Here is a 72,089-nt window from a genome sequence, read left to right as displayed (position 1 = left end):
GTTGTCGACAGACTGCGGACGGCAAGCGGGATGCTTGGCAGGAGCTTGGAAGCTGAGGCACGGGACCGAGCGGCGGCCGATGGGCACGAACGATGGCTCCAGTAGCGCCTTCTAACCTCGCCCGGCAGGCAGGGTCTCGAGCTCCACTACGAAGCCCGCGAGGTGCTCGACGAAATGGCTGCTCGATGCAACAGGGCACATGGGATTGCCCGATGAGGTATGTAATGAAATCAACTTACTCTCTGGCCGTTGGTCCTGCTGTCGTCTGAGCTTCTTTGTGATCCGAGCAACCCTACGAATCTGTTTACTTTGATTAGGAAGCACCCATAGAATTCAGTTGTGGAGAACATGCGGTTCTGACCTTCGTGGAACTATTGTTGAGGACAGCTGTAGTAGACTGAGATCGACTTTGTGTAGTAATATATTGAAATCATATTATTTGATTTTGAAATTTTGTATTGAAAGATTTAGTTGACTAGAATAATTCCTAAAAAAAACTTGATATGCTACCGTGACCAGCCAATTTCTCTCTTTCGTCCATAGTTAGCAGATTCATCAGCTTGTCAGAGAGTCAACCACTTGGCAAGGAAATCTAGCTTTTAATCTCGCACACAGTTATTTGTGTCTAGATATGCCAGCCAAAAACCTGGACAGATGTGTCCCAGTTATGTGAAATTGTGAATTTGATTTGAGCGATCCTTACTGAAGAACTCACTCTTGAAGAAGTGATGCACCGTTTCTTGAACCACATCAGCATGATGGACACATTGCCCTGCCTCTACTTGTAAAGATTCCTGAAAAACACACCTATGATACTGATACTGTCTTGTATTTGCACCCATTACGTTCTATTTCCTGACCCAACCAATGCATCTGAGACTATGGGAGTTACTTATGTTCAAATATAATTTCAAATAGGCCAATTACTCCCTCCGTCCACGAAAGAATCAATTCCTAGGATCCGTGTCAGTCAAACTTTTTAAAGTTTGACTAACTTTATAGAAAAGAGTAACAACATCTAGAATATAAAATACACATTATATGAAAATATATTCTATGATGAATCTAATAATACTAATTTGATACTATAAATCTTAGCATTTTTTTCTAGAAATTTGGTCAAAGTTTAAAAAGTTTGACTTAGGACAACTCTAGAAATTGACTCTTTCGTGGACGGAGGGAGTACATTATAACTGTTTCCCTAAACAAAAGAATGAACATCCTTTCTGGGACTCATGAGGATGATATACAGCAAAATGTGATAATGAACACCTGCTCATAAAAAGCATTTTAACAAACCTAGTATTGTCATGTTTTTTTGCATCACCAGTAGTTTTAGAGAGATTGAAACAAAACAATGTATGCAAAAAAGGAAAAAAAGGCACAAATGTCATTTGGGAGGGTAACACAATACATTTATATAATGGGCTAATGATAGTGTTTTGTACTTTACCTATTACAACATTTCTTACACTACCTTAACTGCCAAGATTTCTGAACACAAGTCTAGCAGTCACCAAGTTATTCTATATACTGATGAAAGTAATTAAACACTACATTCTGAAGTATGATAGCTGGTAAATGGGTCTTGTCTGGCCTCTGCAGTTTAGAACAATATTGGCTCCACATACAGCAATGCTATCATATCTTTGATCGTATGGGAAAAAGTAAATGCATCAGTTTTCTTGTACATGTAATCACCAGTCCTTGCAAAGTCAACAACTGTCTGTGCCACAACCTTCGACTGTTCTGTTGGTGTAAGGTAGAGTTGCATCATATCCTTCCATGAATCTTCAATTAGACCTTTTATCTTCTCACATGCATCATGCATCGTTGTGCTATGCTGCAACATATAACATTGGACAGTTGAAGCATGATGCCCTCCAGTTTGCTCGCGCTGCAACATTTTATAGTGAAAAGGTAAGTAGACCGACTAAGTGAGCTTTGCAACCATGTTTGCATTAAAAAAATACCTTTGTGATCATGTGTTTCATTAGTTTGGTACTGTTAAACCAATACTTACTAAAATATCTACTTATATCATGTGGAATTTGGTTACAAGATTATATTTGGTGGTACTATAAGGTGTAAAATATACATAAAGATGTGTCAAGATAGAGAAAGACCTCTGTTGATGTAATATCATTGGATAGTCGTACAAACGTTGTGAAACACTTGAGAAGTTCTGGATATGTCAAAAGCCAATCGAGAACTTCCTTTGTTATGATATCACCCATCCCAACAAATGAAGAGCATGCCAGTTGAAAAGCTCCAACAGTTACTCTTGAAATTTCTAGATGTTTGTCAATTGTTTCAGGAACATAATGTTCATCACGCCATTCTATCTCCTGAGAGTATCCTCGGACTAATATCTTTAACTGCAACATATAAATTTGTGGAACATATTATATAGTAATATCAGTGCAAAGCCCTAGCGATTTCTCGAAGACAGTTTTGCAACAAAGATTTTCAGTTCATGTTGTTTTGCTTGTGCATGCCTGTCACAAAAGTTTGGAATTCTCCATGCACAATTAATTAACTGAATTTTGATCACAGAAATCTGAATGATGATTTGAACGGTCGAAGTAATTGTGGATATTCAATTAAATGCATGTGTTTGCTAAGTAATTTGTTGGCTAGTCAATACTTGCCATTTCTTTGAGATAAAACACCCGATATCTTTTGTTTGGTCCTAGCTCATCCTCACAAGAATCAAATGTCTTCAATAAAAACATGTAGAAGTGCTTCATGTAGTCTGGAAGTACTTCATTCGCGTCTTGACTGCACCTGCATTTTGCAATACATTGGGAACATTTGAAGTTGTTCTATTGTGTCTACGATCATGATGATCCAATCTAAATAAAAAAAATACAAGAGAAAAGATCCTAAGTTAGGCCAATTATTGAATATGACTTCCTAACTGACTTAATAGAAATTAGGCCATCTAATCCACTTCTTTCTTAAACTGCAGTAACCATGGTGGAGCCCATGCTGTGTTAGCTGGTGTATGCTGAACATGGAGGCCTCACAATGTCCATGAGAAATGTTTAACATATACAAAAGATGGCAACTACTCATGTGTTTCAGATTTACTGTGAAAATGGAGGAGATAAAAACTATTTCATGGGAAACATTTGGTTGTACCTGTCTATTGCTTTGGCAAGCAGCTTGCCCTCCTCTGTTGTACTGTGGGTATCAATTATATCATCTAGTATGGTGATAAAGGCTGTCATTTTCGTGAGTATAACTCGTGAAAGAGAATATTTGGGCTCAGAGCATGCTCCTGCCATCCAGAAATGCATTTCAACTATTCTGTCTCGAATAAAACTTAAATCTGTTTCAATATTAAGCTGCTTCCACCACCTGTAATGGTATAATTGTAAATTTCTGATGCATAATTGACTAAATAATAGAGCATTAAAATTCAAAGTATGCATTAGCTTACGCTGTGACTGTTTTCAACTCCTCACAATAAAGAATTTGAAGGAGGTTGAAGTTCAGTTTTGCAAACTCTAACATGGCTTCATTCCGTGAGGGCTCCATTTCGTAAATAGGGATATAGTTCCTTGTTTCCAGTATTCTAACCCTCCGGAAGAGAGGCGTTTGAAGGGACAAAGAGACTTCATCTGCTAATTTGGATTCTAATGAGGTCAATGCGGCTTCAAGGTGTCTTCTAGTGAATATAATGGCTTCATCAAGTACTTCCTCGCCATGAGTTCTAAGGTATGCTGCATTATATAAGCTCAAAAGACTTCTGATATCATCAGAAGCAAAATTTCCATCCTTGTCTTTGAAATTTAGAAATACATCTGCAAAGTTGATCAAATAAGTCATGTTAATTGTTTCACATCCAAAAGTGTGCACATGGAACCCAACAAATCAATGACAATCAGACTGCCCTTTATGATTTTAACTTAAAAATCAATATTTGTGTATGATGGTGCACACTAGCTAACCATATCATGTATGATGTGTCTGTACATATGCATATTAATGGAGATCAACATGTTGAGAGCAAAACTAATTATCTTGTTGTACTAATCCCCACCAAAAAGGAACTGCCGAAGTCATCATTGAATTATGGGCATCAAAATGCAATAAAGTACGATAAATAGTATGGTTAATAGTCATTATGCCTTTTAATGCACATATATATGGTTTTACTTTGGATTTTATTATTTCCTATCAAACTATCTTTTATTTATACTAACAGTAAGGCCTTACCAGATGACACATCATAGCCATTCTTCCTTAGAAGATAAAATCGCAGTGAAACCAAATTCAGATCTTTGACATCGCAACTAGAATTGTAAATAAAGTGCAGGTGCTCATCAATCTCTATCTCATAGTGGTTATCTAGTCCAAGCCGTTGCAGTGTGATTATAAGATCCAATAATTTTGGTAGTTCATTTGTCCCCTTTACAATCTCCCTAACTTCTTCCTTTAACAGCTCAGCTCGCTCTTTCATGTACACATGCTGCAAGAGGAAAGTATCAGTTCATTTTTTTTCACAGCATTCAACCAGGCATGCTCCTTATCTTCAGTCTCTAATGACACTGTTACCTGAGGTGCAGTAGGCGGCTGGTATGTCAGGAAGAAATCACCCCACAGGCTTGGGTGAAAGGTAGGAGCCTTTGCAAGTCCGGCATCGCAGTTGTATTGAAGTGCTGCCATCTTTTAGATATGGTGGTGTTCTTGCTGATATCTGGTCTGAAGCTAGATTATTTGGTGGCTACATCTGCTGCATGCGCACAGGATTTTATAGGCCATGCAAGAGTTATGAGTGTGTTTAATTTTTAAGTGGACCTGCAAAGTTTTTACCCCAACAATGAATCGCACTGTCGATTTTGTTGACCAGGAAATTTCCACCCTTTGGTACTTGTCTAGAAAAGTTGGGTGCCTTTTTTTTTCCTCCTAATGTGGCAAGAACAATTTGTACCCATTTGTGACTTTATTTTACTAACAAAAACGGATGTAGTATCAGTGCACTCCTGATGTGGCGAGAACAATTTATACCCATTTGTGATTCTCTTTCTAACAAAAACGGATGAGCCTACACCATGCATTGGCTCATCCTTTTTTGTTGGATTTTTTTCATAATTTAGATCTATTTGTAATTCACTCAGCATGCACAATGGATATGAGTCATTTAGACTATACGTAGTGTTTTTTTTTTTGAGGAAACGACTATAAATAGTGTGACACCACAAAAAAGCCCTAACCCGAGGCCCAAGTTTTTGTGTTAAGAAAAAGTGAAAAAAAAGACTCCCAAATTGCCCATTGATATTTTTTTTCACCCTCGTCCGATCGATCTCATAGAGGCAAATCAACAAGTGTTGCTCGGTGCACGCGAACTTTTATCATTCTATGCTCCCTCCGTCCAATAAAAATGACTCGTTTGTTGAAACTTTCATAAATTTCAGTATATTTATAGAAACACTAGCAATATTTGTATATACAAATAAACTTATTTAAAAATATATTTAAAGGATTATCAATGATATTAATTATGTATCATAAATATTATTAATTTGTTATATATATATATATATATATATATATATATATATATATATTTGGTCAAAGTTAAAGATAGTTCTTTTTTCAGGGCGAAAGGAGTACATATCAAGCAATGCACAAAACTGTGATGGACAATCGATATACTGACTCCACTTTGTGCCTTCTCACACAAAAGGCGATGACACAATGACAAATAGTGTTGCTCGCACTAAGTGGTATCTGATATAGTGAGACGACGTGATGCGAGCAAGCAGTCTCTACTTCTTACGTTAGGAGATTAGGTCTCCTTTTCTCCTTAGGCAAGTATGGTGGGACATAAAAAATATGGGTAGAAAATATGAAGCGATATTTTGTCACGTCTAATAGAATCTTGCCACACTTATTTACTCTATGTAGAGCCTAAAAGAAATCTAAGTTTAGTTGCTCACCAAATACTTACTAACTTGGTTAAACTTTTTTTCTTTTTGAGGGGCCAACTTGGTTAAACTTGACTAAGATGAAATGTGCTAAAGTAATCTTGTCACACTTTTTTACTTTATGTAGATCCTAAATGAAATCTTAGTTTAGTTGCTCACCAAATACCTGCCAACTCGGCTAAACTTTTTTTCTTTTGAGGAGCTAACTTGGTTAAACTTGACTTAGGTGAAATGCGCCAAAGTATGGCTAGCAACCAAACATCCTCATATATATTCTTCCTCGAACTATTAGCCATGTGCGAATAGTCAAATTTTTAGACTAAAACTTTCAAGATGTTTGTAAGACCTTATTAATAATTTACTTTGCTCTGTTTTTGGTAAATTCTACACTTAATGTGCTTTCTTATCACGATACATTTTAGCTATTTGTGTTAAAACCAAATTCCTGATACCCCCACACGGAGATGACGTGTGACGTCGTAGTGATACTTTTTTTCCCACCAAACTACCAATAGGTATGTATAGCTGCCAAGTAGTGTTTTGTCAGTGGAGGTCAATGAGCCTGACAAATCGACAGCCCCACATTTGTGGATTTTGTTTTCATCAATCAATGTTCCAAGCATGTGTTTTATTTTATGGAAGTCCTTGCACGTGTTGTGGACTCTGGCACAAAGCTTTACAATCACAACTTGTAATGACAATGAGACTGAACACACTAGATTGAGGATTAGTCTTCAGGCCAAAGGATAACAAATCAATTAGACAATTCACACAAATCACAAATTAGCTCCTGCTTAATGATATACGTATCTTGCACGATATCAAAAAAACAAATCAAAATTTAGATCAATTCTTATATAACTGTAAGGATTGTACCCAATATTATACTAAACATCGTCACTCTTTGTTTAGCATTAAGATGGTGTTTAAATGGAGTTAAACAACCTAAACGGTTTTGTATAGTACCAAAATATACATATTTAAGTATGTTAAACTCAAACATTCTATAAAGTATACATATTTATGCATGTAAAAATAAGAATTCTATCAAATATTTTTTGTAAGAAAATTCAATCCCACTCTGCCTCATACACTTACGGTGATAATTAGTTGGATGCTAATGTGGCACTATATATAATCCTCCTATTGACTAATGTTGACTAAAGGTGAATTAAATGGCCATCTGGCTCATTTAATCACATTAACTCAGACTTTGTTTGAGCCATGTTTTTTAATGGTTTAAACGTTCCAGCCGTGTAATTATAGGGCCTAAGGCCAGTCTCAATGGATAGTGTCACTGCACGGTTTCATATGCCAGCACGTCATCAAGATTGAAATGAAACCATCTATGAAATAACCCCAGCAATGAAGCATTTCACTTTGTTGTTTCCAAGGCTAAGCAAAGCATTTAATTGCTGCAAAATGATTGGATCACATGCAAGATGGTGAAACGATTTGGCCCTCAGTGGGGATTTCATCCGGTTTCACCGCGTGGGAAACAACGCCTGCGGGGTTTCACCATGGTGAAACTACTTCCTTCTCTCTTCTCTTCGTTTCATGCAAAAAGTGCAGTTTTGCTGACATAGCGCTCTAATAAATGTGCATGACATCCTGGTGAACCCCCACTGAAGACTGGCCTAAACGGCACAAGTGATCTGTCTTTACCTTAATTATGGTGCATCATCCTTATATGTGGACCGGCGTCTGGTCTGGCAACCTATCGTTTGCAAGACCTTGTCACTCCTTGGCCATAGCTTGTGTGGACATAGTAATCTCTTAGCAGATCGCTGAGTCAGAGCATGGAATTTGAGGAAGATTCAGTTGCACTCGTATAGTCATATCTACCTCAATTCACATGTAGGTTTGTTTGGTGAATTTCCAGTACGAGAGATTTGAGGGAGATTTTGATTTATAGTGCCGGGCATTAAATGCCCCTGATCTCCTCCAACCGGGTTGGAGATTAACCGAACAAGTCATTGGGGTGGATTAGGATGAGAAATTATGGCTTGTTTGGCAAGGCTTCTATCCTAGATTCTGTATTTCTGCTCCTTGATTCTTTGGTGAAGTGATTCACATGATTATGGTGGAAGAGAGCACGATATGGGAAGCAATGATTCTTGTGGAGATTGAATATAGAGTAGTGAGGAGTAGATCTTTTTAACTCCCACCTCTCAATGTTAATGGAGAAGTGATTCTTGTCTACTACTCTGCTCCCCTCTAATCCGTGTGTAGTTTTGCTAAGGAGGGGCCAGAGAATCTGCTCCTTGGAACGCTTCCAAACAACCTCTTAACTATACTTCAATTCACTATAATACACATAGATTGAGGTGGATATGAGTACAACCAAACAAGTAGAATTGTAGGGAATTACAATCCATGTGTGTATACACAAAGGAGGCCAATTGTCACAACATGTCAATTCGTCCAGTTGTGGTGGTTTTTTTTTTTGAATAATCAGCAGGAGCACTGCTATATCATATAAGAGAGAAGCAAGAATCCAGTTACAGCTACCACTTGAACTCAAAAGGCAGGTAGCATAAAAGAAAGGACTCACGGTGGTAACAGTGTTGGTGTTACCTTCTGGTTTTTTAGCCATGCCAAGCGTTAGCTAGCACTATGTAAAAAAGCCACATATCCACCACGTCACCTACAGACGCCATTAAAGCGCGTCTACATGTCACCTACAGACGCACGTCTATAGTAAGTCGCCGGTCCAACGAGGTGAACACATGTATGTAATAAACGCTTACTAGACATGTGTTGGTAAAATGCGTATGTGTGCTAATGCTATAGATGAGCGTTAGTAAAACGCATCTGTAGCTGCATCAATTATTACAGACGCGTGCTGTACTAGTGCATAGCACACATACTACCTACTAGGAGGGCCTCTTAGTTTAATTCGAAGGGCTTGAAGCGGCAACCCCTTCTCTATCTTTGAGCTGGCCATGGTAATTCCTATAAATTCTACAGGAACTTAGAGGTTTTATATATCCTGATGATATCTAAAAGTTCATTTTTGATAAAGACACTTAAACGAGTGTCATATATATCTCAAGAAAAACAAAGGTTAATACAAAAGATGGAAAAAAATAAGAGTACATGAAAGACCTTCGAATGTCCATTACCTACCGAGGTTTAAAGATAGCACAACGAAGACAACAAAGAAAAGAATCACCTGCAAGTTACCTTGTATCCTTCGTCGAGGAATTCTAATACTTTTACTTTTCATTACTTTTGTTGGGACGTTCTCTTTTTATGCGGTGCAAGGAAGAATATTTTGGGTGACAGAAAGATATTTAATGTAGAAAAGTCTCGTTGAAAAAGACTAGCAATTGCTGGTTAAAATGAAGTCAGTCAACTTAATTAATTAAGGTGGAGGTCTCGTTCAAAAAAAGACTAGCAATTGCTGGTTAAAGTGAAGTCAGTGTCAGTCAAGAGATGCAGCAAACCTATCATATTAACGACAGATCCTCAAACAATCCGGACCGGACTGCACGTCGTCTCTAGCTAGGTTTCCCATGCATGTGCTGTGGACTAAAATACACAATTCTCCTGCCACTGCACGCTTGACTGCGTGAGTCGTGATCGTGACCACGCTGAATCCATCAGTGGCGGCCGGGGGAAAGGCAGGCTGAGGGGCCAAGCACGTCCAACATTATATGTCCCCTACAATGCATTCCTGGATTAACTATTTAATAGTTTAATTCATAGTTTTATATCTCCCGCTACAGCTGCTGCTATAGCCCGTTATAGCCTTTTGAGATAGGATACCGCTATTTGTGTTCATGTACAATTTAGCCGTTGTATGTCAGTATAGCCCGATTTAGCTCCGCTATTAGTTGTTTTAGACATAAATAGCTAAACACCTTAGCCCGCATTGGTTTAATTAGCTAGTTTAATTAGTCTAGCTATAGAGAGGCTGTTATTAATACAAGAGGAAAAGTCTACTTAACCCCTTAAATATTGGTAGTAGTCTACTTCACCCCCTCACCTATAAAACCAAGTATTTTACCCCTCAAACTATTGCAAACTGTCTAAATAACCCCTTGAGGCGGTTTTGAATGTGGTTTTTCTGACATGGCATACTCAAAAGTCTACATAACCACCTAACATATTAAGTGTTGACTGCATGACCCCTTAACTATAAAACATGATAGTATAGCCTGTAAAGCATGCAGTAATCTTCAAATGACTCGTGAGATGGTCTTTAGGGTCGTTTAGACCACGTATCCTGCCACACTAGTCTAAACACACATGCTAGCTTCCACGCATGCCATTTGTTGGCTCCACCTCCCTACTCTTTCTAGGTTGAACCATCATCCAAGTTGCAACATGTGACATCTTGTCTCCTGCTTCACCTTCCACCACTCGTTGATAGCATTGAGCTGAAGCATGTTATGTCCACATTGTCGTCGTTCAACCCCTCCGACACCCTCCATCCACTCGTCGTTCAACTTTTTAGGTAGGCATAGGAGGAGAAATCGAGAAGAGGTGAGGATGTGGAACGAGCCGGATTACAAGGGCGCAAGCGTAATACATGTGCTCAATTCATCGAGGAGTGCATGAGGTGGAGTAGGAAATAATGTTGTGCTCATTAGACAGTAGCATGAACCTAGAAAGAGTTCAGATAGGGAGGCAACCCAATAGGAGGACTATGTGAAAGCATGTGTGCTTAGGCAAGTGTGGTGGGGGTGTGATGTCCAAACGGCCTTACATAACAATCATTTGAACATTATTTGATGCTTTAGAGACAATAGTATCATGTTTTATAGTTAAAGGGTCATGCAGTCAACCTTTGATAAGTTGGGGGGTTATATAGACTTTTGAATATGCCACGTTAGCGAAACTACCTTCAAAACTACTTCAGGGGGATATTTAGATGGTTTTTAATAGTTTAAGGAGTAGAATACCTAATTTTATAGGTGGAGGATAAAGTAGGCAACTATCAATAGTTGAGAGGGTTAAGTAGACTTTTTCCTTAATACCAGTTGTCTCTGAAAATGCGACTATTTCAAGAGGCAGCTATAAATAATAGCCGATGCTAGATAGTTTCTCCGTACAGTATAATATTTGATTAGATAGTTACTTTTTTATCTCATTAACAAATTTGAGTTTGGACAAGACATTTCACAAGGTTGTGTATCATCATATCATCTACATGTGTGATTTTTTTGGTGAATTTAGATAACTTTTTTGCCATAGTATGCACAGGTTTTCGCGAAGGTTATGGTTTCCACCTGATATGTTCTCTAATTATAGTTAGTGATTTGCTTGTTTGCTCTCTCAAATTGATCGTCATTGACATATATATTATTTAGGATTAGCCTTCCCATTATATTCTTTATCTCTTTTGATCATATTATTTTCATAATTCTTTTTTGTTCTAAGAATCTGGTTGTTGGGTCAACGTTAGAGATCTGCTAATTATATTGTCCCCATTTTCTCTGTAATATTTAATAATATTTTTTTAGTTTTCAGTTTTCTTTCATACTATAACATAAATGTTTATTTAGTTGTTATGTATACTCTTGCCGTGTATGTATTTCTTCATACATGATTGTTTTTGTCTAGATGAACAACACTATATTCAAATTCTGGCTCTGCCCCTGCATTGTCTTCAGGATGATAAACTTCTACTAAAGAACTTAGTTTGAATAAGGTTCTTTCAATTTGAAAACTGGGACATTTTTTAGGAAGAAGATTGAATCCGACTAAAATTACGCTAATAAACCATTCCAAGCAAACAAAAACAAATGTATAGTGCAAAAGTATTTATGGAGCTCCCTGGGAAATTCTGAGAGCATTATTTCTAACCTGGCCTCAAATTAGGTTTCATTAAACATTTTCCCTCTTTATAAATTAAATTTCTAAAATAGTTTTCCATCCACAACGTACATTACATGACTGCATAAATATCTTAGAATACAGCTTATTGGGCTTTCATTGCTGCTGAAACAACTCACAGAAATGCTCCAATTCGATTTGGGTATAGCGCTGAAAGTAGGACCGATAAACAAGGTCCAGCTTTTCTCCTTCAGGCCCAATAAGAATTCTTGAGTCTTTTTTAAGGGAGCCCAATAATTAAGAATTTAAGATGGAGGCCATATTCTGATTGGATCCGGGGGATGTATGATGTTTTTTTTTTAAAAAAATATGACATGTATTCATCAATCAAGAATTCAAGATACTCTTTGTACCACTTGATACTTCCTCTTTATAATTACCATCAGTCACAAGTTGTTCATATATAACCTTTTATTTATGTCTAGGTCCACACATCATGCAACCTGATTGTGTGGTCTAATTATCCAAGGCTCGATGGGAACCTAAGCCTCAGAGTGAGGACACGAAGAAGGTGACGGAGCAAAACAAGGGCCACATTTCAGGGGAACATCCTCCCTTAAAGGCCGTGGAATGCACCTTTTCTTGAGATTCACATCAAGATCTCATTCTTTGTAGGCTTGTAAGTTGTAACCCAACTTCAGGGAAAAGAATATGTGATCATGGGAACTCACTTCATTCCTATATATATATATATATATATATATATATATATATATGCATCCACAATCAGGTCTTGGGCAAAACTCTCTCGTTTGGAGATTTTAACCAGCTTCGCATTGCACAGTCTTATTAGCACTTGCAATGCTGAGCTCCATGGTGTTTGGCTCTCTCATCCTCCTCCTGGCTACCAGAGCTTATGGTAATGAATTCAGTGCTGTACTTGATCTTCCTTTTTATATCTCACTTGTTTCGTATAGCATGATGATGGTCTTAATAATATTACTTAAACTGAGTACGTACATACTGATTGTAAATGTATACCATTTTCATCTTCTATAGGACTTGGGAGGCTGGACATGCAGCGCCACACAGCACAGCATCAACAACTGCACAAGAAGGTCGATAGCCAGAAGGTTAACTAGTGACGCAGTTCTTTCTAGCATTCTCCATTAGTTTCTTCTTCATCATGGCCATGTCACACACAGACAGTCCCTTCTTGCTTAGCATGTCTGTGTGTCGATCTCTGATGTGTGCATTGCAGGAGGAGATACAGATACCGGCTGACTTCACGTGGCAACGGCAACCACCATCATCGCCTTCCGGTCGGCGGCCGGCGGCGGGCGTGCGCGACGACGCATCCGACAGCCGAAACGGTTTAGGCGGCGGCAGCACCACACCGGAGCATCGCCTGACGACGAGCACGGGACGTGCTGCTGAAAAGGACGGAGAGGCGAAGAAGAAGAAGACGACTCATCGTGGGCCTCATGGGGTGGTGGCGCCCAGACTAATCCACGAAGATTACGTCGGGCCCAGCGGTCATTCACCCAACCACCACCGGGCAATACCATGCGGCCCATGCAAGCATTGAACAGCCCGGCCTGTTTCAGTTTTCTCCGGTCAACACACGTGTCCGGACATGCGTGTTATAGGTGGTGGAGAGTGGTGCACTAGTAGCATTTACCAGGAGTTCAAGTTGGTACACATAGCCAGTTTTGGCCTTAGGCCTTGTTTAGTTGGCAAAAAATTTGAATTTTGGGTATTATAGCATTTCCGTTTGTATTTGGTAATTATTGTTCAATCATGTACTAATTAGATTCAAAAGATTCGTCTTCCAAATTACAAGTAAACTGTGTAATTAGTTTTTGTTTTCGTCTATATTTAATACTTTATGCATGTGCCATAAGATTCGATGTGACGGAGAATCTTAAATTTTTTTGAAAACTAAACAAGGCTAGTTCAAGTTAATTTTTCTCACTACCAAATCTTCATTAGTCATCTGGATGAGTTTTGGCCTTTTGGGTTGACGCAATTACCTATAAAAGACCAAAAACATGTAGAGATACAAAAAGATAGACAAGATAGATAGATAGATAGATAGATAGATAGATAGATAGATAGACAGACAGATAGATAGATACAGAGATAGACATGCATAGGGAGAGAGACAAATAGATAGATAGATAGATAGATAGATAGATAGATAGATAGATAGATAGATAGATAGATAGATAGATAGATAGATAGATAGATAGATGTATTGTGAGATATATAGATTAGTGAGATCGATAAATAAGAGATATACATATAGATAACAAAAACATTCTAGGTATTAAGAACCAAAGAGAATATGCTTGTGGGAGAGGAAAGGGAAGTGATAATATATACTGCACACAGTTCATCAATTGAGGACACAAAGAAGCATATCTCAAAATGTGGCATCTCAGGTGCTTGGGCTCGAAATTCTTATCTGACGCATGTGTCACACCAGAAAAGCAATAATCAAAGGGGAACATAAATTTCATGCTGATGCCTAAAAGAGTCTTGTACAACAATGGTTCTTAAAATAACATCCTCAGTTCACAAAGCAAATTCTAAATCATTCAAGTACGAGTGTTCGACATGCCACTCATGCACCAAGATATTCTTGCCATTAAGTAACTAAATAAAATAGCTAAGCAATCGGTGCCCTTTGTGTGCCTCACTTGAACCTGGCTAAGCCAAGACTCACCTCTTCACTAGAGGGCATTATGAATTCCCTTGATGCCAGCTCAAGGACGGTGTTGGTGTCCCCACCTAGGTTACTATTGTCACCGATGTTGCTTGGCCCTACTTCATTGTAGTGTCCATTTGCACCAATGTTGTTGCAGGATTCACCAATGTAGTAGGATGGAACAGTTGTATGCTCTTTGTTCAACGTCGTGAGAGGTTCCGCAAACGGGAAGCTGGCATATTTGGGCTCTTCGGTAACCAGCTGCAACTGCGGCGCTGACAGGGGAGGGTACATAGGATAGCCCATATAGTGTGTCTCCTGTGGATCACTGCTGATGTTCAGGTCTGGTAGCAGTGAATTGTTGAGATTGATTGCCCTAGGCTGGTGGTGCATTGGTGTAGTATGGTTAGCAACATTGAGGTGCATTTCCATCTTGGGCACCGATGTTTGGAGTAACATCGGATCGATAACTGGTGGGTGTGGTGCTGCGGATTGGAATTCCGGTTCCACGCTGCGGATGTACTCCTCCAGGATGGAAAGTTGCCCGGGTGGCACTGGTTCACTTTTTTTCTTCTGCAATCGACGCTTTGACTTTAGGCTACGCTTATTTGAGTTCCAGTGATTCTTGATGTCATTCTCTGGCCTGCCTGGGAGGTACCTAGCTATTGTTGACCAACGCTTTCCATAGGATCTGTGAGATCGAATAAGCAACATATCCTCCTCCTCCGTCCATATGTCATTTTTCTGTGACAAGTCAATATGCAAGAATATTTAGCATAACATTTATAAACTTGATGAATATATGCTCACTTCATCCCAAAATAGAAGATGTTTTAGGATTCAAATTTTGTCCCAAAATACTTGACACTCACTTCCCAATACACCTCTCTCTCTCTTCTTTCAATACACATTTTTCTCTTCTCAATACATATCTATCCATGTCAATTACCAGAATCAAAAGGCATGCTCCACCAGAACTATTCCTTTTTTATAATTTTTCTCCTTTAGAATGATAAGGTAAAACATTCAACATTGTCCATGTATAAAGCTCATAGGAAATTCCTTAAATATCCTATAGATCAAGTAATCCACCAAAATTAAATGTATTATGTCCATGTTATTTCTACATATAACGATAGCGTGACACATCTGAGCAAACACGAGATCAGGGCTGCATCATGCGTCACACAGTTCAAGTATTGCTTTTCGTAGGCAAGTGTGGTGCGGGGACACACAATGGACACAACGCATTTTAGGGTGTTTTTTCCTTGTTCCTGGTTTAAACGCAGCGAGAAACTGAACCAAGCACGCCTTACATGTGAGCAAACTAAGGAACAAGAAACAAAGGAATTTGACCTTGATGTTGGGGTTCAGATGATTGATCCATCTTTCACGACACTGCTTGCCAATCCGACCGGGTAAAGATTTTGCTATCATGCACCACTTTCCTTCACCAAGACGTATTACCATATCCCTCAAAATGCTACGGAATAGAGAAGCAAACAATTAGATCAAGAATGCAATTAAGAGGCCGATGTTAAGAAGGGGAAGAAAAAAAGTTTGATTTTACGTTGTTACCTATCCTCTTCCACTGTCCATGACCCTTTGAAGGACATTGCCTTGATGTTGCTTTCGATTGGTGGCTGTGGAGCTGCCGCAATGTCAACAGGAGTGCCACTGAGGGCGTTGTAGCCACCGGATGTAATCACCCTCTCACGGCCTTTCTTGGGGCTGGATGGTTAGGGGTGGTGGAGCGGGTTGTGGGAGCGGAGGCCCTATTGCATCGGCTACTTCTGGTGAAGGCGGCGGTGTCGGCTTAGGGTAGGGAGAGGATGTAGGCGCAGAGAGGAGGGAGAGAGACGACGATGTGTGTGAGAGAGAGAAGTGATAGAGGAGAGGTTTCTAATTCTTGCTTAAATTGAAACAGTTCCAATGCCCCTATATATTATATTCCCTATTATACTTAGCCTCTAAGCAATCTAGACTTAACCTCTAAGAAACTAAGAAAAAGAGTCTTTATAGATTTGGACTGATTTTATTCAAAAAAATATTTATTTCCTAATAAATATTAATGTATTTTTATTTAAGCAAATATCTATTTATCTTCCTACTTTTTTCTGACTTTTCTTTTTTATTCCGGACCTCCTTAGATATCAGGAGATTTAGAGGTGGCGGTAGTGCTGCGCCCCTAGCCACGTGCCTCTCAGGCCATGCGCCGAGTGGCCCTGTGGCTGGCCAGGGCTCGGTCCTTAGCCTCGCCTAGCCCATTGCGCCAATGTGGGGGTCCCATTTAGGAGCGTGACATATCCCCCTGTTCTCCATACAACACATCCTCACGTTGTATCCTTGCTGATCGATTGTTGACGTTGCTTGGGGAAGAAGGCTCCTCCATCGGTTGTTGCCTCGATACTGAAGATGAAGTGCTCATGCATGTTCTTCATGTGGATGTCGATGACCTCAAAGTAGGGCTAGAGGTTGTGGATGTAGCTGAACATGTCCCGATTGTTGATGTTGCGTCTCAAGTAGTTTTGAGAAAGAGATGGTAATTTTTGACATAGAGTATCTGTTGGGGCATGTGGGTTTCCCATAGCCATATACATAAATGTTGACGAAGATTGCATCTCTAGACTCATAAGGGGGCAGCAACCTATGTGGATGCCTAGAGTTGTCACGCTTGTTGATGGAGATGTATGTCACAATTGTTGGTGGAGTGCCGGAGCCCACAAGGATTTGTAGGTTTGTCGACCACTCAATTAAGATGGGATTGTCAGGTCTGGTGACGATGGTGATAGTGCTTGGCAATCAAAGCATTTGTAGGGGCTAGAAATGATTTCTTGGCCAAGTGACCAAGCTGGTGATGCAAGTTCTGCCCATGGTGATGATGATTGCCTTACATGAGATAGCGTTGATGCTTGTAATTGTTGAGGTGGTGCCATGACAATGGTGTTTAGGGTTAGACCCATGAGAGCAACACCAGCAAGAGCACCCAAATTATTAGTGCGCCCATTTCCGATTTGGGTGCTTCCCCCAATCTTTGTTGGCCCTCATTTGTTCATTTGCTCCAACAGAAGCCCCTAAACCAAAGCACCTAAGTTCTCTTAATAGACGCTAACCATTAGGACCCACCTCTCATCTTCAATCCCTCACCATCTGAGCTATGGTAATGCACATAGAGAAGGAGAGAGGAGCAGGCGGTGGGGCGGGCCTAGGGAGGAGAAGGAGCCGATGGTGGGGCAAGCCGAGGAAGGGAAGGAGTCGGTGGCTCGTGCCACTGTGTCCTCGCGGGGTGGCCTCTTGCTCCTCTCCCGATGGCCCACTTCATCTCGATGGAGGCGACATGATATGATCATGCCATCAAGCAAGATGTTACAACCTTCAATTCAAGCTACACCAACTCAAGTATCACCTATATCGACACCAGTCCGAGTCCTTCATGGACCAATTACACGTAATCGAGCAAAGAAGCTACAACAAGAGATGAATGCGCTACTTTGCGAGATTTATTTTAATATTAATGAGAATTATATATTGCCTAAGTCGTGCATCTTGCTATTGCTCAGGTTCACCAAGAAGGATAACCAGAACACACCAAGAGTGCACTATAGAGAAGAATCATGCTCGAACTTGTCTAGCATGAGAGAACTATAAGAAAGAATCAGTCATAACTTTTGATTCCCAAAAGCTATGAAGACCCATGAGGACATTTTAGAAAGCTTATTAAGTATCGTTTTCAATGCCACCAGAGTGGAGCTATTTGGAACTTCCATTGTTAGAGCCGACCTATTTTAGTGAAGACAAGTCAGATGGTCAACAATTTGTATGATGTTCAACTTCCCATACCAAACTGTATCATTCTACATTATTTTGTGGTGCACGCTGCACATGGTGTGAAAGCTTGTCAAGTTAACTTTCCAACGTATCTAGCCACATGTTATTCGGTAGTTTCAAGGTGGAGTTATTGCCAAAACACTCTGCATAGAAGACCAGCAGCCATGCAGGAACTCTCCAGGAATTCATTCCGTGGAAACTCTTTCACATAGTCCATCTAATCTTTTTCTTTTCATGTTTCTACTTATCTAGAGGGTTGTTCCTAATATAAATACCCTCTTGCCACTACTACACATTTTGTTTTGCGCAGCGTTTCACATAAGAGCTCCGATTCGGGCATTACTTTTGCCCACCACGGTTACTCACGGCCGGATGAAGCCGGCCAGCCCACTAGACAACCGCCACAGCCGCCACGGTTAATGAGTTATTAACCGTGGCGGTTGCTTATAATGCCCGCCACGGTTAATAACTCATTATAGTTATGTTAAAATGTCTCTCCTCGGTTAATGGTTACAACAAAAAATAATTCATAACTTTTTTATATGAATTTGGATGAAGACAAACTTTATATCAAATTTGTAGCTCTCGACATGATCTACAGTAGTTGAAAAATTTATTAATTAAAACTGTTTAGGGTCCAAAAATATTATTTTAAATGTGCAGATTTTGAAATTTTAAATATCAAAATATTTATTTACCATGGCGGTTGCCTTAGATCGCCCGCCACCGCCACGATAAATACAAAATGCCCGTCACAGTTAAGTTTTTTAGTAGTGTGCTACATAGGAATCGCAGACTTTTGATAATCGAAATATATAACCCCTTTGCTAAGTTGTGTGCTAACAAATATTTAGAAAGTGATCTCTGCCCCTTTGCTCTTGCCCCTTTGCTCTTGTGATTAACTCGTCGGATTACAGAAGTGGCGGCTTCATCTGCTCCCAATTGGTGCTCCTACTCCCTTCAAGTTGATTGATTGTAGGTTGTGTTGGATGGTTCTTTGAGAGTGTGGTTGGGTGAATCCTTGATTCAGTTTGCCGGTTAAAGACGGTGGTTGGCTTCGAGTTTTATTTATCAGGTTGCACTAGTTATCACTACTTGTAGCAATTAATCTTGGCTTCTCTCAAGCTAGTTATCTGGTGTTTGATCCGACGTCATGAAGATCAGGACCCCGTCACATATCACGACAAGGTGAGCGGGTATGGATGGCCGTGCCTATGGCGGAGGAGCACGCCGAGCAATGGTGCAATGGAGGGACCGTGAGGTAATCGCGCCATAAGGAGTGTGACATGGCCATCTCTGTCTCCACCTCCACGAGCAGTGCACCATGGCTGTCCTGCACCATTGCGTTAAATGTCAATGAGATTGTGCCGTCTTCAATTTGTCCCCTTGGTGCTGAAGTTACAGTAGCTCGTCTCAGTCTTGTACAACCATGCTATGTCGAGGATATAGACGATGGTGCTGCAGTTGGCAATGTAGTTGAAGAGACTGTAGTTATATTTGTGCTGGTGCAGATGGAGCACCCTGTGTTGCTTCTACAGCATCTATCAGGGACTGTGGAATGTCGAAATCCATCCAGATTACCTGTGTTGCCTGTTGCCTGGCTTTGCATAATCTGGGAAACTCCAACCATTGCAGATTGATAGTGCCACATATGGGAGTCCAGACTTTTTTGTTAGCTAAATAGTTGCATCATATCTTTGTTCAGTTTTGGTCTAGGTTAGCGGATTGTGCACGGGTGGAGGCATGCTTACGCCGTGACACGATCTAGTTGCATGAGTCGTTCAGCGCCACGGAGCGTGTCGCAGCATGTTGTGTACGTCGCGAAGAAACGGCGTAGCACACGATACGTAACATGGCGCGGGGATACGTGGAGATGTGTTCCACGATGCTACCTTTGTATCCATATAAATAGCAAATACAAAGACCGAAAAGGCTGCGATGTTTGGCAGCGACAAAACCCTAGTCTCGAGTTTCCATCTACAATCTGTTCGCGGTCACCACGTCGTAGAGCACGCCGCCGGCGACCAGCACGGCGCAAGGCAATGCTTGCGCTATCAAGTGGTATCAGAGCTTCGTGTGGAAGATCCTGGTGGCGAGGAAGTGTTGTAGAGGAGCAGCGGTGGTTCAATCTACCGGAGGCGAGGAATTGTCGAGGAAGCCAGAATTGCCATAGATGAGTACGTCTGAGGATAAGGAGGTGATGGAGAAGGCGTTCAATCAGGCGTCCGACAACTTGATGTGGCCGATGTTGACGAGGACCAACTATCAAGAGTGGTCATCACACGTCCAATGCAATCTAGAGGCCATGTTCCTCTGGGATGCAATCTCAGACGACAAGGTTGAGCGACGTCGGGATCGCCTGGCCCTTGGGGCTATGCTACGTGGCGTGCCGACAGAGATGCATCCCCTTCTGCTGAACAAGAAGACGGTGAAGGAGGCTTGGGCGGCCATCAAGTCGATGCGCCTAGGGACAGATCGTGTTAAGACGGTCAATGCCCAGATGTTGCTTGCAGAATTTGAGTCGATCACCTTCAAGAGTGGAGAAACGATCGAGGATTTTGCAATTCGCATCACCAAGATCGCCACCGATCTGACTGGTTTGGGGGAGAAGAGCGTGGACGACAAACGTGTCGTGAGAAAGTTCCTCAGAGTTGTGCCACCTCGGTATAACCAAATTGCAGTAGCCATAGAGATGTTCTGTAATTTGGACGAGCTCACGGTTGAAGAGCTGATCGGTCGTCTGAAAGCTACCGAAGATCGGTTCGAGCCGTGGATGGAGAAGGTGACCGAGAAGACAGGCAATCTGTTGCTCATGGAAGATGAGTGGGCGGCGAGGAACAGAAGTCGTATGATGCAGGAGACATCGTCCTCTTCTGGACAGAAGGGCGGCGGTGGCCGCGGCTTTGTCCGCAAGGACAAGAACGGAGCTCGTGGCAAGCAAACACGGGACTTCGGAGAAAAGAACCAGAATCTGACATCGATGGGTACTCCACGACGGAAGGGGAGGTGCCGTAAGTGTAATATTTACGGGCACTTTGAAAAGGAGTGCAAGACGAAGATGAAGGAAGAGAAGCAAGAAGCAGTACACCATGCAGCCGGTGACATAGAGACCGGTGCACTAATGGTGGCCCAAGTCTGCTCGGTGGCCAGGACACCGTGTCTTAGAACGTCGAACGTGCTCCTGAATCAAGATCGGGTGTTCCCTGCCGAGTACAAGGAGGGCACATGGATCCTAGACACGGGCGCCACCAATCACATGACGGGCAACCGGGACGCACTGGCGAGTCTTGACGAGTCCGTGCGGGGAGCAGTGCGTTTCAGTGACGGCTCCATGGTGGAGATCCAAGGGATCGGGGCTGTGACGCTTGCCGGGAGGCAAGATGAGCATAGAGTGCTCACGGAGGTATACTTTATTCCCTCTCTCAAATGTAACATTGTCAGTCTTGGACAACTGGAGGAAGCAGGTTACCGAATCGAGATCGACAATGGCGTCTTGGAGGTCCTGGAACATCGGCAGACTACACAGAAGCAGTGCAATGTTCTGATCAGGGCTGAGAGAAGAAATCGTCTGTATGTTATGACAGCGAAGGTAGCATCGCCCATTTGCCTACTGACCAAGATGGATGAAACCGCGTGGCTGTGGCACGCGAGATATGGTCATCTGAATTTCAGGGCACTACAAGAACTTGGCTCGAAAGCTATGGTCGATGGGCTACCAGTGATCCGTGGGGTGGAGCAAGTTTGTGACGGGTGCGCCCTGGGCAAACAACACCGGAGACCCTTCCCAAAAGCCACGGTGTATCGAGCAACAGCTAGGTTGGAGCTGGTGCATGGCGATCTGTGTGGGCATATCACACCGCCCACACCTGGAGGTAAACTGTACTTCCTACTGATAGTTGACGACTACAGTCGATATATGTGGATCGAGTTGCTTGCAGCAATATCAGAGGCCTTTGCCTATTTCAAGAAGATTGCAGCGGCTGAATTGGAATCTGGTCAGAAGCTGAAGGCGTTCAGAACAGACAGAGGAGGAGAATTCAATTCAACTGTGTTCGTGACTTTCTGCAATGATCATGGCGTGAAGCAACCCCCTGGATTCATTGTTGGCAATAGTGATAAAGTTCTGAAACTAAGAAAAGCACTTTATGGGCTGAGACAGGCACCTAGAGCCTGGAATGCCAAGCTTGACAGAGAATTACTTGCTCTCGGTTTTATAAAAAGTAAGATGGAACATGCAGTGTATAGAAGAAGCACCAAAGACTCTTTCCTGCTTGTGGGGGTGTACGTCGATGATCTGATAATCTCTGGACCTAAGCTGAAGGATATCTGTCAGTTCAAGCTGGAGATGCAGAAAAAATTCGATATGAGTGACCTTGGGCTCTTGAGCTATTACTTGGGCATAGAAGTAAAGCAAGATGCAGATGGGATCACTTTGAGTCAGAGTGCGTATGCTAAGAAGATACTGGAATCAGCAGGCATGTGGAACTGCAATCCAAGTGCAACTCCAATGGAGGCTCGGCTCAAACTCTACAAGAGGGTGGAAGATGAAGTTGTCAGGCCAACTGAGTACAGGAGCATAATTGGAAGTCTGAGGTATATTGTTAATACCATACCTGATTTGGCATATTCAGTTGGAGTTGTGAGTAGATTCATGGAGGCTCCTAGTCAAGCACATTGGGGAGCTGTGAAACAAATACTCAGGTACCTGAAAGCAACTGCTGATTATGGATGCAGATATGAGAATGGTGCTGCACTGAAACTATTCTTGCTTGGATATAGTGACAGTGATTTTGCTGGAGATGTTGTGGACAGAAAGAGTACTACAGGGATAGTATACTTTCTGGGAAACAATTTAATCACATGGAGCTCACTGAAACAGAAGATTGTGACATTATCATCCTGTGAGGCAGAGTATGTGGCTGGAGCGGCAGCAGCCTGCCAGGGCGTCTGGCTGTGCCGTTTAATTTGTGATATGCTGGGAACAAAGGAGATGCCTGTGAAGCTGCTCATGGACAATAAGTCCGCAATCGCACTGAGTAAGAATCCGGTACATCACGACAGAAGTAAACACATCGACACCAAGTTTCACTTCATACGTGAATGCATTGAGGAAGGAAAGATTGAGGTAGATTATATCAGCACAGAAGAGCAACTGGCTGATATGTTCACGGGCGAGCAAGGTTCGTTGAACTGAGGAGGGCTCTCGGCGTCGTCAAGCTGCAACTAGTTTAGGGGGTGTTTTGTTAGCTAAATAGTTGCATCATATCTTTGTTCAGTTTCGGTCTAGGTTAGTGGATTGTGCACGGGTGGAGGCATGCTCACGCCGTGACACGATCTAGTTGCATGAGTCGTTCAGCGCCACGGAGCGTGTCGCAGCATGTTGTGTACGTCGCGGAGAAACGGCGTAGCACACGATACGTAACGTGGCGCGGGGATACGTGGAGATGTGTTCCACAATCCTACCTTTGTATCCATATAAATAGCAAAGACAAAGACCGAAAAGGCTGCGATGTTTGGCAGCGACAAAACCCTAGTCTCGAGTTTCCATCTACAATCTGTTCGCGGTCACCACGTCGTAGAGCACGCCGCCGGCGACCAGCACGGCGCAAGGCAACGCTTGCGCTATCATTTTTTCCCAAGTTGGTGCTGCAGGGTCTGGTGATGGCAGTAGGTATGACGTCGGTGGTGTGCCCTGCTGCCCCTATGTTGGGCTGATTAGGATTTTCAGTGTGCGGTGTTGCTGGTAGGAACCAGGCTTCGATGCCCATTGTCAGTGGTGGTACCCTGTTCACTCTCTTCTGCAATCATGGTGAGGGTGGATTTGCTGACCATGATATGGAGGAGTGTGTAGGATCCTGGTGTTGTAGTTGTAATCCACGTGCTGGGTAACATGGTCGACGTGGCAGTATTATAGGTGGTATTGACGTTGTTGCTACTGGTGTCAATTTGGGTGCTGAGGTAATTCCAACTGAAGGCACCTACACTCTCTGTAGGTGAGGAAGCAGGAGGGTTAACGTTGTTGTAGGTGTTATCTCATCCTCCAATTTGGTAAGGAACAATTTGTTCGTCATTTTTTCTTGATTTTTGGGTTTGCTGACGATTTTGGGCTTTCAATTTTCTCGGAAAGTGTGTTGTGCCTTCTCCATGGCTGCGAGTTCCTTGGTAGCAACCTCCTATTCTTGTTTTGCTTTGGTCATGGTGGCTATGTTGTCATCCTCCTTCGAATCTCCATGCTCCATGTTGTGAGTGTTAGAGTTTGTGGTGTTCATCAGGATCTCTCTCAATCTTGGTATAGAAACCCAAACATAGGGAAGAGCACTTCAACAATTAATATTTGTATGAGACTCAACATAGTTTCATAGCACTAACACCTTGCACATGCGCCCCTATGAAGTCCTTCACACATCCCAGTGAAAGTCCCCAGTTTAGTTTTGGTAATTGAGTGACAACCTTAGGTGGCCTAATATGTTTCATGTGAGATAAACAAGTACTTAGTCTACACGCACTATATTGAGAAGAACATAACATCACAAAAGCATTCGACTCGGTGAGATGGGAATATCTATTGAACATGCTACATATATAGGCTTCCCCTGTCAATGGCAAGACTGAATTGTTGTGCTCCTTTACACCTCTTTCACGAGGGTGCTGCTAAACAGTGTCCAAACACGCCATTCAAGCATGGCAGAGGGCTGCGGCAAGGAGATCCCCTCTCACCTTTGTTATTCATCATAGCTATGGATCCCCTGCAAAAATTACTCAAACTAGCAACTGAAAAAGGCCATATGTCCAAGCTAAGGGGAAGAACGGCTCAACTCAGAGTGTCGATGTACAAGAGTGATACAGTAATTTTTGTCAAGACAACAAGAGAGGATATGTTAGCATTGGCTAACCTCCTCACTTTTTTAGTGAGGCTTGAGGGCTAAAGGCAAATTTCTAGAAATCAACAATCATCCCTATTTGCCATGAAGGATTGAATCTAAACAACATTTTGGCCGGCTCTCCTACGGAGGTCTCATGCTTCCCCATCAAATATCTTGAATTGTCACTAATGGTTAAATGCCTAAAGCGAGTGGACTTCCAACCATTGGTGGATAAAGCGATTAGCAAGCTCACCCTCTGGAATGGGCGTGAAATCAATCGGCAAGCCGCTTGACCTTAGTTAAAGCGGTCCTCACTTCACAGGCGGTGTGTACTTCCTCACATCATTGTGTGCCCCAAAGGAAACACTCAAAGACATTGATGGACAAAGGAAGAAATTCCTTTGGGCGAGAGCTGAGGTGATAACTAGAGGGAAGTGCATGGTGAACTAGCCTCGATTAGCAAGACCCAAATACTGTGGAGGCTTAGGCATCCTCCACCTTGGAAGTTTGCTAGGGCCCTCAGGTTGCAATGGTTGTGGCGAGGTTGGTCAACAAATATTGAAAGACCATGGGATGGAGAAGAAACACCCTACAACAAGGTAGACAAGCCCCTCTTTGCAGCGTCTACAATGCTCACAATTGGAGATGGGGAAAGGGCGTCATTCCGGAAAAGTGCATGGCTAACAGCCAACAACCTTGTGATTTAGCACCACACATCTTCTCCATCTACAAGAGAAAAAAAAGCGCTACGTCAAGCTCTACTAGACAACAATTAGATACGCGTCATCAATCTTTGGCATCCAAGCTTCTCTGCCAACATTTTGTCGAGTACATATGTCCGTGGCACGAGACTGCACGCATCTTGCTCAGAATGGGTACACCAGATGCCCTTACATGGAAATTCAAGGAAAATGGACAATATTCTGCTTTGTCAACTTACCACGCCCAGTTCATAGGCGCAACCTGCAACAACATCAAAACCATTATATGGAACCGTGGGCACCCCCTAAATGTAAATTCTTTAGTAGGCTTCCCATTTAGACCTGAATCTAGACCGCTGACAGTCAAAGGATTTGTCCACTCTGTCATCACCAGTTCCCTGACCCTCGAGCGCCCTCCCAACGGGCGACTCGGGGGGCGACGGCGCCGCCACCCAGCTCCCCCCTCCTCTCCGGCCCTCCCCGACCGCCGTCGCCGTGGTCCCGTGGCGGCGGCGGCTGCCCCAAAGTGGCCCCGTGCGCGTCTCCTTCACTCCCCGCTCTCCTCCCCCCTCCACCTCTCCCCCGACGTGCCCGGCGGTGACCGGCGGCGGCAGGCAGCGGCCGGCCAGATCCGGTGGGCGGCGGCCCGGATCTGCCACCCTGCGGCGCTCAGGCTTCGTCCCGCCGGCCGGGGGTCGAGGAGCGCCTCCCTGGGCGGTGGTCGGCCGGATCCGCTCCCCTGGAGTCGATCCATGGAACGGAGGTGGAGAGGACGGCGTGCGCGACTCTGGCCATCGTGACGAACCGCCGTTCTCCCTGGGCATCTCTGCGCCGGCGACCATGCCAGCGCACGCCCGTTGCGCGAACTGCGTCGCCTGCATCAGCTCCCGCATGGCGCCGTTCGCGCGCCCCGCGGCCACGGACCCCGCCGCCCACTCCAGCGCCGGCAAGAGGCCGTCGTTTAGCTGCAGGCACGACTTGAGGCCCGCGGTGGCGTTGGCCGCCGTCGCGGCCACGGCCACGGTGTCCCTGGTCGCGGTGCCGTTGCGCACCAGGAGCCTAGCGGCGAGCGTCGCCACCGCCGCGTAGTCGCGCGCGTCGCGGCACGGCGACGCCAGGTCATAGCAGAGCGCGGAGGTGCAGAGCTCCGGCGTGACGTAGGAACCACCCACGGTTCGGGACGGGCCGGATCTGAGCTCGCTCGACTCCGGCGTCCCGCCCCGGTGGCCATGTGAGGGCTAGGGCGCTGCAGAGGCCGCAACGTGTGCTGCCCCGCACCGTGGTGGTGTGGGTAGCCATGTTGGCGGTGCGTCATCGATGCCATGGTGGTGTGGGTGGCGTTGCCTCGCCCGTTCACATCCTGCGTTGCTGGCTCGGGGAGGGCGGGCTCTCTGTACTCGGAAGGGGGCGCTTGGCGAAAGCCTGGCCTTCGGCCGACGATGACGACGCTTCTTGCACCGTTCCCCTTCTTGGAGGCATCTGTCGCTGCGCCCCCTTTCCGACCGGCGTCGAACTTCTAGGTGAAAGCCTTGCCCGTATGGGCCGGCAATGGCGGCGCTCCCTGCGTCGCTTCCCTTCTTGAAGGCGTTGTCGCTGAAGTTCTTTCTACGTGTGGCCTGCTGCCCGCGCAGTCCCTCGGGCGTCGTGCCGAGCCTTTTCTTGCTTCATGCTGCTCTCCTCTTAGGTTTGCTGGCTAGTGTTTGTTGTAGCTGCAGTTGTGCTCTTTTCGGTGGATGCTTTGCCACTGAGGTGTTTCCGGCGGATGCTTTGCCGCTGAGGTGCGTTGCTTTGCCACCAAGGATGCATCTCCGGCAGGTGGGTCGTTGAGGTTGCTGAGGTGGGGACGGATGCTTGGCCGTCGGATGGTTGCTTTGCCACTGACGACGCGTCTCCGGCTGGGTTGGTTGTCGAGGTTGCTGAGGTGGAGACGGATGCTTGGCCGTCGGTTGGTTTGCTTTGCCACTGAGGACGCGTCTCCGGCTGGGTTGGTCATTGAGGTTGCAGAGGTGGGGACGGATGCATGGCCGTCAGTTGCCCCTTATCTATTGCGGCTCCGAACACTGCTGGCTACCTAGGTGTTGAGTTGTTCTTCTTGTTTTTGGCTTAGCTGTTGGGGTTGTTAGGTGGAGGATCCCCCCCTCAAGTTTCTTGCTTTTGTTTGTGTTCTGGGTTTCAATGGTAATCCATGGATTACTTGCGAACTCTTTGTATCGGTTACCTGCCATTTCTTTCAGCTCTTCTTCTTAATGAAAAACATGTGAAGTCGTGATCTCGAAAAAAATCATGGAGGTCCTCAACAACATGATTGTAGTTGTGGACCGGCAAAACATGCATCGGTCGCTCCCATCAGCAATGATCAAACATCACTCATCACTGTATGTGGATGATCTCATGCTATTTCTCACGCCATTGCAAGCCAAACATAACTACATCCGTGCCATCTTAAACCTTTTCCTTGACACATCAGGGCTTATCACAAATCTAGAAAAGTGTTCTTGCCAATTTGATGCTCACTGAAGCACATGCACGCCATCATAGAGGTGTTCCCTAGGCAATAGGCATCGTTCCCTTGCTAGTATCTAAGTGTACCACTAAGCCTGCATAGGTTGCGTTGGGTTGATGAACAGTATTGACTTAGTGGCAGCAAGGATTCCCACCTAGAAGGCAAATCTAGTAACAGATGTAGGCCGGTTGCTCCTGAGCAAGGTGACATTTTTTGCATTTCCTATTCACATCTCTACCACCACCTGCTTGTCTGCCTAGATTCTGAAACAATTGGACACAAGAGATGTTGTGCCTTCCTATGGTCTGAAACATAGAACATATATGGGGGAAATGCAGAGACACTTGGCACACGGTGTGTGTGCCCACGTGCTATGGTGCGTTAGACGTCTCGGACCTGAGTTTCATGTGATTTGCTCTTAGGCTACCGTGGGAGTGGCTAAGATGCGTCAAGCTGGAGCTCGGCTAGAGTGGTCTGCTGGCCAAGATTGAACAAGTGGGCCGATGTATGTTCAAATCCTCTATCGCTATCACTCCTGGGGACAAGCTCGCCACTCGCTTCTGAATGGACTCCTGGCTACCGGATAGTCCAATCAAAAATTTCACTCTACACCTATTTGCCGCTGTATCTTGGCGAAGTCACGACAAATCCGTGTGTGATGCCATCTCTAACTACAGTTGGTGCGTGACATCTAGGGCGCCTTCACAGTTGAAGTCCTATGCGACTACATCCAAGTTTGGGAGAAGGTCGATGGCATAATCCTACACAAGGACATATCTGACAAGTTTGTCTGGTGTTGGACCACGAACAGCACATACACCACCTCGTCGTCCTAGCTACCTAGCTTTCTTCTACGACATGATGACTATGAGAGGCACCAAGGAGCTATGGCAAGCATGGGCACTTCCCAAGTGCAAATTATTCTTTTGGCTACTACTACATGACCAACTTTGGATGGTGTTTGGCAGGAGCTAAGGGTTTGTCCTTGCTCACTGCTAGGGGCCTTTAGTCTCTTAGCCCACTCGGTCGTTCTGCTCTCAGTTTCTGTGAGGTAGCCTTAGAAATCAGGGAAGTTGTGGTGGTGTGTGTGTGTGTGTGTGAGTGTTTGCGTCTATGTAGGACTCCTTTTTCTTCTACTAATACAATGATATGCAGCTCTCCTGCGTATTCGAGAAAAAAAACTTTGGATGGTGGTGAGGAGAAAGCGCCACAACTTGAAAGATGTCGATGACTGCATGCTTTGTAGTCAGGAGGCGGAATCAGGGGATCACCTAACAACAAGCTGTGTATTCAAAAGAGAAATGTGGTTCAGAGTGCTTGTGCCTTTAGGCCTTGCACAAATGGCACCTGAACCAGGGATTTCGATCATTGACTGGTGGCTGCCCAGTTGAGCACGGTTGGGAGATTAGCGAAGAAAAGGATTTGACACCCTAGTAATCCTATGCGCATAGTGCCTATGGAAGGAGTGCAATTTGAATGTTTTTTATGGCTTATCTCAGTCACCGAGTGTGGTTGTGTCCAAGATCCTGGAGAAGGGCAATCATTGGACTTAGGCGGGGTATAGCCCCCTCGCCACGCTGTGGTCGTCGGTGGAGACCTAATGACGAGTGGTGTTTTTTGTTGTTGCAAAATCATTGATTTGTAATAGCTCTTAATTGTGCTGGTTTGCCTTTTTTTAGCTCTTACCGGGCTATCGCTAGGAGGCCATATCATGCCGCTCGCATTCTAGGCTAACCAGCACTAATCCCGAAAAAGACTATTGCTTGGGCGATGCACATATCTTCTAGGCAGAAGGCCCGTCAGACAGGTATGAACGTGACCTACATAACACTACCCAGAAATACGAATGAAATTGCTACTTGTTAGCCCTTTGAGCATTTGGTCCACTTCAGATGCACTGAAATGGATGAACGAAGAGAATGCATCATCTAGTTCTGTTCTCAGTTCACTCTAGATGACTGAATAGTTAAAATTTTTCCGTGATAGCATCACTTTGTTCAGTACTAGTTCATTCAAACAGGATCAGTTTGTTGTATGTTGATTTATTAGTGAGAGGGGGAATCACCTTCTTGGCCCATGGAGAGGCAGAGATCGTAGTTCGTGGAGGGGTTGAACGCGATGCATGCATCAAACCTAGATGCCCTCTCTGCCCTCGCCAAAAAGCTTGGAGCAGGACAGGCAGCTTCCTTGTGGCAGAGAAGCGGGAGGTCAGATGTGGCGGCAGCGGGCTGCTGCCTGCTATTGATGTGCCGCATTAGCACATAGCGTTGCGGCACAATGGGCATGTGGTACCGATGCCCATAATGACTACTACATGTACCACATTGACAGTGTAATATTGTTAGCAGAACGGATATGCTACATCTGCCTGCTTCGGATGTACACTGCATCAACACGCATCATCATCATCAAGTAGGCACCTTTTGACAATGCTAAACATCCTACATAGTTTGTATTTACTAAGAATTGTCCTACATAGCACAGTTGAGTAGATCAAATGGCGTGAAGGTATAAAATGATTGTTGCTTGAATACTATTCCTATAATGACCCAAGCATTGCACATTTGGTAATCACAATTAGCAACAAATTTGATATCGGTATGCAAACATAAGAACGAGCTCATTTTATATTCAATGGTTGTATCACTAGATGTCATGTTCTTTTAACAATACCTTTGGTTCATTTTTATATGTGGTGATGAGACATTAATTTTGTATGGCTGTTCGATGGTTGGTAGTACACCATAGCAAATCTCCGATTTATTCTTTGTGAATGATCTGTGGATGAATGAAATTGTGACAATTGTCTATGTAATCACAAATTAAAGAAAAAATGATTTGTGATGCCACTTCAATTAAAATGCTATACCTAGTAATGCGCAAAAGTTTCTAGTGCTATTAAGAGCCAAAGAGAATCTACTTGCTAGAGAGGAAACAAAAATGCTAATATATATATACTTCGCACGGTTCATCAAGAATAAAAAGACTCATATCTCACAATGCAGCATCCTCGGTTGGGTTCAAAATCTTGATCCAACACATGTGTCACACCAAAAGCAAGAATCAAAAGGGGGCATAAATTTTATGTAGATGCTCAAAGAGTCTTGTACAACAACAACAGCTCATACAATAGCATCCATGGTTCACAAAATATTCTAAATCATTCAGGTACGAGTGTCCATGCCACTCATGTGCCAAGATTTTCTTACCATTATGTAAAATAGCTAGGCAGTAGGAGCCCTCTATCTACCTCACTTGAACCTATCTAAGCCAAGACTCACCTCATCACTGGAGGGCATCAAGATTTTCCTTGATGCCAGCTCAAGCATTCCCTTGATGCCAGCTCAAGGATGTCGTTGGTGCAACCAACTGGGTCATCACTGCCACCGATGTTACTTGGCCCTGCTTCATTGAAGTATCCATTTGCACCATTGTTTCTGGAGGGTTCACCAATGTAGTAGGATGGACAAGTTCTAAGCTCTCTGTTCAGCGCCGTGAGAGGTTCCACAAATGGGAACCAATTGAAGCTGGCCTGTTTGGGCTCTTCGAGAGGGTACATAGGATAGCCCATAGTGTCTCCTGTAGATCACAACGCTGATGTTTATGTTTGACAGCACCAAATTGTTGAGATTGATTGTCGTATGCTAGTGGTGTATTGGTGCAGCAAGGTTGGTGGCATTGAGGTGCATTTCCATCTTGGGCGCCGATGTGTGGGCAACCCTTAGATTGATAACTGGTGGGTGTGGTGCTGCGGATTGGAATCTTGGTTCCACGCTGCGGACGTACTCCAGGATGAAAAGTTTCCCAGGTGGCACTTGTTCACTTTTCTTCTTCTTCAATCGATGGCGTCCACGGCGGCCGTCTAGTGCGCGCTGCCCCACGGCTGACACTGCGCCCTGGTGGTGTGGTGAGTCCGCGCCTCCGGCGACGCACTCCCTGGCGAGTGGTGGCTGGCCGGCCGCGGAGCACCGTGCGGCTGAGGGAGGCGCCCCTCGTTCTCTCCCTGGAACCCTGTGGTGAGCCTTCCCTCCTGCTGCGCTGTTGCCTAAATCCCCGGCCTCCTCCCTTGCTGCTGCAGGGCCGTCGCCGGCTTCTCCCGTCGATCTGTTACGGCCGCTTCGCCGACGCCAAGCGAAGGATGGCTGCGCCATCTCTACCACGTTGTGCCCGTCTTCACCTTCACATTCAGGCAACGTGGAAGCCCAGCGGCCGTCACCACTAACCTACTCATGCTGGAGGAAGCTTCTGTAGTTCTTGCCTTTCAGGTGTTCGATGTTCTGCGGCAGCAACATCCATGCCTCCCAGACGGCATGTAAAGGAAGATGACGGGCTCCCAGCCCTCCCACGTCCTGCGCCTCCCTGCCGAAGAGTTCACCCTCACCTCCGGACTCTGCCACCATCCCCTTTGATCGGCTGTCTTCGTTTCAACATGGGGGCCTTCCTCAGACCTTGCTACTCGGCTGGATTTCTCCCATGTTCGTTCATTTGAAGAAGAGGTGGATCATCGTTTTGGTACCCTGGTACATCACCCCTCTCCCTCGCCTCATGGTTCTTTCTTCCTCCTGGTCACTTTTCGCCGTTACTTGTTTCACTTGACCGAGGACTCGGTCTCTCTGGCCCTCCAATCATGCTTGGGTGGTCGTGTTGCTGGTTTCCATGTTCAATTCTTGAGTAGAAACCACTTTCGTTTTTCTATTTCCTGCAAGCAAGTTGGGTTTCATGTGTATCGTCTACGTCGTGTGATCACGTCGCAATTTCATGTTTATTTCCACCTTTGGAACAATGGCATGCCCAACTGGGAATGAGAAAAGCGTCTCTGGGAAGAGGAACAGGAAAAGGAATGGTCTATTGTTCTCTCTAAGAACACAAAGAGATCAATCAAAAAAGCAAACAACAAGCATGTCTCCTTTGCGAAGCATTTGGTTCAGAAGGCTCCGTGCAAGCCAGCGTAGCCCCCTAGTTTGATACAATTAGGTTCTTTTCTCGCTACTCTCCCTTTGGAGCCTAAAATCGAAGTGATTTCTCTTTTGTTTGTTGGGGACAATTTTGATTTCCATCTTGATAGTGCTCGTGTTCTTCGTGGTAATTTGCATGAAGATGCTACGTGCAAGGTGGATTTCCGGGAAACTGACAGACTGATTACAAATTCAAATTCTTCTATAGACCCCTTGGGCTGCAGCAGTTGCTTGCATACTGGGCATGTCCGCTCACAGTGCTTAGACAAAATTAGATGTTGGGCCTGCTTAAACTATGGTCATATCCAAAGGCAATGCCTCACCAGGACCCGTACCAAATTAGTATGGATGCCGAAGGAAACTCCAACAAATCTCACGGTTTGCCAAAACATCCAGAGGATGGACTCTTTGCTTTCCCAAGCTATGGAACAGTTGCATCCCCAATCTATCTCACATCATCCTCTGCCGCTGCACCCTCCAGCAGGAAAACCCAATAACTCCACCGTCGACAAGGACAATAGATGCATCTTTGCTCCTGGGGCTGGCAGTTGCATACAATGACAGCTACAGATACCTGTCTCAACCATGCTCAAGCCGATCATCATTCAAATGTCCGCTCTGTTTGCTGAGCAGAATAAGCCTTACACTCCCAGTGGAATGGAAATCGTGCCATGGAAGCCAACTGCAGCAGCTCTTGCATTACAAGTGTTTGCAGCTTGTACTAAGTGCCATAGATTGCAGAGCCAGGAGCAGCAGAACTCCCATCAGAATGCAACCACTACCTCTGATCAGGGTTTTGAATTTGAAGTTCAGGCATCTCAGCCAAGCCCATCTATGAAAGTTTACAAAAGACGCCCAAGGACCAGAAAGACTATGGTTCTCCCAACCATGACATCTGTTCACAACCCTGATGCTCCGGTGGTGGACAAGTCAGTCAGGCGTAGCACGCGTCTGAAGGCTGCTAAGGCAGGCTTCTCCTACAGGCCAGACAAGAACCCCACGAAGAAGCACAAGGTTACTGCCCTACAGATCAATATTGATGGAGAGGCACGTCCAGTCGCCATTGACACGCTTCAATCCTAGGGAGTCAAATGCGGTGTCGATCCAAGCGAGCTCACTGAAGAGGCGCTGATGCAGGCGCCGACTGAAGACCAATCCCCACCCATTGTTTCCAATGAATAATCGGTCATGGCAAATTTTGTGTTGGAACATAAGAGGGCTCAATGATAGTAACAAGTGGGATGCAGTCAGAAACAAAGTGGAGGAAAGCGCTTGTGCTGTCTTCTATCTGCAAGAAACAAAAAAGCAAGATTTTGACAGTGGTTTCATTCGTAATTTTGCCCCATAGCATTTTGATAAGTTTGATTTTGCACCATCAGTAGGTGCATCTGGGAGCATACTGTTAGTTTGGAATAGCTCAGTTCTTGATGGAACGGTACTAGATAAACAACGCTTTGGTATCACAATGCGTTTTGTATCGAAACACAGCGGCCAGTCCTGGAAACTGACATCAGTTTATGGTCCTTGTACTCAACCAACAAGATCTGAATTCCTCTCATGGTTCAAAGGACACTGTGTCAACTCAGAGGACAACTGGCTTTTCATGGGAGACTTCAATTTTTACCGCTCACTTGAAAACCGAAACAGACCAGGAGGAAACCTTCATGATACTTTCCTCTTCAACAATGCTATCGGGCATCTTGGTCTAGTTGAGCTACCAATAAAGGGAAGAGCATACACATGGAGCAACATGCAACAGAATCCACTCCTAGAGCAACTTGACTGGTTCTTTACCTCTGTGAACTGGACGAATGAGTTCCCAATGACAGAAGTAATCCCTCTAGCCAAGCTGACGTCAGACCACATTCCTTGCAAAATCATGATTAATACCAGCATTCCTAGATCCAACCTATTCAGGTTTGAAAATTTTTGGACTGAACACAGTGAGTTCATGAATGTTGTTGCAAATTCATGGAACCAGACTGATCATCATCCCAATTCGGCCAACAACCTTGCTGCCAAGTTCAAAAGGCTTAGATATGCCCTCAAGTCCTGGAGCAAAAGCCTCTCGAACCTCAATATCCTAATTAGTAACTGCAATGTTGTCATCCTTTTTTTCGAACGTAATTTGAGGAATATAGTGAAGGCTCAAGCTGCCAAACTCTTGCACTACAAACGTATGTATTGGAAGAATCGATACACAGTAAATAGAATCAAATTGGGTGATGAGTGCACAAAGTTTTTTCACGCCATGGCTACAATATCCTGGATAAGAAACTCCATTCAACAGTTAGTAAATGATGAAGGGGCTGTGATTAGTGATCATGCAGGAAAGGCAGATTTGATATGGAACTCTTTTAGTGGAAGAATGGGGATCACAGCCAACCCCACCATGGTTTTCAACCTAACACAGCTCATCATGCCTAATGAGGACCTCAGTTTGCTTGTCACCCCTTTCTCACAGTCAGAGATTGATAGCATTATAAAGAGAATGCCCCCTGATAAGGCTCCAGGGCCGGACGGCTTCAATGGTCATTTCATCAAAACATGCTGGCAACTAATCAAGCCTGAGTTCTATCGGCTGTGTACAGATTTCTTTAGCGGCCAGGCAAACTTGGAGAGCGTCATTGATTCACTCATAACTCTTGTTCCCAAAACTCTAAACCTAGAGACAGTAAGTGACTACTGACCCATCTCGCTTTTAAACAGTAGTCTCAAGATCCTCACTAAATTGCTAGCAAACCGGCTGCAATGCCAAATCCTAAAATTGGTCCATAGGAACCAATACGGATTTATCAGAAGCCGCACAATCCAAGATTGCTTGGCTTGGTGTTTTGGGTATATACATCAGCGCAAACAATCTAGACATGAGGTGATAATTTTAAAGCTCGATTTTGAGAAAGCTTTCGATATGATTGACCACACGGCAATCCTCCAAATGCTGCAGCATATGGGCTTCCCACAGAGATGGATTGACTGGATTAACAATATTCTATCCACGGGTACCTCGGCAGTGATCCTTAACGGAGTAGCAGGCAGGAAATTCAAATGCAGAAGGGGTGTTCGCCAAGGGGACCCTCTCTCCCCATTGATATTTGTCCTGGCTGCGGAACTGCTCCAAATCATAGCGAACAAAGCAGCAACATAGGACCTCCTGATCCCGCCGATTCCCCAAGCAAGTGTTGACTACCCCATCGTACAATACGCCGACGACACCCTGCTCATCATGCAGGCGGATGCCAAGCAACTGTTCTTCTTGAAAGCATTACTTAGAAGATTCTCAGACTCTACAGGGCTCAAAGTCAACTACTCTAAGTCCCAAATACTACCGATCAATGTCTCCTATGATAGAATGCAGATTTTGGCCAGCACTTTCGGTTGCCAAATTGACACGTTTCCATTTACATATCTTGGTCTACCTATGGGCATGACAAAACCATGTGTTGAAGACTACACACCGCTGATGGACAGGATTGAAAGGCGTTTATCTGCTTGTTCATCACTGCTATCTTACTCTGGAAGGCTGCAGATGGTTAATTCAGTGCTCACATCAATGGCCACCTATGCAATGTGCACGCTCAAACTACCAATTGGCGTGATTGACAACATTGATAGAGCATGCAAACAATGTCTGTGGAGAGGCAATGACCCAAGGAAAAAAGGAGGGAACCTGGCTGCTTGGCCAATGGTTAGAAAACCAAAGAGGAAAGGGGGTCTGGGAGTCATCAATTTGCAGGTGCAAAATGATGCTCTCCTTCTCAAACATCTCCACAAGTTCTATAGCAAAGTTGATGTTCCCTGGGTCAATCTCATTTGGAGCAAGTATTATTCCAACAAGGTGTCGCACGCCACCAGGGAGGTTGGCTCGTTCTGGTGGAAGGATGTACAATGGTTGAGCATAATTTTCAGGAATATTGCCCGATGCAACATAGGTGATGGCACGACCGTAACCCTTTGGCATGATCTCTGGTTAGGTGACGCTTTAGCATTGCGTTTCCCTAGACTATTCTCTTTTGCCAGAAATCCTAACATCAGTGTCAGTGAAGCTATGTCGGCTGAAGATTTAGATACTTTATTTGTGTTGCCCCTCTCACAAGAGGCGTTTGAAGAACTTGAACTACTCGGTGAATTCTTGCAGTCACAGACCTTAGATGAAGAGAGTAGAGATACCTAGATATATCAGTGGGGCAACGCAACATATTCTTCGAGCAGAGTATACAAACTAGCCTTCCAAAACCTTCCAGAGCATCCAGTCTTCTCTTGGCTATGGAAATCAAAATGCACTCCACGAGTTAAAGATTTTGCCTGGCTGGTTTTAGTTGACAGATTGAACACTAAAACAATGCTCCATAGAAGGAATCTGTATGCAGAAAATAATGCATACTGCATCTTATGCAACAGCAGGATTGATGAGGACCTGGATCACCTATTCTTTGACTGTCCTTTCACTAAGAGTTGTTGGGATAAGATTGGTATGTAGTGGAACACGGGCCTCGGTTTGTCCCCCAGGCTGGCACATGCGAGACAACAGCAAAACATCCCTTTCTTTATGGAAGTAGTGGTCATTGCCTCCTAGGAGATATGGAAGCTAAGAAATGATAAAGTGTTCAATAATGGCCCAGTCCACATTGACATTTGGTTCAGAAATTTCAAAAACCAGTGCCTCCTTCAATCCCTTCGGTTCAAGGATGATCTTAGATCAGCCTTTTGTTTTTGGCTAGATGCATTTAGTTAAATTCTTGTTGTATGTTTGTGCTCTTTTTTTACAAAATTTATAAAATGAAGTGTTGTGGGGATTTCCCCCACAGTTTTTGCCTTAAGAAAATGATTCTTGATGGCATTCTCTGGCCAGCCTAGTGAATGGTCCTAATATGGTTAGAGGGGGGGTGAATAGCCTATTTAAAAATTCTACAAACTCACTAGAGCAAGAGGTTAGTAAATAACAAAGCGAAGCTTTTGCTCTAGCTCTAAAGGAGTGTTTGCAAGCCACCTATCCAACAATTCTAGTTACTATGATCACTGCACACAAGCACTAGGTCTCTACAAGTTACACTAGTGAGCTAAACTACACAAGGCAAGACTAGTAACTAAACTAGTTACACTACTTTGCGATAAGTAAATGGAGAGGAAGAGATATTTATACCGCCGTGTAGGGGATGAACCAATCACCAATATATAAAAAATCAAGCACCAGGAGAATGCCAATCAATCACAATAGAGACAATGATTTTTCTCCTGAGGTTCACGTGCTTGCCAGCACGCTACGTCCCCGTTGTGTCGACCAACACTTGGTGATTCGGCGGCTAAGAGGTGTAGCACGAACCTCATCCTCACTAGGACACCGCAAGAACCTACCCACAAGTGAGGTAACTTAATGACACAAGCAATCCACTAGAGTTACCTTTTGGCTCTCCGCCGGAGAAGGTACAAGACCCCTCACAATCACCGAGAGATGGCCACGAACAATCACCAACTCATGCCAAAGCTCCTCTGCTGCTCCAAGCTGTCTAGGTGGCGGTAATCACCAAGAGTAACAAGAAAACCGTAGCCAAATCGATCCCCAAGTGCCACTAGAGGCAACCACTCAAGCAAATGCACTTGGAATCACTCCCAATCTCATAAAGATGTTTAATCTATGAAGGAGATGAGTGGGAGGAGTTTGCTTAGGCTCACAAGGATGTCAAGTATGCTAGAATGCCAAGAGTGAGCCCCAAGCCGGCCAACAACTATTTATAGGCCCCTCAAACAAATAGAGCTATTGGCTCTTTCACTAGGCAAAACATGGTGTCACCGGACGTTGAGCAGGAGGCACCGGACGCTCAACCCTTGCGTCCGGTGCTCTAGAAACAACCACGTGTTGCCCTATCCACTTTCGCGCGTCGATCTCTAACAGTCACCTGCAGAGCACCGGACGCATTTAAGTTGCCACCGGACTTATACGCAGAGAGGACTGCAAACTCGCAGGGTTATCGGACGCTGAGCACCGGACCGTCCGGTGCTCACCGGTCTCAAACCCAGAGAGTATTGCAAAAGTGCAGAACACCGGACTTACAACACCGGACGCTCCAATAGGGTCTAACCTACATCCGGTGCCTAGTCTCTGGTGCCTAACCCTAGCTGAGCCAGGCACTGCCTGCACACCGGACGCACAGACACAGCGTCAGGTGCCTCTAGGCCAGCGTCCGGTGAGTGTTTCTCCCGTGACTTCTCCAATTTTCCTACCGGTGCAATAAAAAATATGCACTTCATTTTCTCAAAAAGCACTGAATCCCGCCGAGCAAGCTCGGCGGGAGGGAGAGAGGAACCCATCCTCTCTCTACCCTTCAAACTCCACCTCCTTCTCAAAGCGTGCTAACACCACCAAGTGTGTACCAACAAGTGCACGTGTGTTAGCATTTTCACAATCATTTTCTTCGAAGGAGTTAAGTTAGCTCACTAGGTTCTAAATGCATGCACATGAACAATGACACCTAGTGGCACTTGATAACCGCTTAGCCAAAGAATTCCCCTCTTTATAGTTCGGCTATCTATCCTAAATGTGATCACACCCTCTATGGTGTCTTGATCACCAAAACCAAAATGCTAAGCAATACCTTTGTCTTGATCTCCATAGGGTTTTGTTTTTCTCTTTCTTCTTTTCCAAGTTGAGCACTTGATCATCTTGTGGTCATCACCATCATCACCATGATCATCTCTTGCTCCATCACTTGGCATGTACCAACCTAATTAAGTCTACACAAACTTCGTATAGAGGTTAGTACTAGGGTTTCATCAATTATCCAAAACCAACCTAGGGCTTTCACCTAGGAGGAGTCTTACTAGTGTTGACCATTGTTTTCCATAGCATTTGTGAGCTCGAATAAGCATAATGTCTTCCATCTCCATCCATACTTTATTTTTTTGTGACAAGTTAGTAATATGCAAGAATGCTTAAGTGAAGATCAATTCTAAACTTGAAGAACATACATACTAAATATTCATCCTTCCTATTGCTCAGCTGTGAGAAATAGTAAAAACATTCAAATTGACAAAGATTGGGGATGACAGGTTTCCTAGGCTTCACATTTTAGGAACTTTTAGGGATTTTCCACAATTGTCATGCATTGAAGAGATCTACAGGAGCCCGAACAACAAAATGGAGAAAGAAGGGCAATATGTTGGTGGCAACGTGTGGGAAGGCACTGGCAGTGGGAGAGGTAGAGAATCAATTGTGGCTGCTGTTGGTGGCTGTCTTGCTGAGAGTGTAAAATTGGGTTGTTTAGAGGGAATGACAGTGGTGATGTCCCCTACTACATAGAGAGCCACAAGTAGAAATATTAGGGTATTTGGTGAATATGTATTCACCTATGAACTAGTTTCCTAATTGAATGATATTTGAATATGTGTCTATTATAAAGTTCTTGATACATATTAGTAAGTTTTTTGTGCTTAGTTTTTGGATCATCATTTGCAGGGGTTATATATGGACATGTGCTTACAAAGTTCTGTATCCAAAATTATAAATGTATTGTACAACATAAATATTTGTATCAAAAGTTTTAAATGCATTGTAGAAACGTTTATGTGGGCTTAGATAATTTAAACATATCATATGCATAGTGTTCTGAAAAAGGAAAAGAAGGCACTTGAGGATAAACAACTCATTGGAATTAATGCGAGAGAACGAGGAATCTATGGAGAGAGAGAGAGAGAGAAGGTAATCAGTTTGTTTGAATAACAGTGAAAGATGATAGGATTACAAAATAATAAATGCATTATCTAAGCAATAATTATTTGGATCTAAATCTATAATATACAAATAAGCCTGAACAAAAATATGGTAAATACAATTTTATTGGTTTTATAATATCAAATTTTGTTCCTATCAACAAAGTATTATTTTCATTGAAATCTTAATTTTGACAATCATACAATTGTAGTGTGTTAGGTGTAATATGAACTTTCTGTCACGATTCAAAGCTTACGTAGGACGAGCCGACGCTTGAACAATTCAACTCGACATTTAATATGTTTCCTATGGCTAAAAAGTATGGTTTCATGATTTAGTAGCTTTCACGAGGAATTCTCCACGTCTGTTACCAAAAACAAAGGCATGCTACACCACAACCATTCCTTTTTTATATAATTATATCCCTTAGAATGGTAAGGTAAAGCATTCATCATCGTCCATCTATAAAGACATGATCATAGGAATTACTTAATAATCCTATGAATCAAGTAGTCCTACAATATTAAAGATATGGGCCCTGTTTGTTTCTACAGATAACAGCAGTGTGAGCAGACACATGATCGGGGATGCATCATGCACCACACAAATATCCCTTTTCACAGGCAAGTGCGATGTGGGGACACGTGGTGGACACGGCGTATTTTTTGGATTTTTCCTGTTTTTCTGTCTTAAAGGCAGCAAGAAACTGAATCAAACATGCCTTACATATGAGCAAATAGTAAGCAACAGGAAACAAAAGGATTTGACCCTAATGTCAGGGTGCAGATGATTGATCCATCTTTCATGGCACTGCTTGCCAATCCAGCCTGGCAAAGATTCTGCTATCACTAACCACCTCCCTTCACCAAGCTGCACTACCTTATCCTTCAAAGTGCTATGGAATGGAGAAGCAAACAGTTAGATTAAAAATGCAATTAAGAAGCTAAAGTTAGGAGGGGAAGAAAAAAGTTTGATTTTGCATTGTTACCTATCCTCTTGCATTGTCCATGATCCTTTGATGGACATTGGCTTATTGTTGCTTCTGATTTGTGGTTGTGCAGCTGCTGCAATGTCAAATGGAATACCGTTGTTGACATTGCTGCAGCTCCATGGCCACAAATCAGAAGCAACAACAAATCATCATCCTTCAAAGGATCATGGACAGTGGAAGTGGATTGTAAACAATATAAAATCAAACTTGTTTCCTTCCCCTTCTTAACTTTAGCCTCCAAATTGCATTATTGATCTAATCATTTGCCTTCTCCAATTCATAGAATTTTGAGGGATATATACGGTAGTGCATCTTGGTGAAGGGAGGTGGTCCCTGATAGCACAATCTTTACCTGGCCAGATTGGCAAGCAGTGTCGTGAAAGATGGATCAATCATCTGCACCCCAAGATCAAGGTCCAGTCCCTTTGTTTCTTGTTTCTTAGTTTGCTCATACGTAGGCATGTTCGGTTTAGTATCTCACTTTAAGCCGGGAAGGCAGAAAACCAATCAAAACACGTTGTGTCCACCTCATGTCTTAGTGCCGCACTTGCCTACAAAAGGTAATATTTGAATTACATGACGCATGACGCAGCCCCATCTCACGTTTGCTCACATGTGACATATTGCTGTTATCTATAGAAACAAACAGGCCATAGTCTATGTAATTTTAGTGGCTTACTTAATCCATATGATTAAGGAAATTCCTATGAGCTTTATACATGAATGATGTTGATTGTTTTAGCTTACCATTGTAAAGGAGAGATTTTATAAAACAAAGGAATAGTTCTGGTGAAGCATGCCTTTGTTTCTTCAATTGACATGGCGAATAACTCATCAGAACTACTAAATCATGCAACCATACTTTTTAGCCATAGGAAACATGTTAATATGTTAAGCTGAATTGTTCAAGTGTTGGCTATTGTTGAGCACAGGCTGTGAATTGTGATAGAAAGGTTCATTTTGCACCTACCATATATAAAAGGGAAAATTGGTCCTAACATCGAAAGGTTGTGACCTCCGTAAAATACCAGCAAAAGTTTTAATTGGCCCTCCTAAAATACCACTGAAAGTTGGCATTGTGAACTAAAACTACCATTCCATCAGCTAAGCCATCGAATCAGTCACGGGAACTCACAGCTGGCACAGCACGCGATAAAGGAACTCCGAGAGCACCACGGCATAAGGCAGCGCCGCTGCATGCCACCACATCGATGGAGTCCTTGTGGTACGCAAGCAGGATCCGGTGCGGCTCTGTGAACACGCGGCGTGCCAGGTCGCAGGCCACCACCGTGCCCAAGTGGCTCAGGAAGTAGGCCACGGCATCACCGCCGCCGCGGCACGCCACAGTCGACGAGTACTGCCACGAATGTGCTCCGCTGCATGGTGGTGGCCACGACATCGCCGAACTCGCTCAGGAAGTAGACCGTGTAGTCGCCATCGGCCTCCGTGATGCACTCCTACCAGGACGAGGCGTCCTACTCCTCCGGCTTTCAGGACAGCGCTGCCTCCTCGCCCCACACATTCGTCGATGAGTCGTACACCACTATGGACAGGTCCGGAAGCTCACCCAGGACGAGCACCGTACATATAGTACGGCAAGCCGTACATGGCGAGAGCCTGCAGCACATGCGTTGGTGGCGGCGGGAGCATGTGGGATGCGTCCAATCTCCGTGGGCCGCTCCCCACGCAGGCAGATGCCACGCCGCCTCCACCATCCTCCGCGAGCCGCTCCATGTGGAGTCCGCACTACCTCCGATGTCTGTCGTGGGTTGTTCCCCGCACACAGGCTGCGCTAGCTCCACTGGCCAGACGTGGCGGGCCCCTCCCCACGCGCATGTCGCACCCTCTGTCAGCTACCACGGGCTGCTCCACACATTCCATGGCACTTCGACCGCATGTTGCGCTAGCCGTGAGTGCCTGTCACTGCTTTGATGGCTTAGCTGACAGAATGGTAGTTTCAGTTCACGGTACCAACTTTCAGTGGTATTTTACAGGGCAGAAATCTTTCGATGGTATTTTACGGAGGTCACAACCTTTTGATGCTACACAACCAATTTTTCCAAACAAAAATAAGACTTTGTTGACAGAAACAAAATGAACTCAAGCAAAATTTGATATTATAGAATCCATAAAATTGTATTTACCATATTTTTGTTAGGGCCTGTTTGTATATATATATGATTTAGACCCAAATCTTTATTGCTTAGATCATGCATTTATTTTCTAAAACTTATTGACTGAATCTTGCCCATGTTTTGCTGCACTGTTATTCAAACAAATTGATTTCCTTCTCTCTCTCTCTCTCTCCTAGATTCCTTATATTCTCATGTCAATTCCAATGAGCTTGTTAATCCTCAAGCACCTCATTTTTCCTTTTTTAAAACACTATGCTTATGATATTTTTGAATTATCTAACCTCACATAAAGGTTTCTACAATAGGTTTAAAATTTTAGATACACAAGTTTCCTGTTTCTACAATAGATTTGTAATTTTGGATACAAATCTTTGTACTCATGTGTCAATATATAATCATGCACATGCAAATCCAAAGTTGGTCACCAAAAACTTGGTAACATTATATCAAGAACATTATAGACACATATTAAAAAAATCTTTCTACTAGGGAACTTCGTGTTTATTAATTAAGCGTTCACTACATGGACCCAAATCTTTCCTCTTGTGGCTCTCCATGACGTAGGAGACATAGCCACCATCACTACATCTAAACAACGCAATTTTACACTCTCCATGAACAACATCAGCCACTATCGATTCTCCTGCCTCCCTTATTGGTAGTGCCCTTGCTGCCTTGCCATCCACATACCCCTTCTTTCTCCATTTTGTCATTCGGAATCCTCTAGATCTCTTCCATGGATGACAATCATGGAAAATCCCAAAAAAATGCCCAAAATGCTAAGCCTAGCTAGGAAACCCATCATCTCTAATATTTTTGTCAAGTTGAATGCTTTTTTTTCTATTTCACATGGTTGAGCAATTGAAAGCATGAATATTTAGTAGTATGCTCTTCAAGTTTAGATATGATATGCTAAGTATTCTTGCATAATACTAACTTATCACAAAAAATGGCATATGGACGAAGGAGGATGATATGGTGCTTATTTAAGCTCACAAATCCTATAGAAGGCACTTGTCAATAATAGCAAGGTTTCTCCCAGGCTGGCCATAAAATGGCATGAAGAATCATTGGAACTCAACTAGCATAGCCTATATTCATATCGTCGATTGAAGAAGAAGAAAAGTCAACAAGTGCCACCCGAGCAACTTTCCATCCTAGAGGAGTACATCCTTATAGCCTGGAACAGACTCCAAATCTGCAGCACAACAACCACCACAATCCCCACCAGTTATCAATCCAAGGGTCAGCCATATATCGGCGTCCAAGACAGAAATGCACCTGAATTCCCCAAACCTAACTGCACAATTGCCCCACCAGCCAAGGGCAATCAATCTTGGCAATTCGCTGCTGCCAGACCTAAACATCAGCAATGATCCATAGGAGAACTATATGGGCTATCCTATGTATCCTACCATGTCCCAACACCGCAATTACAACTGGTTTCCCAAAATCCCCAACAAGCCACCTTCAATTGGTTCCCATTTGTTGAACCTCTCATAACATTGAATAAAGAGCATACATCTGGTCCGTCGCACTACGTTGGTGAATCCCCAGCAACGTTGGTGCAACTGGCTACTACAATGAAGCAGGGCCAAGCAACATCAGTGGCAGTGGTGCCGTAGCTAGTCACACCAACGACATCCTTGACCGAGCGTTAAGAGAATTCTTATTGCCCTCCAGTGACAAGGTGAGTCTTGGCTTAGCTAGGTTCAAGTGAGGCAGACCGAGGGCTTCGATTGCTTAGCTACTTTACATAATGGTAAGAATATCTTGGTTCATGAGTGGCATGATACTTGAATGATTTAGAATTAGTTTTGTGAGCCATGGATTTTATTTAAAAGAATAATCATTGTTGTACAAGACTCTTTCAGCATCTGCATGAAATTTATGTACCCTTTTGATTCATGCTTTCAGCATCATTGGCATGGATAGGTAGCTTGCGATAGTCTGAAATACACTATCTAGATTTATAGAAAATGTGATGGAATGAAATGTCATATTGCACATTTTCTCATGCCTTCTCTTCTTTGAACTCTTTTAATTTAAATTTGTTCCCAATGACCATATCTCCCACATTGCTCCTCAACTGTTCTTTTGTTCAATCGAAAACTATGTGTTCAGCACTGGGTGTTAAAAACATTGACTTAACTTTTTTTTACCTAGCCCATGCCCGGAGCTTATCTAACCAATGGCTACCATGAAATATTTCAATCCCAAAAATGCTTTGTCATTGTCCTTCCCAAAATCATGTCCAAAAGCAACTGGTCCACTCAAGTCATGTGTCCTTGTTTCTCAAATCTATCCAGAAAGCCACACACTCAAAGCAGAAACTGTAGGTGGCAATCTACTCAAGTGCACACAACAAGCACAAAAAATCTTTATAAATTATACTTACCCCAAATGCACACTTCACTACTGATTGCTAATTTAGAATCGGCAGTGACAATGTACCATTGTCGGTTCGTGGCTACAGTTGGCATCCATAGAATAACTGTTAGTGATAAGTAGGCTTTCAATACCAGGTCGTGGCTACAACCGTAGTGGAAATCCAATATTTATGGTTATTTTGAAGAATGTGTGATGTCTTTTATAAATTTCAAGCTCATTTATGCACAGGTACACCGCACCTATTTGTCGTTGTGTCTAGGTGAAGTCACAACAAATCCTTTGTGCGATGCCATCTCTAACTGCAGCAGGGTGCGCAATATCTAGGGCACGTTCACCGCTGAGGCCTTGTGCGACTACATCCAAGTTTGGGAGAAGGTCGACGGCATAATCCTGCACCAGGACATATCCGACAAATTCGTCTAGCGTTGGACCGCGGACGGCACGTACACTGCCTCGTCATCCAAGCTACCTAGCTTTCTTCTATGGCATGATCATTATGAGAGGCGCCAAGAAGCTATGGCAAGTGCAAGCACCTCCAAAGTGCAAATTTTTCTTTTGGCTGCTGCTGCATGACCGACTTTGGACGGTGGCGAGGAGAAAGCACGACGGCTTGAAAGACTGCACGCCTTGCATTCAGGAGGCGGAATCAGCAGATCACCTGACAGCAAGCAGTGTATTCAAAATAGAAATGTGGTTCAGAGTACTTGCACCTTTAGGCCTTGCACAAAGGGACTTCGATCGCCGACTGGTGGTTGCTCAGCAGGGCGCGGTTGGGAGGTCAGCGAAGAAAAGGATTTGAGATCCTAGTAATCCTGGGAGCATAGTGACTAGGTAAGGAGTGCAATCGGTGTGTTTTTGATGGCTTATCTCAGTCACCGAGTGTGGTCATGTCCGAGATCCTAGAGGAGGGCGATCATTGGACTTAGGCGGGATACAGTGCCCTCGCCACATTGTGTTTGTCGGCGGAGACCTAACGATGAGCAGTGGTTTCTATTGTTGCAAAACCATTGATTTGTAATAGCTCTTCGCTGCGCCGGTTTGGCTTTTTTGGCTCTTACAGGGCTATCACTGGGAGGCCATGGCGTGCCACTCACATTCTAGGCCAACCAGCACTAATCGCGAAAAAAGACTGCTCTTGCTTGGGCGATGCACATATCTTCTGGGCAGAAGACCTGTCAGACGGGTACGAACATGACCCACATGAAATCTGAACGAAATTGCTACTGGTTAGCCCTTTCAGCATTCAGTCCATTTCAGATGCACTGAAATGGATGAACCAAGAGAAAGCATCATCTAATTCTGTTCTCAGTTCACTTCAGATGACTGAATAGTTGAATTTTTCCCCTGATGGCATCACTTTGTTCAGTACTAGTACATTCAGAGAGGATAAGTTTGCTGTACGTTGATTTATTAGTGAGAGGGGGAAATCACCTTCTTGGCCCATAAGAGGGAGAGATCGTAGTTCCTGGAGGGGTTGAACGCGACGAGTGCGGTGAACCCAGATGCCCTCTCTACCCTCGTCGACCGCTTGGAGCTGGACGGGCAGCTTTCCTGCAGCAGAGAAGAGGTTGGTCAGATGTGACTGCAGCGGGCTGCTGCCTGCTGCTGATGTGCCGCATTAGGGCAAGGCGTTACAGCACGACGGGCATGTCGTACCGATGCCCATAATGACTACTACATCTACCACATTGACATGGTCATATTGTTAGCAGAATGGATATGCTACATATGCCTGCTTCAGATGTACGCTGCATCAACACGCATCATCACCATCATCATCATCATTAAGTAGGCACCTTTCACCAATGCTAAACATCCTACATAGTTTGTATCTACCAAGAATTTTCCTACATAGCAAAGTAGAGTAGATAAAATGGCATGAAGGTATAAAAGGATTGTTGCGTGAATACTATTCCTGTAGCAACCCAAGCATTGCATATTTGGTAATCGCAATTAGCAACAAATTGATATTGATATTGATATCGATATGCAAACATAAGAACGAGCACATTTTATATTCAGTTGTATCACTAGATGTCATGTCCTTTTAACAATACCTTTGGTTCACTTTTATATGTAGTGATGAGACATTAATACTGTATGGCATTGGATGGTTGGTCATACACCATAGCAAATCTCCGATTTCTTCTTTGTGAATGGTCTGCGGATGAATGAAATTGTGACAATTGTCTATGTAATCACAAATTAAAGCAAAAAAAAATTGTGATACCACTTGAATTGAAAATGCTATAACTGGTAATGCGCAAAAGTTTCTAGTGCTACTGAGAGCTAAAGAGAATCTACTTGCTAGAGAGGAAACGGAAGTGCTAATATATACACCACACGGTTCATCAAGATTAAAAGACTCATATCTCACAATGCAGGATCCTACGTGGTTGGGTTCGAAATCTAGATCTAACGCATGTGTCACACTAAAAGCAAGAATCAAAAGGGGGCATGAATTTTGTGTAGATGCTCAAAGAGTATTGTACAACAACAGCTCTTAAAATAGCATCCATGGTTCACAAAAGAAATCCTAAATAATTCCAGTACGAGTGTCCATGCCACTCTTGTGCCAATATTTTCTTACCATTATGTAAAATAGCTAGGTAGTAGGAGCACTCTGTCTGAGGGCATCAAGAATTCCCTTGATGCCAGCTCAAGGATGTCGTTGGTGCGGTCAGCTAGGTCACCAATGCCACCGATGTTGCTCGGCCCTACTTCATTGTAGCATCCATTTGCACCAATGTTGTTGGAGGGTTCACCGATGTAGTCGGATGGACCAGTTGTAAGCTCTCTATTCAGTGCCATGAGAGGTTCCACAAACAGGAACCAATTGAGGCTAGCCTGTTTGGGCTCTTCGGTAACTAGCTACAACTGCGGCACTAACACAAGAGGGTACATAGGACATGATAGCCCATATAGTGTGTCTCCTAAAGATCACAGCGCTGATGTTCAGGGCTGGCAGCAGCAAATTGTTGAGATTGATTGCCATATGCTGGTGGTGCATTGGTGTAGGGTGGCACTAAGGTGCATTTCCATCTTGGGCGCCAATGTGTGGACAACCCTCGGATTGATAACTTGTGGGTGTGGTGCTGTGGATTGGAATCTTGGTTCAATGCTACAGATGTACTCTAGGATGAAAACTTGCCCGGGTGGCACTTGTTCACTTTTCTTCTTCTTCAATCGACGATTTGACTTTAGGCTGCGCTTAGTTGAATTCCAATTATTCTTGATGGCATTCTCTGGCTAGCCTAGGAAGAGCCTTACTATTGTTGACCAGTGTTTTCCATAGCATTTGTGAGCTCGAATAAGCATGATGTCATCCTTCTCCATCCATCTTTTATTTTTTGTGACAAGTTAGTAATATGCAAGAATGCTTAGCATAAGTGAAGATCAATTCTAAACTTGAAGAACATATATACTAAATATTCATGCTTCCTATTGCTTAGTTGTGTGAAATAGTAAAAACATTCAAATTGACAAAGATTAGGGATGACGGGTTTCCTAGGCTTAACATTTAGGAACTTTTAGGGATTTTCCACAATTGTCATGCATTGAAGAGAACTAGAGGAGCCCGAACAACAAAATGGAGAAAGAAGGGGGATATGTTGGTGGCAAGGTGTGGGAAGGGCACTAACAGTGAGAGCTGTCGGTGGTTGTCTGGCTGAGAGTGTAAATTTGGTTGTTTACGGTGGTAATGTCTCCTACGATATAGAGAGTCACAAGTGGAAATTTTTGGGTCCATCTAGCGAATGTTTCTTCATCTATGAACTAGTTTCCTAAAAGAATGATTTTTGAATATGTGTCTATAAAGTTCTTGATACAATATTATGCTTAATTTTTGGATCAGCATGTGCAGGGGTTATATACGGACATGTGTTTACAAAGTTTTGTATCCAAAACTATAAATGTATTGTAGAACATAAAGATTTGTATCCAAAATTGCAAATGCATTGTAGAAACCTTTATGTGGGGTTAGATAGTTCAAACATATCGTATGCATAGTGTTCTGAAAAAAGAAAAAGAAGGCACCTGGGGATAAACAACCTCATTGGAATTAATGTGAGAGAACAAGGAATCTAGGGAGAGAGAGAGAGGGAGAGAGAGAATGTAATTAGTTTATTTGAATAACAGTGAAACTTGATAGGATTATAAAGTAAATGCATTATCTAAGCAATAATTTTATGGGTTTAAATCTATAGTATACAAATATGCCTGAACAAAAATATGGTAAATACAATTTTATCGGTTCTTTAATATCAAATTTTGTTCCTTTCAACAAAGTCTTATTTCCATTAAAACCTTAATTTTGACAATCATACCATTGTAGTGTGTTAGGTGTCTATGAACTTTCTGTCGCAATTCAAAGTTTACGTTCAACAAAAGGACGAGCCAATGCTTGAACAATTCAACTCAACGTTTAATATGTTTCCTATGGCTAAAAAGTATGGTACACCACAACCATTCTTTTTTTAGTATAATTCTATCCTTTAGAATGGTAAGGTAAAGCATTCATCACCGTCCATTTATGAAGACATGATCATAGGAAATTGCTTAATAATCCTATGGATCAAGTAATCCTACAGTATTAAAGAGACTCCCCTGTTTGTTTCTACAGATAACAGCATAGTGTGAGCAGACACGTGAACGTGATCGGGGATGCTTCATGCACCACACAAATATTGCTTTTCTCAGGCAAGTGTGGTGTGGCGACACGTGGTGGACACGGCATATTTTTGGATTTTCCTGTTTTTCTGTCTTAAAGGCAGCGAGAAACTGAATCAAACATGCCTGCATATAAGCAAATAGTAAGCAACTAGAAGCAAAAGGATTTTACCCTAGTGTCATGGTACAGATGATTGATCCATATTTCATGGGACTACTTGCCAATCCAGCCTAGCAAAGATTCTGCTATCACTGACCACCTCCCTTCACCAAGCTACACTACCTTATCCTTCAAAATGCAATGGATTGGAGAAGCAAACAGTTAGATTAAGAATGCAATTAAGAAGCTAAAGTTAGTAGGGGAAGAAAAAAGTTTTATTTTGCATTGTTACCTATCTTCTTACAATGGCCATGATCCTTTGAAGGACGTTGGCTTGTTGTTACTTCCAATTTGTGGTTGTGCGTTTGCCGCAGTGTCAACAGGAATGCCATTGTTGACATTGTTGCAGCTCCACAGCCACAAATTAGAAGCAACAACAAGTCAGCGTCCATCAAAGGATCATGGACAGTGGAAGTGGATAGGTAACAATGTAAAATCAAATTTGTTTCCTTCCCCTTCTTAGCTTTAGCCTCCAAATTGCATTCTTGATCTAATCATTTGCTTCTCCAATCCGTAGAATTTTGAGGGATATATATGGTAATGCATCTTGGTGAAGGGAGGTGGTCCATGATAGCATAATCTTTGCCCGGCCGGATTGGCAAGCAGTGTCATGAAAGATGGATCAATCATCTGCACCCAAATCAAGGTCCAATCCCTTTATTTCTTGTTTCTTATTTTGCTCGGCGTGTTCAGTTTCTCACTTTGTTTAAGCCGGGATGGCAGAAAACCCACCAAAACCCGTTGTGCCCGCCTCGTGTCTTAGTTCCGCACTTGCCTACAAAAGGCAATATTTGAATTGCATGACGCAGCCCCGATCTCATGTTTGCGCACATGTGGCATGTTGTTGTTATCTATAGAAACAAACAGGCCATAGTCTCTGTAATTTTGGTGGCTTACTTAATCCATATGATTAAGGAATTTCCTATGGGCTTTATAAACGAATGATGTTGAATGTTTTAGCTTACCATTGTAAAGGAGAGATTTTATAAAAAGAGAAAAGGAATAGTTCTGGTGAAGCATGTCTTTGTTTCTTTAATTGACATGGTGAATTCCTCATCAAAGCTACTAAATCATGCAACCATACTTTTTAGCCATAGGAAACATGTTAAAATGTTAAGTTGAATTGTTCAAGTGTTGGCTAGTCCTTTTGTTGAGCATAGGCTTTGATTGTGATAGAAAGGTTCATTTTACACCTACCATATATACAATAATGGTATGATTGTGAGGTTCAATGAAAATAAAACTTTGTTGATAAGAACAAAATGAACTCAAGCAAAATTTGATATTATAGAATCAATAAAATCGTAACTACCATATTTTTGTTAGGTCCTATTTGTATATATACGATTTAGACCCGGATCTTTATTGTTTAGATAATGCATTTACTTTCTAAACCATATTTATTGATTCTTGCCCATGTTTTCTTGCACTGTTATTCAAACAAATTGACTTCCTTTTCTCTCCCATATTCCCTTATATTCTCAAGTCAGTTCCCATGAGCTTTTTTATCCTCAAGTGCCTCATTTTTCCTTTTTCAAAACACTATGCTTATAATATTTTTAATTATCTAATCTCACAAAAAGCTTTCTACAATAGGTTTAAAATTTTGGATACACAAAGTTTCCGTTTTCCAAAGTTGGGCACCAAAACTTACTAACATTATATCAAGAACTTTTGGCTAGGAAACCCATCATCTCTAATATATTTTTCATTTTTTATGTTTTTGTGATTTCACATGGTTGAGCAATTGAAAGCATGAATATTTAGTAGTATGCTCTTCAAGTTTAGGAATGTTATGCTAAATATTGTTGCATATTACTAACTTGTCACAGAAAAAATACATATGGATGAAGGAGGACGATATGGTGCTTATTCAAGCTCACAAATCCTAAGGAAGGCACTGGTCAATAATAGCAAGGTTCCTCCTAGGCTGGCCAGAAAATGTTATCAAGAATCATTGGAACTCAACTTAGCGTAGGCCTTGTTTGGTTCACCTCGAAAACCAAAAAGTTTTCAAGATTCCCCGTCACATCGAATCTTGTGGCATATGCATGAAACATTAAATATAGACGAAAACAAAAACTAATTACACAGTTTAGCTGTAAATCACGAGACGAATCTTTTGATCCTAGTTAATCTATGATTGGATAATATTTGTCACAAACAAACGAAAGTGCTACAGTACCGAAAACTTTTCACATTTCGGAACTAAACAAGGCCGTAGCCTAGATTCTAATCATTGATTGAAGAAGAAGAAAAGTCAACAAGTGCCACCCAAGCAACTTTCCATCCTGGAGGAGTACATCCTCAACCTGAAACATGACTCCAAATCTACAGCAGAACAAACACCAGCATCCCCACCAATTATCGATCCAAGGGTTGGCTATACATCGGCACCCAAAATAGAAATGCATCTAAATTCCCCAAACCTAATTGCACAATTTGCCCCACTAGCCAAGGGCAATCAATCTTGGCAATTCACTGCCACCAGACCTGAACATCATCAATGAGCGACAGGAGAACTATACGAGCTATCATATGTATCCTCCCATGTCAACACCGCACTTACAGTTGGTTACCCAAAATCCCCAACAAGACACCTTCAATTGTTTTTCATTTGTTGAACCTCTCAGAACATTGAATAGAGAGCATGCATCTAGTCCGTCGCACTACGTTCGTGAATCCTCCAGCAACGTTGGTGCAACTGGCTAGCTACTACAATGAAGCAGGACCAAGCAACATCGGTGGCAATGGTGACATATAGCTAGTGACACCAACGACATCTTGAGCTAGCATTAAGGGAATATTTGATGCCCTCTAGTGACAAGGTGAGTCTTGGCTTAGCCAGGTTCAAGTGAGGTAGACCGAGGGCTTCGATTGCTTAGCTATTTTACATAATGGTAAGAATATCTTAGTTCATGAGTGGCAGGAACACCCATACTTGAGTGATTTAGAATTTGTTTTGTGAGCCATGGATTTTATTAAAAAGAACAATCATTGTTGTGCAAGACTCTTTCAGCATATGCATGAAATTTATGTGCCCTTTTGTTTTATGCTTTTGTGGTGTGATACAAACGTCGGATCAAGATTTCAAGCCTAAGCACTTGAGATGCCGCAATGTGAGATATGCTTCTTTTTATCCTTGATGAACCGTATGGAGTATATATTTGCACTTTTCCTCTCTAGGCAGTTAGATTCTCTTTGGCTCTTAATAGCACTATAAACTTTTGCACATCATGGGCAGCCTACCAAATAGAACATATAACATTTTCTATTAAGTGGTATAACAAGTCATTTTTTACCAAGAAACTTTCAAAGCTCACCTCGGAGATAAGCAGGTCCAATATAGACTCAAGAAGCAATCTTTCCTTTGTCTAGCATAAATGTTTACCTAGCATTTTCTAACTTCTGGTCGGTTTGCCGGTCATTAACCCTCGAACTCAACAAGAGGTGCAACTTGTCTCAACATGTGAACACCTCTAGTTTGCAAGACACAATTATTTAAAATATAACTTCATTGGAAACTTCTCTAGTAGAACTTTGGTCGAATCAGTCAACATGCCTTAGCTTGATCATGATGTATGGTTTCTAGCAAATCAGTTCCAACATTTGTCATGTATAAGAGTGCTACAGAATGGATATAAACAATGTCATTAGAACATATAACTATGTGAGAGGTGTATCTATTTGTGAAAAATGTAGTCACACTTTATTTAAATCATTTCAACTTTTTATGGAAAGATTATACACCAAAAACTTGATAGTAGAAAAACAATGCTCTCTCTCATTGGTCGTATTGAACATGCTGTTGACTAGGATTTCTGAAGTGATTTGCTAGTTTATAAGGTTTAAGCAACTTTTATGCGCTTTGGGAAAGTAACTTCAACTAGACCTACATGTCATTTCATGGAAAATTAAGTATTTTTTTAGAGATTATTCGAACTTATATTTTGTTGACTCTAACAGAAAAAATATAAAAAAACATCGTAAATTGGTTTGAAAAACATAAAAATTGGCATGGGGCCATAATAGGGTGTATAAGCCTACCACAAAATTTTTCAAATGATTTTAACAAAGTGGTACAATACACTGTTTACAAACAGATACAGCAAAAACATGTCATGCGAGTTTGTAGAATTTCCTAAATAATTTTACATATTATTATAATTATTCTATGGTAAATTTGCAGATAGAATGATGAACTATCCCTAGCAAACAAATTAATTTTTTTATCTATCAGTTGGATGTGAGCTAGAGTGAAACTTGCTACAGAATGAGTATAATCATTTTTTCATTGGTAAGTACAAGTTTAAACTTGATGTGAAGTGTGCAAACATTAAAGTTTGACTCGAATTACATTGAAGGTTGAACTATCCCTACACAACAATTCAATTTTCCTTCTATCTCCATGACAAATGATTGAATGAACCATATCAACCTAAATATTTTTTTATGTACCTTTCTGTATTTTATTGGGGATACACAGCTTAATTTGGAATTTTTCGTTGTCAGTGTGCAATCGTTTAGCTTCTTGCAACTGCCATCATTGGCATGGATTACACGGTAGCTTGCGATAGTCTGAAATACACTGTCCAGATTTACAGAAATGTGATGGAATTAAATGTCATATTGCACATTTTCTCATGCCTTCTCTTATTTGAACTCTTTTAAATTAAATGTGTTCTCAATGTCCATTTCTCCCACATTGCTCCTCAACTGTGTTAAAAAGATTGACTTAAGTTTTTTACCTAGCCCATACTCGGAGCTCATCTAACCATTGGCTACCATGAATGCATTGCCATTGTCCTTCTCAAAATCATGTCCAAAAGCAACTGGCCCACTCAAGTCACGTGTCCTTGTTTCTCAAATCTATCCAGAAAGCCACACACTCAAAGCAGAAGCTGTAGGTAGCATTCTACTCAAGCGCACACCAGCACAAAAAATCTTTATAAATTACACTTCATACCTCTAACATCAACATGCCCTTAGCTCTGTGGCGTGTACAAAGCGTTTCAAGTGTGTGGTTGTGGGTTGGATTCTTAGGTTAGAGTAATATGCACCTTTCTTTTCCATCTATCGGTCTTAGAACAATGCATTACTCCAAAAGCACACTTCACTACTGATTGCTAATTTAGAATCGGCAGTGATAATGTACCATTGTCGGTTCATGGCTACAACTGGCATTCATAGAATAACTGTTAGTGATAAGTAAGCTTTCACTACCAGGTCGTGGCTACAACCGGAAGTTGAAATCCAATATTTATGGTTATTTCGAAAAATGTGTGTTGTCTTTTGTAAACTCCCGAGCTCATTTATGCACAGGTACCTACGGAATTTTACCAATATACTCAATACCAATGGTTTATTGCCTTATTAACCTTAACTGAAATCTAGATATAATGGTTTTCTATTTGTTAGCCTTTACAAGTTCAACAATGCATATAAATGATCAGCCGTAGCGGGCCCACCCTAGAGCCCAGCTCCCCACCGCGCCCCTTGTTAGATAAGCCTTGCGCCTTAGACTTAGCTGCATGTTTTTTCTTCAGTTGTGCATGCGCACGAGCACTGACTTGTGGTTGCCGTGCGCCTAGGAGAACTGGCCGAGATTAGCTCGCCATGACTCGCGACATGCAGCCACGGCTCCGACGAAAGTGGCGCGTGGGGATGGACGCGCGCAATGCACTGCGTGGGCGCCGTGGCTGGGTGTGTTTGTTTCTATATTTACCGCAATCAAAAACAGAAAACGCTGCTTGTTGTTCGCAGCACCAAAACTCGATCGTGTCCAAGTGTTCGCGTGTGTTTCTCTCGCCGCCGCTCGTGCGCTCACCGCGGCGTTCACCGCCGTTCGGTTTCCAACAAGTGGCATCGGAGCTAGGAGCGAGATCTTCCGTCGTTCGCCATGTCGTCTCCGACGAAGACTCGCGGCCGTTCCCCGGCTGGGAAGGAGAAAGGCGACGGGTCCGGTAGCAAGTCTACCGACAAGTCGCCGCGCGCGCCGAGCAGGTCCCCGGCGCGGCGTTCACGCACGCGCGACGCACGGCGCATCCGGGAAGTCGTCGTCGAGCGGATCGTGCGCGAAGGAGGCGGTTCCGGCAATTGGCCGCAGCTGACGCGGACCAACTACTACGAATGGTCCCTCCGCATGAAGCTGAAGCTGCAAGCACGCCGCCTCTGGGAAGTCATCGAGGACGACGAAGCCGACTTCGACCAAGACCGGGGCGCCCTCGACGCCATCTGCTCCGCCGTCCCAGGCGACATGGTGCCGGTGCTCGCGACGAAGGAAACCGCCAAGGACGCCTGGGAGGCCATCAAGACTCTCCGCATCGGCGACGACCGCGTGCGGATTGCGACCGCGCAGAACCTACGCACGGAGTATGAAGGCATTGCACTCCGAGACGGCGAGTCGATCGAAGAGTTCGCACTGCGCCTGACCAGCGTCGTCCAGCGCCTCGCCACGCTCGGTGATCCAGAGGACGAAGCCAAGGTCGTGAGGAAGTATCTGCGCATCGCCCGCTCCCGCTACAAGCAACTGGTAGTGTCCATCGAAACTTTGCTCGATATCTCAACCTTGTCAATCGAGGAAGTTACAGGGAGGCTCAAGGCAGCCGACGACGCCGAACCAGCTGCTCAGCACGCCGCCAACGGCAAGCTGCTCCTCACTGAGGAGGAGTGGGTCGAAAGGTACAAGAAGTCGTCAGGGTCGAGCCACAGTGGCTCGAGCGCGGCGGCCGTGGCAAAGGCCGCGGCCGGGGCCGTGGTCGTGGCGCCGGTGGTGACTCCCGTGGCTCGCGTCCGCCGCCGGACGATCCCTGCCCGCGCTGTGGCAAGAAGGGCCACTGGGCCCGTGACTGCCGCAGTAAGAAGGAGAAGGAGGACTCGGCACAGCAGGCCCATGTGGCCCAAGAGCAAGAGGAGGCCACGCTCATGCTGGCTATCAGCTCGGCCCAGGAGGAGCCGGCACCCCCAATCCTCACCAAATCGGCGCTGCCGCCATCGGCGCCGACACCTGAGCTCTTCGTCGTGGAGAAGAAGGTCCACGCCAAGCTCGATGACGCCCTCGACCGCGACTCGACGCGCTGGATCCTGGACACCGGCGCCTCCAATCACATGTCCGGATCCCGCGCCGCCTTCGCCGATCTCGACGCCAGGGTGACAGGTTCCGTCCGCTTTGGGGATGGATCTGTCGCCCGGATTGAGGGCTCCGGCACGGTGCTCTTCCACTGCAAGAACGGGGAGCACCGAGCGCTCGCCAACGTCTACTTCCTGCCTCGACTCACTGCCAACATAATCTCCGTCGGGCAGCTTGACGAAGGCGGGTACGAGGTGCTGGTGAAGCACGGTGTGATGCGGGTGTGGGATGAAGACCAGCGGCTTCTCGCCAAGATACCGCGGAGTCCAGGCCGCCTCTACACGCTTGAAGTCACCATCGCTCGTCCGGTGTGCCTTGCGGCGCGCACGGACGACGACGCCTGGAGGTGGCACCAGCGCTTCGGCCACATCCATTTTGCCGCCCTGCGCAAGATGGGGTGGGAGAACCTGGTGCGCGGTCTGCCCGTCGTCGACCAAGTGCAGCAAGTCTGTGAGGCCTGCCTCGCCGGCAAGCAGAGAAGGACGCCGTTCCCTCAGAAGGCGCTGTGGCGCTCTACCGAGCCGCTGCAGCTCCTCCACGGCGACATCTGCGGCCCTATCACACCGGCGACCCCGAGCGGTAACAAGTACTTCCTTCTACTTGTGGATGACTACTCACGCTTCATGTGGATCGCCCTGCTGCCGTCCAAAGATGCCGCGGCCACCGCCATCAGGAACATTCAGGCCGCGGCGGAACGCAAGAGTGGCAAGAAGCTGCTGATGCTGCGCACCGACCGTGGAGGAGAGTTCGCTGCGGCTGACTTCGTCGACTACTGCGCCCAACTCGGTGTTCGCCGGCAGCTCACGGCACCGTACACGCCGCAGCAAAACGGTGTCGTCGAGCGCCGGAATCAAACCGTGGTGGGCACAGCCAGGAGCATGATGAAGGCCAAGTCTCTCCCTGGTGTGTTCTAGGGAGAGGCAGTGTCGACGGCGGTGTATTTGCTGAACAGGTCTTCCTGCAAGGCGATCGGTGGACGCACCCCCTACGAGCTCTGGAACGGGCATACACCGGCCGTCCAGCACCTGAGGACGTTCGGCTGCATCGCCCACACGAAGGTGACCACACCGCACCAGAAGAAGCTTGATGACCGAAGCCGGCGCACGGTGTTCATCGGCTATGAGCCAGGGTCCAAGGCCTACAGGGTCTACGACCCCACGACCCGCCGTGTCCACATCAGCCGCGACGTCGTCTTCGACGAAGCGGCTGCGTGGGCGTGGACTGGAACGGACCCTACCGAGCCTGATGACTTCACCGTCGAGGAGCCAGACGACCCGGAGTCTTCAGTGATCACCACCACCAGAACGACGACCGTGGTCCACCCCTCGTCAGGCTCGACGTCCCCGGCTCCATCAGCGCCGACTACGTCCCCAGCACCAAGCATGCCCGCGCTCGGCTCTCCGGCGTTCGCTGGCACGCCTCCATCTCTCGGCTCCACAGCACACCCTCAGGTGGAGTTCGCAACTCCACCAGGGGCCGAGGTGGAGGACTACCTCGACGCCGATCACGACGATGACGCTCCCCTCAGGTTCCGTCGTGTCGACAATGTTCTGGGAGGAGCCCCGACGCCCGGGCTCGCTCACCGGGAGCTGGAGGAGCGCCTGTTGCTGGCAAGTGACGCCGAGCCAACCTCTTTCGAAGAAGCTGTACGCCATGAGTGCTGGCGCATCGCCATGCTCGACGAAATGACTTCAATTGAAGCCAGCAGCACTTGGAAGCTGGTGGATCCACCTGCGCACGCCAAGCCTATCGGCCTCAAGTGGGTCTTCAAGGCGAAGAAGGACGCGGCCGGCATCGTCACCAAGCACAAAGCCCGTCTCGTGGCGAAGGGCTATGTCCAGAGGCAGGGGATCGACTTCGACGAAGTCTTCGCGCCGGTCGCCCGCCTGGAGTCCGTGCGACTGCTCCTGGCACATGCTGCTTGCGAGGGATGGGCAGTCCATCACATGGACGTTAAGTCCGCCTCAACGGCGTGATCCAGGAGGAGGTCTACGTCGCGCAACCCCCCGGCTTCATCTTGCGCGGCCAAGAGAACAAGTTGCTGCGCCTCGTCAAGGCGCTGTATGGACTGCGTCAGGCTCCTCGCGCCTGGTACTCCAAGCTGGACGAGTCCTTGATCGCTCTCGGCTTCAGGAGGAGTGAGTCCGAGCACGCCGTCTACCTCCGGGGCTCTGGTGCTCGGCGGCTGGTGGTGGGGGTTTACGTTGATGACCTCATCATCGCCGGTGGCCACCAGATCGACATCGACACCTTCAAGAAGGAGATGCAGTCCACGTTCAAGATGAGCGACCTGGGGCTGCTGCGCTACTACCTCGGGCTGGAGGTCACACAGTCGGAGGAGGGCATCACAGTGTGTCAAAGCGCGTACGCTGCCAAGATCCTGGAGACGGCGGGGCTGACTGGCTGCAAGTCGAGCTGCACGCCCATGGAACCTCGTCTGAAACTCAGTAAGCAAAGCACCTCTCCTGCTGTTGACGCCACTCACTACAGGAGCATTGTTGGATCGCTGCGCTACTTGGTGAACTCAAGGCCACACTTGGCATACTCGGTGGGCTACATGAGTCGCTTCATGGAAAATCCAACCACCGAGCACCTGGCTGCAGTCAAGAGGATCCTCAGGTACATAGCCGGGACTCTCGGGTATGGCTGCAGCTACCAGAGGAGGAAGAAGGAGCTGCCTCTGCTAATCGGCTACAGTGATAGCGACTTGGCAGGGGACATTGACACTCGAAGGAGCACCACAGGCGTCCTCTTCTTCCTCGGTAACAATCTGATTACTTGGCAGTCACAAAAGCAGAAGGTTGTGGCGTTATCGTCCTGCGAAGCAGAGTACATGGCCGCCACCACAGCTGCTTGCCAGGGCATTTGGCTGGCACGGCTGATCGCTGAGCTCAGAGGTCAAGAAGCTGGCGCCACCAAGCTGTTTGTTGACAACCAGTCTGCCATAGCTCTCAGCAGAAACCCTGTCTTCCATGATCGTTCAAAGCACATCGATGTCAGGTACCACTTCATCCGCGAGTGTGTTGAAGATGGCAGGGTGATGATCGACTCCATCAGCACTGACGAGCAGCTGGCGGACATTCAGACAAAGGCCCTGACACGGGAGCGCTTCTGTGAGCTGCGTTCTCGCATTGGGGTTCATGATGTACATAATCGGCACAAGGCTTAGGAGGAGATTTGTTAGATAAGCCTTGCGCCTTAGACTTAGCTGCATGTTTTTTCATTCAGTTGTGCATGCGCACGAGCACTGACTTGTGGTTGCCGTGCGCCTAGGAGAACTGGCCGAGATTAGCTCGCCATGACTCGCGACATGCAGCCACGGCTCCGACGAAAGTGGCGCGTGGGGATGGACGCGCGCAATGCGCTGCGTGGGCGCCGTGGCTGGGTGTGTTTGTTTCTATATTTACCGCAATCAAAAACAGAAAACGCTGCTTGTTGTTCGCAGCACCAAAACTCGATCGTGTCCAAGTGTTCGCATGTGTTTCTCTCGCCGCCGCTCGTGCGCTCACCGCGGCGTTCACCGCCGTTCGGTTTCCAACACCCCTTGGGTCTGGAAACCCTTGGAGATACGTGCCCTTAGCCTAGACAGCCACCACCAGCGCCTGTTTCCATCCTCGCCTCGACGCCGGCGCCACCTGCCCTGCCCTGGATGGGTCGCATGTTCCAAAGAGGACATGAACCACGAGGATTGCCACCTCCTTTCTTGTTCCCCGCCGCAGCCGCCACTCCCATCTACTCCTCTTTGCACTGTCCCGAGGGCGACAACACTGTCCTAGCCACAGACCGCTCAGCCTCGCTGCGCAATGTCGTCTCCAGCCATCACCTTTGACGCTTCGTAGCTGCCCAAGCCACCATCGATGCTCCTTTCCCTCAACAAACCTCGTCGCGCAGCCCCATCTCCAGCCGGCCATCCTTGGCCACAGCCGCACCATGCAAGTCGCAGCTGCCTGCGGCCACGCCAGGTCTATCGTGGGCTGGTTGCAGCCTCCTACTCATCCCCGACCACGTCTGCTCCGCGCCCAACTTCACTCGACCAGCCCAAGCGGCCTCCGGCCAACTGCAGCCACCTAGGCTGGCCGCAGCCTAGATACAGCCTGCCCACGGCTGCCACCAGCCGGCCAAATCTCCTCAACTTAACACGAGTGCTTGTATTTTTCTAGATTTATTCTAAAATTAACAGTATTATTCTTTCAGCAATAGAGGTATGGCAACTAAACTATCTATGTGAATGTAATATTGCTAACTACTACCTCCATTCCAAATTATAAGTCATTTTAGCTTTTTTTAGATTCATAGCTTTTGTTGTGTATGGAGAAATAGAGTATATCAGATGCATAATAAAGATTATGTACCTAGGAAACCCCAAATGATTTATAATTTGGAATGGAGAATTAACACTCAAACAAATAGAGAAGACAATGAAATACATCTGTTTTTTTCCTAACACAAATTCTACTTTTTGGTCAAACAAAATTGAAAGTCACACTGGACAACATAAAGCCATCCTTCCTATTCCTGAAGACAATAGAAATCGTACACAGGAGGAAACACATTTCAAAGTCATCCGCTTGGGAATGATTTTCTTTATTCTTTTTCCAGTAAATGATTTCCTTTCAGAATCAAATGTTTTATTTCTGCAAAAGCAAATTCATTCTACAATGTACACCAAAAGATGACATAAAGTAAGTCGTCCCACTGTAGACGACATTGTTATTTTCTATAGCAGAAAGAAGCTAGAGAGACTCTGCGGTCGCAGGAGCAGGGGCACCGGCCCTCGTTTGCTGCAACTGAGTACAACAGAGCGAAAAGGCCATGAGCAACACGACAGCATCAGAAGAGCTCCTGGAAGAAAGCAACGTACCTTTCTGGCAATTCTGTAACTGATTCTGTGTGGGATCAGATCCCCATTTTCAGCTATGTATATTTCATCACGAAGGATGGAGAGGGTACTTATCGATCAAGTCGAATAGCTTGTCTCCGACACCAAAACCGAGTATCCTGGCCATGTCTGTGGTCTTCAACCTCGGCTTCAAATGGTTCTGCTGCTTCAGCCAAGTCTCCACGGCAAACACTTTCTTCATCACGAACAGCTCCAGCACCTCCGGGTGGAAGACCTCACCCATTCGCATGCTCATCTGCAATTCATCCATCAACAAAGTTTTGTACACTGTAAAATTTTTAAAGGGTGCATAAAACCACTTTTTTTCTCTGAAATTACCTGGTGAGGGGACAAGCATTGCAGCATATCTGGTAAGCCTGCCAGCTCTCCAGTCAAGTACAACCGGGAACCAAGGGTAAGCAGCGTCAAGCCTCACGAACCATAGCCATATGTCCAGAAACTCTGACAGCTCCCGCGTGTCGTACGCATCCTCTCTCTTGTAAGTAATGGTAAACCCAACAGTTTGATCCAACAGGGTCCTTGAATCAGCCGAACAATGCACGTAAAGTTCTTGTCAGAACACAAACTTGGTGAATTCTAGTTGAAATTAATGGCATGGTGCTCTAGCTATCAAAGTGAACCTGCAGTTAAGGAACTCAAGTCACCAAGTGCTTCTTGAACTGGCGATAGGTCATGTGTTTGGATGGTGTCAGTGTTGATAATGATTTCAAAATGCCCTTCCGTAGGCGGCGGCGGAGGTTGGACCAATGGGGTCTCTGCCCAAAACACAAACAAATGGTTACTTACAAGTGCAAATGCCAAGGCTTAAAAACTATTATGGTGCCAGGATATGGACATTGTAGACACTCAGATGAAAATTAGAAATGGTAACCAGGCATGGCTGAAAACACATAAAACACTTGGCATCCATGAGAAAGTTCTTATAGTTCACAAATGAAACACAGGGTTAGTCAGCTCAAAGGTTGTACCTCAGGGAAGATTAGCATCATCCATTGCAAATTGCATAAATCCCGTCTTTGCGACAGGCGAGCCCTATGTGTCAGTGACACACCGACCTGGCAAATAGGTAGGGGATTACAAAAAAAAAAATCAGTGTCAAATATCTATCTTTGTAGTGTATGATATTAGTGCTCATAGCATCAATGGATCAATTCTTGGAGAAAATTAGTACTTGGTCTAAAGCAGACAATTGCCGTTTTAAGGCCGGGGAGACAGACAGTGGTAAACCCACAGGACAATTAAGAATACATGAATGGCTGCTCTTGCTTAGGCAAGACACATATTTTCTAGGCAGAATGGCTGTCAGACAGGTACTAACATGACCTACATAAACGTAACTAAACACGGAGATCTGAACTAGCCCTTTCAGCATCCAGTCGATTTCTGATGCACTGAAACGGATGAACTAGGAGAAAGCGTCATCTAGTTCCATTCTCAGTTCATTTCAGATGATTGTTTAGTTGATTTTTCCTGATGGTGTCACTTTGCCGTTGATTGATTAGTGTGGGAGAGGGGAAAAGAGCAAAAAAAAAATCACCGTGTTGGCCTATGGAGAGGGAGAGGTCGTAATTCCCGGAGGGGTTGAACGCGACGACGCGGCGAACCCTGACGCCAGCTCTTCTGCCCTCGCCGGCGCCGCTTGGAGCTGGACGGGCAGCTTCACCGTGGCGGAGGATCGGGAGGCCAGATGCGGCGGCGGCGGCGGGCTGCTGCTGTGCCGCATCGGCGCAAGGTGGTGCGGCACAACGGACAGGTGGTGGGCGGTGGCGGCGGCTGCCATGGTTGGTGGGCGCGCGGCCGCCGGCGAGGGGAGTTGCTGCGGCGGCTCCTCAAAGCTGGCGCCTTTCGCACCCCCTCCCGCCTATCCTCCCCACATCTCCTCTTCCCTGAGACCCCGCCTCTTCCCCTACTGTTCCGGCGTTTGGGCCGGCCGGCGGGGCGGATCCGGCGAGCTCCTCCCCCTTCCTGGCGTTTGAAGCGGCGGCTGCGTCTGTGGCCTCTGATCCGAGTTGGGGGGGGGGGGCGTGGTTGTGCGCTGTGGCAGCCGCTAGCTATCAGTCGGCTTGCGTTGGTGCTGGCTCGCCTGGGCTGCTGACCGGCGGCCGCCTGGCTGGCCGACCGGCGCCTAGCTGGCTGCGGCCAGTTCTGTCTGGCTGGCTGCCTAATGGCCAGCGCTCGAGTTGTTCTTCGGCGCCGGAGCAGCCACCCCCTCCCCTGGCGCAGTCTATGTCATCTACCTCGTTGGAGGCGTCGTCGAAGATTCTGCTCGTCGTGCTCGCTGTTGACATGGGTCTGAGGCCAAAGCCCTCTATCGCTTCTTTCCAACGTCGGTGGTGTCTGCAGATGCCACTGCGTTTTATGAAGGCTTCGTTAGAGCACTGCAGTACTGGTTGTGCCTCTCCTTCCTTCTCTTCATGTTTTTCTTTGTAATAATGGTTGGCCCGGTTGCTAGCTTTATGACCACCTCCGTTAATGTTTCGATAGTTTCTTGCAATATCATTTTTGTAATAGTGCACCTTCTGACTTTTTTTATACTTGTCATTTGTGGCTAGCTTGTCTGTGTGTCTGAAGTATTATTTTCCTATTTTTGGAGGAACATATTGGTGCATGATGAAAGCGTAGATGTCTGCTACAATTCTGGCTATGCACTTTTGGTCAAAAGATCCCCGATACCATGCTTTTGAATTGTTTACCACCTTGTACTGCATGTTTTATTTCTTAGAAGGTTGTTTGGCGTACTGCAAGATATAATATATTAACAATTAGGGACAATTGTGCAACTGCCCCTATTCTGAAGCTCAATTCCTCGTTTGCCCCTATTTTTTAAACTTTGCTTGTTTGCCCCTGTTTTTACAAGACGAATCTACCATTTGCCTCTCTTTTCTCCATCCGTTAGTTGGTGAAACATTTAGGCACAAAAAAAGATTGAGAAAAAAGAAAAAGGGAAAGAAGACCAGAATGCCCCTTATCCTCGTTCCCGTCCCTTCGCTCGCGAACGAGTCCCGTCGCTCGCGACGCTCGTGGCTGGACGGCGACTGCTAGGGTTCCGGCGCTGGGGATTTGCAGGCGCAGGAGGCAGGCAGGCGAGCCGCAGGAGGCAGGCAACGACCCGCGGGAGGCAGGCTCGCGCGGTGACCCGGCGCGGCGAGCCGTCGTGGCCTCACGCGGGCGCGGCCTCGCGTGGGCAGGCGTGGCGAGCCATCACGGCCTCACACGGGCGCACGGCGCGGCCTCGCGTGGGCAGCCGTCGCGGCTTTGCGCGGGCGGTCCTGCGGCCGGGTCTCGTCCTCGCGCAGGAGGAGGGCGGTGTGCTTCTCTGGAGTGCAAACGTTCATGTGTTCCAAAACAGGAGCAAATGAGCAATTTTCAGCCAAGGGTGTTTTGGTCTTTTCAGCCCAAACTTAATACCGTTAAGCGGACTTAACTGGATGGTGGCAACTGGTGGCTTTGTTTTTAAAAAAAATAGGGGCAAACGAGCAAAGTTAAAAAAAATAGGGGCAAACGAAGAATTAAGCTCCAAAACAGAGGTAGTTGCACAATTGGCCCAAACAATTAATACCTTCTATATATATTTATAGGATGATTGTTATTTAGTACCATAACTTGATATATGTACTGCGGGAAGTCGTGCTTGATGGCCATTTTCTTCTTACGAAAATACTAACTTGATATTAACAATTAATACCTTCTACTTATCTTCTGCTTGCTCATTCTTAGGTAAATATGATCCTATCGTCGAAGTACATCCTATATGAGTTGTACGAAAATAATGTCGAGAACTAGTTGAGTACTTTTAATGAAAAAACATATCATTTTTGTCTAAAGAAATAATGTCAATTACAAGTGCAATACTGACTACAATTCTTTGTGTTTCGATTTATCAGAATTCCTGGAGTCGGAGGACAATCGTAGCTCCATCTTGAGGATAGATTAGAAATGTAATCTAGTGTCTTCTGTGGAAATAATAAGATGTCTATATCGTTCAAATATGAAAATGGTGATCCTGGGGATATGGTTCAACTAGACTCACTGGACAAGTTGACATTCCTTGTTTTGGAGGGACTTCATGCGTTGATATCCGTATGATGCCACCTTCCATTTCTACCCCTGATTAGTTCCCAAAGATTTTCTTTTGTTCCATCACATCGAATCTTTGGACATGTGCATAAAGCATAGATAAAAAATAACTAATTGCGTACAGTTTGCAAGTAATTTGCAAGACGAATTTTTTGAGCTAAATTAGTCTATAATTAGACACTAATTATCAAATAAAACAAAAATACTACAATAGCCAAATCAAAAATAAGAACTAAACAAGGCCTCGATTTGTTCCACACGGCTGTTTTCCAGCAGGTTGCTCTCTCCTCGTTCATGCCCCCAAGTTCTTCACTATCGTCTAGCAACTCTTGACAGTAGTAGGTTGGCAGTTCATATCATAGCAAGGCTGGGAACAACAATCCTTTTAATTAGGGAATTAAGGTGGAGTTTGGTGTCATTTCTCCTTAGGAAACAAGTGTTCACTTTGACTCCACTGATTTTCCAGCTTAATATCATACTTAAACCGAAGGAAAACGTTTGGCCCAAATTCCATTTATTTGCTAAGAAAGCATCATCGAGTTCTGTTCTGTTCTCAGTTCATTTTATACGATTGTTTAGTTTATTTTTCCCTGATGGTGTCACTTTGTTCAGTATTGTTGCTTAGTGGTACACAGTGGCGGACCCAAGATTCGCTCAAGACTAGGGCCGAATTCTCCTAGTGAAAAGTTGAAAACTACACCGTAATCTTTATATATGTGTGGTCCATGGCCTACGCATAGATGAATCTTAGTATTTCACGCTCACCTCTTTGTCCGATGATGACACGTACACCATCAGATGAGGTAGGCATTTTGTGGCCATGGCGCAGGGATGGGTTCATCACCTGATAGGCGCTGGCAGTCGTCTACTCGATTGTAGGACTAAGCGCAATGAGGCAATAGCAGGTGACGGGCATCCCGCTACAGCGACGACGTGAGTGTGCGAGGGTTGAGACTCAAGACTTGGACGAAACAACGAGAGAGAGGTGTCAGTTCCTTATATACCTAGGTTGGTTGTTGGCTTCAAAGTTGTTGGAATGGACTCTGATAAAATGATAACTAAGGTGTACCTAGATTACATGAACCATGACTAAGGCCTTGGCCCTAGTGGCCTTAGACCTGGGTCCGCCAATGGTGGGACGGGAAAAGAGAAAAAAATCACCGTCTTCACCCATGGTCCATGGAGAGGGAAATGTTGTAGTTCTGACGCCAGCTCTGCCCTCGCCGGCGCCGCTTGGAGCTGGATGGGCAACTTCCCCGTGGCGAAGGAGTGGGAGGCCGCGGAGCCGAATGCGGCGGCAGCGGGATGCTGCTGATGTGCCGCATCGGGGGCTCGGGGCAAGGCAATGCGGCACAATGGGCAGGTGATGGACGGCGGCGGCGGCTGCCGCCATGGTTGGTGGGCGCGCAGCCGCCAGCGAGATGAGTTGCTGCTGCGACGCGATGGTCAAGAACTATAGGGTCAGCGGTCCACGCCTATTCTATTCGGTTATCTGCAGCGGCCAGTTCTGTGAGCCTAGATGGGCCATGATTGTTGGAGGCATTCCTTAGATGGGCCAGAGAGTAAGGCCTTGTTTAGTTTGCGAAAATTTTTAGTTTAGTTACGATAACATTTTCGTTTGTATTTGGTAATTCGTCTCTAAGTTATAGATAAATTGTATGATTAATTATTTTTTATCTATATTTAATGTTACATGCATGTGTCCAAAGATTCGATGTGGTGAAGAATCTTAAAAAATTTTAGAAACTAACAAGGCCTAATAGTGGGGCACAGCTAACACTAGAGTGGCCCAATCTCTTTCACAATCGGATTAATGGGTAGCACAATATTACATGGCCTACAAACCAACTCCGTTTTCCTAAAAAAAAACAAACCAACTCCGTTAGCGCGTCATGCCCAACAAACCAACTCAACCCATTAGCACAATATTACACATAGAACTATAACATCATCAACCAATATGTGTGTTTTATAGTTATGTTTTATCAACCTACGAAAGTTGAGCGAGTCCATATGGAGACTATTTCTGTGGGATTCAGCATAAACATCTCCACCGCCTCTATCAAATAAGATTAGAAAGGATTGCATATACCTTGTTCTAATCTCGACAACTTTGATCTGTATCTATATCTATATCTATATCTATATCTATATCTATATCTATATCTATATCTATATCTATATCTATATCTATATCTATATCTATATCTCTATCTCTTAAATCCTAAACCCCATTAATTGATTCTTCACATTGAATTCTATCTCCACATGTATACTATCCACATCAGTAGTTCACTAGCACATGTAATGGCACCTATATCTATTCATGCAAGTTATCCACGTCAACACACCATATCACATTTACTAACATGCATTTATTTGTCCATGTTAGCATATCCACCGACCACTAAAATTCATTCACGATCTCCATAACAACATGTCGGGTATGCTTCTAGTTCCACTAAGTTGTACATACTCCTTAACAAATTTGGTGCTATCTAATTCATTCAAATCAATGCTCCTTACAAAAGTCATGTAACTTAGTCAGTGATTAGCGACCAAAGAGGAGGAGGGTTGTCACGCACTAGGCCCTATGTGCAACAGTCAAAGAGGCATCATAGGGGAGGAGGTGGTCGTGCACTACTACCAAAATTATTTTAGGTGATAGAAGATTACTTTTTCAAAGGTGGTACTTTCAATGACCGTCTCTATAAATGATTTTAAGAGACACATTATGAGAGACTTAAAAATAAGCCCTCCTCTAAAAATCAATTTCGACAGATAGGCAACTTAAATGTGGGATTGTCTCTAGAAATGGGTATTTGCACCTAGTACGTGGCACTAGTTTATCGTTGGAGTCTTGGATTTCTCTTTACTCTTTGGTGGTTGCTGCCACCTACATAGCTCAATGGATTGGAGGATTGTTGGACTTGTGGTGATTGTTTATTGCCTCCAATATAGTTGATTATAAGGGGCTCTTGTGCTTGTCCTCATGAGAGATCCCGAAGAGCAACTCTAGTGGAATGCTCATGGCTACTTAGAGTGCTCCTTGTTGATTGATTCTTGCGGCAACCAAGTTGTGGGTCTACCTTGAGTGGCTAGTTAGCATGTGAATCATCGCATTTGAGACTTGCCACAAAGATGATGTAGATTGTTGGCATGTCATCAAACCTTAGGGATAAATTGGTTGACACATCTCTCATGCATGCTCAGCTCAGTTTGCTACTCGCACTAGTAGGTTTACATTCATATATTGTTTGTGTGTGGTAGTTTCTTGTACTAGTAGCTCACTGGTGTAGTTGTAGTTGCAGTAGTTAAGTAGCTAGCTTTATAGTTGCTTAGCTGATTTAGCTCTCTAGTGTAGCTAGTTTAGTTGATAATCTTTGTGTGGTGAAGTGTGTTATAGTATACGTCGAGACTTTATGATGAAGTGGTGTTCGTTACGTACAACTGTAAAATCATTCGTCACGGATGAGTGATCGTGGTTTCCACGGTACACGTCAGATGGAGAAAGGGCCGTGTGAGGATTTATGACAAAGTGTCGCAGTTTGAAAACTATTCGTCACAGATGTGTAATTAGTTCAGTAACAAAGTTTTATTCGTCATAGTTATAAGAATCCTAAATTCCTGCGTTCTGGTTGATGTCTCTGTGGTCTACATGCATGTCTCTTTCGGTTCCTGACCCTCTCCAGGCGCCTAACATTTTGCTTCCTGCTGGTTGGCGATCTTTGAAACATCGCCATTCGTTGTACTAGCAGGACGCGGGTGTGTGTGTGGTTCAAGACTTGAAGTGCAACGTTGGCGATGGCACCTATCTAACGATTCAGCACGAGGAGCACTGCGACGTGCGTGCAGTTGCGCTACCCGTCCCGTCACGTAACTTGCTGCTTTCCATGTTCATTTTGGTTCTAATAATATAAACCAGTAGCTAGGGGCTTACACACTCCTGTTTTACATAAAAAAAGAATTATTGATGTGTGTGTGTCTGACAATCCGGGCATATTCAGATCAGCTGGAGTAAATGAGTAATTGATGTGAGTACTTTTTAGTGGTTACCAACTTCCATGAATCTCAGCATATTGCCATGACTTATCAGCCAAACGAACAAGGCGTTTCTAACTCATCTGATTTTGAAAACAGTGCAGAAGAGTTTTATAAAAATGAAACTTATCATCTCTCATTTCATTATTATGGTGTCACATCAGCATATTTAATACCCATAAAACTCTAATGAAATCATATTAAAACTGGCCTTAGTCGGAACAGGCGTGACTGCACTGCAATTGTTTTTCTCTCCGTGCAGTGTGTGGACAATATATCCAGCCAGCAACACGCTGTTTCTGTCGGCAAAAGTGGCCACAACACATGCAGTTTACTTGTGACATTAACAAGCCTTTTGTTTTGTCACATTAAACATATATTCGAATTTGGACGGATATAGTATATCTTGTTCATGACATTCCATATGCTTCCACGAGTAGTATAGTATAGTGATTATATTTCATGGCATCTACGATCCAGAGAAGGATTATTATATATACAGTTTGCCCTTACTAAGGGCATTCGTTGTGCATGTGAGGTGAATCATGATAAAATCAAAACTATACGACCACCCCGAAGGGCGAAGCTAGGCCTTGTTGCGAAAACTTT

General features: G+C 44.7%; 3 protein-coding genes, 2 long non-coding RNA genes and 4 pseudogenes across 6 annotated transcripts; 3 read left to right on the top strand and 6 right to left on the bottom strand.

The window, feature by feature from the left end:
• LOC8069658 (zingiberene synthase) lies at positions 1,225-4,978 on the bottom strand. Its single transcript, XM_021464534.1, has 7 exons — positions 4,564-4,978; positions 4,225-4,477; positions 3,446-3,809; positions 3,145-3,363; positions 2,652-2,787; positions 2,127-2,378; positions 1,225-1,897 (listed from the first exon to the last, which is right to left on the bottom strand). Exons 1-7 carry the CDS (start codon positions 4,672-4,674, stop codon positions 1,607-1,609), a joined length of 1,626 nt encoding a protein of 541 aa, XP_021320209.1. The 5' UTR covers positions 4,675-4,978; the 3' UTR covers positions 1,225-1,606.
• On the top strand, positions 12,511-13,415 carry LOC110436875. The gene is made up of 3 exons (XM_021464514.1): positions 12,511-12,639; positions 12,780-12,853; positions 12,982-13,415. The coding sequence occupies exons 1-3, from the start codon at positions 12,582-12,584 to the stop codon at positions 13,306-13,308; spliced, it is 459 nt and encodes a 152-aa protein (XP_021320189.1). The 5' UTR covers positions 12,511-12,581; the 3' UTR covers positions 13,309-13,415.
• Positions 14,296-15,370, bottom strand: LOC110429526 (transcription factor MYB35-like). The gene is made up of 2 exons (XM_021465544.1): positions 15,359-15,370; positions 14,296-15,174 (listed from the first exon to the last, which is right to left on the bottom strand). The coding sequence occupies exons 1-2, from the start codon at positions 15,368-15,370 to the stop codon at positions 14,419-14,421; spliced, it is 768 nt and encodes a 255-aa protein (XP_021321219.1). The 3' UTR covers positions 14,296-14,418.
• On the bottom strand, positions 15,787-16,414 carry LOC8069657. The gene is made up of 2 exons (XR_002455496.1): positions 16,009-16,414; positions 15,787-15,913 (listed from the first exon to the last, which is right to left on the bottom strand). It is a non-coding gene; the product is annotated as an uncharacterized LOC8069657 (long non-coding RNA).
• Positions 36,702-45,919, top strand: LOC110437195 (annotated as a pseudogene).
• LOC110436791 lies at positions 46,708-51,627 on the bottom strand (annotated as a pseudogene).
• On the top strand, positions 51,646-54,191 carry LOC110437194 (annotated as a pseudogene).
• LOC8080873 lies at positions 62,200-64,342 on the bottom strand. Of its 2 annotated transcripts, XR_002454635.1 has the most exons (5): positions 64,331-64,342; positions 63,983-64,117; positions 63,681-63,880; positions 63,324-63,597; positions 62,200-63,249 (listed from the first exon to the last, which is right to left on the bottom strand). It is a non-coding gene; the product is annotated as an uncharacterized LOC8080873 (long non-coding RNA). The 2 variants fall into 2 exon arrangements; XR_002454634.1 differs by having other exon boundaries at positions 62,200-63,597.
• Positions 64,439-65,600, bottom strand: LOC110429521 (annotated as a pseudogene).

This window comes from Sorghum bicolor, chromosome 7, assembly GCF_000003195.3.
Source record: "Sorghum bicolor cultivar BTx623 chromosome 7, Sorghum_bicolor_NCBIv3, whole genome shotgun sequence".
In the NCBI taxonomy this organism is placed as follows: Eukaryota; Viridiplantae; Streptophyta; class Magnoliopsida; order Poales; family Poaceae; genus Sorghum; species Sorghum bicolor.
The sequence above is the reverse complement of the archived record's forward strand: the minus strand, read 5'-3'. Positions and strand labels throughout refer to the sequence as shown.

Bases quoted from the DNA above. Each gene is read 5' to 3' on its own strand.
- LOC8069658 (XM_021464534.1), bottom strand. From the start codon at position 4,674: ATGGCAGCACTTCAATACAACTGCGATGCCGGACTTGCAAAGGCTCCT. The intron at 3,364-3,445 runs GTAAGCTAATGC...ATACCATTACAG, and splicing joins GAGTTGAAAACAGTCACAGC to GTGGTGGAAGCAGCTTAATA. The intron at 2,379-2,651 runs GCAAGTATTGAC...TATATGTTGCAG, and splicing joins TGTTTTATCTCAAAGAAATG to TTAAAGATATTAGTCCGAGG.
- LOC110436875 (XM_021464514.1), top strand. From the start codon at position 12,582: ATGCTGAGCTCCATGGTGTTTGGCTCTCTCATCCTCCTCCTGGCTACC. The intron at 12,640-12,779 runs GTAATGAATTCA...CATCTTCTATAG, and splicing joins CCTGGCTACCAGAGCTTATG to GACTTGGGAGGCTGGACATG. The intron at 12,854-12,981 runs GTTAACTAGTGA...TGTGCATTGCAG, and splicing joins AGAAGGTCGATAGCCAGAAG to GAGGAGATACAGATACCGGC.